The sequence below is a fragment of the Heteronotia binoei genome, chromosome 5 (assembly GCF_032191835.1).
Source record: "Heteronotia binoei isolate CCM8104 ecotype False Entrance Well chromosome 5, APGP_CSIRO_Hbin_v1, whole genome shotgun sequence".
NCBI classification, from domain to species: Eukaryota; Metazoa; Chordata; class Lepidosauria; order Squamata; family Gekkonidae; genus Heteronotia; species Heteronotia binoei.
This window is the reverse complement of record NC_083227.1, coordinates 34,302,092-34,372,597: the sequence shown is the minus strand read 5'-3', so window position 1 is coordinate 34,372,597 and position 70,506 is coordinate 34,302,092. Positions and strand designations below refer to the sequence as shown.

Sequence of the window (70,506 nt, the reverse complement as noted above, 5' to 3'; positions counted from 1 at the left end):
TATGGCTGACCCAAAACCATGCCAGCAGGTGCAAGTGGAGGAGTGGGGAATCAAACCTGGTTCTCCCAGATAAGAGTCCGCACACTTAACCACTACACCAAACTGGCTCTCTTCTTCTTCTTCATGTTGTATAATGCACTTTAGCAATTGTTTGCAGGAAAATCCACTTGCAAACCATCACTCAGGCGCATTAAAAGTACATCATCCAAAACAGGGATGGAATTCTAGCAGGAGTTCCTTTGCATATTAGGCCACACCCCCTGTTGTAGCCAATCCTCCAAGAGCTTATGAAAAAGAGCCTTGTAAGCTCTTGGAGGATTGGCTACATCAAGGGTGTGTGGCCTAATATGCAAAGGAGCTCCTGCTAGAATTCCACCCTATCCAAAGTATGCAAAAGCCATCTATGCAGATCCAAATGAGGAATTTCACATGAAAGGTGTTCAGCTTTCATAGTGACACGTTTCCCTGCGAGTGAAGCTCTGAGTCAATTTGTCACTCTTTCCTCCCCATCACAGCCTCTCTGGAGGAAACACTTCACAAAATAAATTTGGAGAAGGAAGACAGTGCAGTCCCAAGAGGTCCTGGGAGCACCGAAAGTGTAATGGAAGATCATCCTCCTGGCCAGAATGCCAGAGCAGCATCCCCGATGCAAGCCATCAAGTGTGTGATTGCAGGAGACAGTGCAGTGGGTAAAACATGCCTTCTTGTCAGGTACAAAACCAACACCTTCCCTAGGGAATACTGGCCCATGTCCTTCAAGGACTACTCTGCTCAAGTGATGGTTAATGGCACCTCAATTGTTGTGCAGTTCTGGGATTTATGCGTACAAGATTACAATGACAGAATGCGCTTCTTATTTTATACAGAAACAGACATAGTCTTACTTTGCTTTTCTCTCGTGAGCCCGGGGTCCTTGGAAAATGTCCGCACAAAGTGGTATCCTGAAGTGCGACACCATTGCCCCAACACCCCTGTCATATTGGTGGGGACCAAACTTGATCTCAGAACTGATGAGCGCACAACCAAACAACTGAAGAAGATGAAGTTGCTTCCAGTCACCTATCAAGAAGGCCTTGATGTGGCAAAAATTATTGGAGCGGTGAAATATGTGGAATGTTCTGCACTGACGCGGGAAGGACTCAAGATGGTGTTTGATGAAGCGATTCCAGCTGTTGTCTGTGCCCTTCATGTGAAGGAGAGAAGAAATTGCCTGCTGCTTTAATACTGCCCACTCTCTAGAATAGGGGTGTCAAACTCATTTGTTATGAGGGCCGGATCTGACATAAATGAGACCTTGTTGGGCCGAGCCATGTCAGGCCAGGCTATGTGTGTACCTATTTAAGATTAGGTAGCAGAGATGTAAACTTTATAAAGGACACTGACAAACACAATTAAAGTTTCGTTGTTGTTTTTTTAAAAAAACCTTAAAATAAAACATGCTTAGTGCTAAAAAATTAGCACTCATTGGTCTTAAAGGTGCTTTCTTTGTATCTCTCCCATGTGATCTAGGGAACTCGGCAAAGGAAGTTCTGGCTCTTTCCCTCCTTCCCCAGGGGACCAGGAGGGGGAGGAGCCTCGCCAACAGAAGGAAGAGAGGCTTGGCTCAGTAGCTTTGCTGTGGAATTGAGAAAGCCTGGCAAAGCAAGCTCTGCCTCCCTCCTTTCCTCCCCAACGAAGGAACCTTAGTCAATGGAGAAAACAGTGGCTTTGCTCTGTAGCTCTTGTGTGATTGAGCAAGCCTGGCAGAGTAAGCTGTTATGCAGAAGGAAGCAAGAGAGAGGGAGAAGGAAGCAGATGACAGCCAGTTCCTCAGGGGCCTGATAGGAGCCCTCAGGGGGCCTCATTCGGCCTCCAGGCCTCATATTTGACACCTCTGCTCTAGAATCTTCCAAACAATAGCACATGCATATCACTGTCAAGTTAATCTGTATATAAATGAGTTAAGAACATAAGAGAAGCCATGTTAGATAAGGCCAATGGCCCATCCAGTCCAACATTCTGTGTCACACAGCGGCCAAATATATATATATATATATATATACACACACACACACACACACACACACACACACACGCACGCTGTGGTTAATAGCCACTGATGGACCTCTGCTCCATATTTTTATCTAACCCCCTCTTGAAGGTGGCCATGCTTGTGGCCGCCACCACCTCCTGTGGCAGTGAATTCCACATGTTAATCACCCTTTGGGTGAAGAAGTACTTCCTTTTATCCGTTTTAACCTGTCTGCTCAGCAATTTCATTGAATGCCCACGAGTTCTTGTATTGTGAGAAAGGGAGAAAAGAACTTCTTTCTCTACTTTCTCCATCCCATGCATTATCTTGTAAACCTCTATCATGTCACCCCTCAGTCGACGTTTCTCCAAGCTAAAGAGCCCTAAGCGTTTCAACCTTTCTTCATAGGGAAGGTGTTCCAGCCCTTTAATCATTCTAGTTGCCCTTTTCTGAACTTTCTCCAATGCTATAATATCCTTTTTGAGGTGCGGCGACCAGAACTGCACACAGTACTCCAAAGGAGACCGCACCATCGATTTATAGAGGGGCATTATGATACTGGCTGATTTGTTTTCAATTCCCTTCCTAATAATTCCCAGCATGGCGTTGGCCTTTTTTATTGCAAACGCACACTGTCTTGACATTTTCAGTGAATTATCTACCATGACCCCAAGATCTCTCTCATGGTCAGTCTCTGCCAGTTCACACCCCATCAACTTGTATTTGTAGCTGGGATTCTTGGCCCCAATGTGCATTACTTTGCACTTGGCCACATTGAACCGCATCTGCCACGTTGACGCCCACTCACCCAGCCTCAACAGATCCCTTTGGAGTTCCTCACAATCCTCTCTGGTTCTCACCACCCTGAACAATTTAGTGTCATCCGCAAATTTGGCCACTTCACTGCTCACTCCCAACTCTAAATCATTTATGAACAAGTTAAAAGCATGGGACCCAGTACCGACCCCTGCAGCACCCCACTGCTTACCGTCCTCCACTGCGAAGACTGCCCATTTATACTCACTCTCTGGTTCCTATTACTCAGCCAGTTTTTGATCCACAAGAGGACGTGTCCTTTTACTCCATGACTCTCAAGCTTTCTAAGGAGCCTTTGATGAGGCACTTTATCAAAAGCTTTCTGGAAGTCAAGGTAAACAACATCTATCGGGTCTCCTTTGTCCACATGTTTGTTCACCCCCTCAAAGAAATGTAACAGGTTAGTGAGGCAAGATCTTCCCCTACAGAAGCCATGCTGAGTCTTCCTCAATAACCCGTGTTCATCAATGTGCCTACTCATTCTGTCCTTGATAATGGTTTCTACCAACTTTCCCGGTATTGAAGTCAGACTGACTGGCCTGTAATTTTGTCACGGCTGGGGCCGGGTCAGGCAAAGTCCAGGGGCAGTCCGAGGTCTGTAGCCAGTAAGCAGGAGGGTCCGAGGCGCCAAATCCGAATCACTGTACAAGTATCGCAGGTCCGAGGTCCAGAAGCCGAGGTCAGGGAGTCCAGAAGTCACAAGCCAAAGTCAGGGAGTCCAGAAACCAAAGTCAAGCCGGAGTGGATGCTAGAACATCAGGGAGATGACTAGTTGCTTCCACAAAGCCTCCTCCCAAAGCCTACAGCTATATAGCCCTCTGCTGGCTGTTGCCCATTTGGGCTAATTGCTGGCTCAGAGAGGCAGCCAGGATCCTGATACAACTCAAGCATCCTTGCTCTTAGAAGGGCCAGAATCCTCTCAAACCTCAGGGCTCAGGGAGCGTCTTGCTTGTGAGCGTGCCGCCCTCCTCCGATCCCTGAGGTCCTGACGGAGGCGGTCACGCACACGCGCCACCCGAGAGGGCGAGGCAGGGGGTCTGGGATCTTCTCCAGCAGGAGGCAGGGGCACTGGTGCAGGTGGCAGGGGCACAGTTTTCTCTGCAGGCTCAACTTCCTCTGCAGGGTCCCCAGCACCCATGACAGATTTCCCGGATCTCCTCTGGAACCCTTTTTAAAGATGGGGGTGACATTTGCTACCTTCCAGTCCTCAGGAACAGAGGCAGATTTCAATGAAAGATTACAGATTTTTGTTAGAAGATCCACAAGTTCAACTTTGAGTTCTTTCAGAACTCTTGGATGTATGCCATCCGGACCCGGTGACTTATTAGTTTTTAATTTGTCTATTAGTTGTAGGACCTCCTCTTTTGTCACCTCAATCTGACTCAGGTCTTTCAACACCCCTTCCAATATTAGTGGTTCTGGGGCGGGCAAACACTTCTCATCTTCCATGGTGAAGACAGGCAAAAAATGCATTCAGCTTCTCAGCCATTTCCCCATCCTCCTTCGGTAATCCTTTTATCCCATGGTCATCCAAGGGCCCCACTTCCCTGGCTGGTCTCCTACTTCTAATATATTTGAAGAAATTTTTATTGCTGGTCTTTATGTTTTTTGCAATATGCTCCTCATAGTCCCTTTTTGCCTGCCTGATCACAGTCTTGCATTTGATTTGCCACTGCCTGTGTTCCCTTTTATTAATCTCACTTGGACTGGTTTTCCACCGCTTAAAGGAGTCCTTCTTACCTTTTACAGCTTCCATTACTTTGTTTGTTAACCATGCTGGCCTCTTCTTATATCTGTTTGTGCCTTTCCTAACTTGTGGTATGTATTTTATCTGAGCTTCTAGGATTATAGTTTTAAATAGTCTCCAAGCTTCCCCAAGGGTTTTGACCGTATTTACCTTTCCTTTCAGTTTCCTCCTCACATGCCTCCTCATCTCAGAGAATTTACCCCTTTTAAAGTTAAATGTGGTTGTGGCGGTCTTTTTCGGCAACTCCCTATTTATACAAACGGTGAAATCAATAACATTATGGTCACTGTTCCTAAGCGGCGCAATCACTTTTACATCTTTCACCAAGTCTTGGGCATTACTTAGGACCAGATCCAGGATCGCCCCACCCCTGGTAGGTTCTGAGACCATCTGCTCCATAGCACAGTCATTGAGAGCATCAAGAAACTCAATCTCTTTCTCTCGACCAGAACACATATTGACCCAATCAATCTGTGGGTAGATAAAATCACCTATTATGACACAGTTTTTACGTTTAGCCGCTATCTTTAATCCTTCCATTATATTATAATCGTCCTCTCTCTTTTGATTTGGTGGGCGATAACAAACTCCCATAGTTAAATTTCCTTTTGGGCCCTCTATTTCAACCAAAGCATTTCTAAAAGGGAATCTAATTCTCTGACCTCAGTCTTACTGGACCGTATATCCTCGCTGACATACAGAGCCACCCCACCTCCAACCCTTCCCTCCCTATCCTTCCGATATAACTTATATCCAGGAATCACCGTGTCCCACTGATTCGCCTCATTCCACCAAGTTTCTGAAATTCCCACAATGTCTATGTTTTCTCCCAACACTAAACATTCCAATTCACCAATTTTACTTCGGACACTTCTAGCATTTGCATAAAAACATTTATAATTTCCCAGGCAAGCTAGGCCCGCCACCTCCCTCCTGCCGCCTCGAGACTCTTGCAGACAGTCCATACTGTTTGTCACCATCACAGTGGACAACTCTGATCCGTTACCCGGTAGAAAAATAGAAGCCAACCCTTCATCTCTTTGAGACGAGTCCTCCCGAACCAGAGACATTCCATCTCCTGTCGGCTTTCCCCCAAGATTTAGTTTAAAAACTGCTCTGCCACCTTTTTGATTTTAAGCGCCAGCAGCCTGGTTCCATCCAGAGATAAGTGGAGACCGTCTCTTTTGTACAGCTCCCGCTTGTTCCAGAAAGCATCCCAGTGCCTAACAAACTTAAACCCTTCCTCCTTACACCATCGTCTCATCCACACATTGAGACTTCTAATTTGCGCCTGTCTCTCCTGCCCTGCACGTGGAACAGGTAGCACTTCTGAGAAGGCCACCTTGGAGGTTCGGGCCTTAAGTCTCCCACCTAGCAGCCTAAATTTCTCCTCCAGGACCTCACGACTGCATTTCCCCACATCGTTGGTGCCAACATGCACCATGACCACAGGCTCCTCCCCAGCACTGTCTATCAGCCTATCTACTACACACATAACGTCCGCTACCTTCGCACAAGGAAGGCAAGTCACCATACGGTCAATACACGGTTTTCCCACCCAGCTGTCTACCTGCCTAAGGATCGAATCACCAACTACCAAACCCCCCCCCCTCTCCCCTTGCTCAGGGATGGTTCCTTGGCGCGAAAGGATACCCGCTCACCAACTGAAGAAGAGGTCCCTTCTGAGGGCGCATTCTCCTTATCCTCAGCAAGGTGCCCTGTGACGGAACTGGCCCGATTCTGCCTTCAGACCCGGTCCCATCAACTCCCTATTGAGTCGCCAACCCCTGGAGGGAGCTATTTCTCCTCCGGCCATTTGGGCTCGCTGCCACCACCTGCTCAGTCTAGGGGTTCAGTTTGAGAGGAACAGGACTCCCAATCCCCCTCTCCAGCTATGAGGCCAGGCCTCAAGGTCCTCTGCCACCCTGTACTTGGGTGTCACAGAGACCACAGCACTTCTTCGGGGAACCCCTGGAGGATTGGCACCTTACCCAACTGCATGCCTTCCCCCTTCCCCAGGGCCCCCTTCTTAAAGCAGCGTGGTCTAAAGCAGTTGGGGATCTATGTGGTACAGAGTTTGACTGCCAGCATTCAAAACAGTAAAAATATTTAATTAAATGAGAAAAAGAAAAGAAAAGAAGAACAAAACAAAAACAGTTGCATGTAAACGGTTAGCACAGCACAGCACCCGCACAGCAAACAGCATGACAAAGAAAAGGTGGTCATAAACGCATCCCACTGCCCCTGGTCTACACTTGCCCTGCTTTGTGGATGACTTACTTGGTCTGACTGCCTGGGGGCCTCCTTTTCCTGCGTAGGCCTCTCCCACAGTCAGGAGCCCACAGACTCACAACCTTTCCCTTCGAAGGCCAGCTGCAGACTGGCCTTTTCAAATAAAAAAAAAACAAAAGAACTTCCTGCCTCTCTAGGAGGCTTTCCCCCTAGAGTTGCTGGTTTGGCTCTGGAAGGGAGGGGGGGAATGAAAGGAGGGCTAGGCCCCAAAGCCTGCTTAGCAGTTTCATGTTCCCTCCCAACTAAGATGGCGTTTCTCCACACCTCCCCCTCCTTAAATTCTGAGCCGGAGGGGTTGCCTCCTACAGAGGTGACCCCGTAGCAGAATCCAACCAAACAAGGAGAAACTCATTAACCAAAATTCAGGTATTTCTCCAATACATGAAGGCTGACATCTTAAGCATCACCATCCTTTCTGGACAGAAAGTCTGCGATCACATTGTGGCGTCCAGCAATGTGCTCGATCTTCATATTGTACTCCTGAATCTTCCAGGACCATCTCTGCAATTTAGAATTGGTGTTCTTCATCGTCTGTAACCATTGCAGAGAGGAGTGGTCAGTCAGGAGGGTGAACTCTTGTCCCCACAGATAAGGGCGAAGTTTGTCTAGCGCCCATACCACTGCTAGACACTCTTTTTGTACTGAGGACAGGTTCTTTTCTCAAGGAATGAGCTTCCTGCTCAGGTAAGCTACAGGATGTTTGGTCTCATCCCAGTCCTGCATCAAAACAGCCCCAATCCCATGGTCTGAGGCATCGGTGGCAACAAAGAACCTTTTATCAAAGTCCGGAGCTCTGAGTACTGGCATAGAAACCAGAGCTGTCTTCAGCTGCTCAAAAGCCGCCTGACAGGTAGGAGTCCAGGCCACCTTGTCGGGTAGATATTTCCTGGTGAGAGAGGACAGTGGGTCGGCGATGGATCCAAAGTCTGGGACAAAACGCCTATAATAGTTAGCCAGTCCCAAGAAGGCCCTGACCTGCCTCTTCGTCTTTGGGGCCTCCCACTTTTGGATAGCCTCCACTTTGTTCCACAGTGGAGTGATTCTCCCACTCCCCACCTTATGTCCAAGGTACACCACCTCTGACATTCCAAACTGGCATTTGTTCAGTTTAATAGTGAGGCCTGCTTTCTGGATTGCCTCCAGCACTTTGACCAAATGTTCAAGGTGAGAATCCAAGTCCTTACTAAAAATGGCGATGTCATCAATATAAGCTACAGCGTAGTCCGACATGCCACTTAGCAGGTTGTTCACCAACCTTTGGAAGGATGCGGGAGCATTTCGGAGGCCAAAGGGCATCACCCTGAATTCAAACAGTCCATCTGGGGTGATGAAGGCTGACTTGGCCCTTGCCTCAGACTCCAATTCCATTTGCCAGTAACCTTTGCACAAGTCCACAGTAGATATCACCCTAGCTGAGCCTAGTATGTCCAGCAGGGTATCTATCCTGGGCATAGGATATGCATCTGGTTTTGTGATGCTGTTTAATTTTCGGTAGTTCACACAAAACCTAATTGAGCCATCTGGTTTGGCCACCAACACCACTGGAGCTGCCCATGAACTTACTGAGGGTTGGATGACTCCCATCCTCAGCATCTCCTGGACTTCCCTCCAGATATCTGCCAACACCTTACCGTTGACTCTGTAAGGGGGGCACCTGATAGGCCCATGAGTACCTGTGTCAATCCCATGTCGTGCCAGGCCTGTTCTTCCTGGCTCTTTCTTGAAAATATCCTTAAACTGGTGTAAAACCACAAGGATCTTTTCTTTGTCCGGCTCGGATATAGTTCCAGACCATAACAACTCTTCCCACTGTACCGGTTCTGAAAAATAGGCTAGAACATCCAATGGGTCATCATCTATCATCTCAAGGTTTCCTTCTTGTCTGGTTATATGCAGCACCATGGGCTTTAGCATATTCACATGCACCACTTTAGTCTTTTGCCCAGACCTCTCCATAGACACTGCATATGTGACATCGTCCAATTGGTCCACGATTACATGGGGACCGTCCCATGCAGCTTTTAGTTTATTAGTGCGCAGTGGCAGGAAAACCATCACCCTATCCCCTATTTCAAAAGTTCGGGATCTGGCTGTTTTGTTATACCACCTGTTCTGATTGCTTTGAGCAGGTTCTCCCTCACCAGATCCATCATCTCTTGCAGTCGTTCCCTGAAGGACAAACATAGTCCACTACTGACATCTTGGTCTTTGGGATTTTCTCCTCCCATCTCTCCTTGACCAAGTCTAGGGGTCCCCTGACCCTTCTGCCAAACATAAGTTCAAAAGGAGAGAACCCGGTGGATTCCTGGGGTACCTCCCTATAAGCAAATAATAATTGCGGCAATTTTTCATCCCAGTCTTGGGGATGAGTATCCACATAGGCTCTTAGCATTCCTTTCAAAGTCCCATTAAACCTCTCCGTTAACCCATTTGACTGAGGATGGTAAGCTGTGGTTTTCAGATGTTTCACTCCACAGCATTTCCACAAACACTCCATTAGTTCTGACAGAAAGTTACGCCCCCTGTCTGTCAGAATTTCAGCAGGAAACCCCAGTTGACAGAACACCTTGATCAGGGCTTCTGCTACTACTGGAGCCTCAGTGGAGGCTAGAGGCACTGCTTCTGGGTACCTGGTTGCATGGTCCACAATAGTTAATATAAACCGTTTGCCTCTCTGAGTGGGTTTTGGGAACGGGCCCACAATGTCGATTCCTACCCTTTGGAATGCCTCCCCCATGATAGGAAGGGACTGCAAAGGCGCTCGTGCTTTGCACCCACTTTTGCCCACCTTTTGGCAGGTTGGACATGACTTGCAGTAGTCCCTCACATCCTGAGCCAGCTTTGGCCAGTAAAAATTTAACAAAAGCCTCTGTCTGGTCTTGTTAATCCCTAGGTGTCCAGCACATGGTATGTCATGTGCCAGCTCCAAGAGCTTCAGCCTGTATTTCCTGGGAACCACAAGCTGTTGAACTGCTTCCCAAGTCACTCGTCTACCAGGTGGCAACCAGAGCCTATATAAGCGACCCTGCTTCCATACCACTTGTTCACTCAGAGCTTCTGAGAACTCCACTTCCTGGTCCCTTGCTACCTTACGCAGTGGTTCCAGACTAGGGTCATGTTGGATCTCTGACAGGAAAGTTTCTGGTTCCCCCAGGCTCTCTGCCCTCAGCTCCTCCAAGCCACCCATAGTCCCACTATTCCCAGGACACTCAGCCAAAGTTTGATTTGGGTTCTCCACCCCCTCAGTTGGTTTTTCAGTGTCAACCAACTGAGCTCCTGCCTGCCTGGAAGGCTCCACAGCATTCTGCTGCCCTTGGGGAAATTGGCACCCCTCTTCCCACTGGGCACACCCTCCTGCAGGGCTTGAGACAGGCTGGTCCTCCCCCTCCTGGGCTATTTCCCCCTCCCTGGTTGGTGGTGAGGTGGCTTCCCTAAAGTTGCCTTCCTCCTCCCACTTTTCTCTGAGGGTTTGGCTGCGGGTTACAGCATTGATAGAGTACTGGCCAACCAACAAATCCCGGCCCAGTAAAACTGGAACTGTCTGTTCCTTCATTACCCCAACCTCCATAACACCTGCTGATCCTCGCCATTCCACTGGCATCCGGGCCACAGGAATCGTGGCGGGTGGTCCCAGAACCCCCTTGATTCTGAATGCCATATCAGGGACAATGTCAGCTTCTGACACCAGATCTGCCCTCACAAGGGTGACTGAAGAGCCCGTGTCAGCATATCCCAAAACCAACCGGTCCTTAAGCCTTACTGGTTCAACAACATCACTCCAGGCCTCTGCAGGCTCCATTCTTGTGAAAAGACATTCATGGCTTACCACGGCCACATACTCCTCCTTCACCTTTGGAGTGACTGGTGCTTTTGTGGTGGGTCTGGGGGTTTCAACTTGCAGCTCTGGGCAGGCCGACCTTAAGTGCCCAGGCCGGCCACAGCTGTAGCACGTTCGAATCTGGGGCCGATCCTGATTAGTCAAATCAGGGGATTTCCTACCCTCTTCCTGGGCAGGTTTCCCTTCCCTTTTTGGTGATGGTTGTTCCTTCCCACCCCTTAGGGACCCCTTTTGTCCCCTTCCCAACTGGGAAGGGATCCAGGTCGACACCTCTCTCTTTCCTCCTGTCTGCGGTCTCGGTCCGCATTCTCTCCAGTTCCAACTGTAGCCGCAAGGTTACTTCTGACTGGGTGGGGGGCACTTCTGCAGGTGCCCCTGCATGCTGATTATGCTCCAACAGGAGGTCTTGCATATCTGCTACAGTCATGTTGTCACACTCCAGCTTTTGCTTTGCGCACTCTTCCTGGAGCTGTGGCTTTGTCATCTTCAGGATTTCCAGTCTCTTAGCACGCTCCAGCCTAACTAACTAAACTTTCCCTATTCCAGTTAACCCGAAAATAAAACAAAACCTCTGTTGCTTCCTCTGGGTGCTTGCACGTATCAAAAAACAAAAATGCCTGGCCAATCAAGTTCTCTGTTTGTTCTTATCCCACCGCTGCCGCCAAATGTGACGGAACTGGCCCGATTCTGCCTTCAGACCCGGTCCCGTCAACTCCCTATTGAGTCGCCAACCCCTGGAGGGAGCTATTTCTCCTCCGGCCACTTGGGCTCGCTGCCACCACCTGCTCAGTCTAGGGGTTCAGATTGAGAGGAACAGGACTCCCAATCCCCCTCTCCAGCTATGAGGCCAGGCCTCAAGGTCCTCTGCCACCCTGTACTTGGGTGTCACAGAGACCACAGCACTTCTTCGGGGAACCCCTGGAGGATTGGCACCTTACCCAGCTGCATGCCTTCCCCCTTCCCCAGGGCCCCCTTCTTAAAGCAGCGTGGTCTAAAGCAGTTGGGGATCTATTTACTGCCAGCATTCAAAACAGTAAAAATATTTAATTAAATGAGAAAAAGAAAAGAAGAACAAAACAAAACAAAAACAGTTGCATGTAAACGGTTAGCACAGCACAGCACCCGCACAGCAAACAGCATGACAAAGAAAAGGTGGTCATAAACGCATCCCACTGTCCCTGGTCTACACTTGCCCTGCTTTGTGGATGACTTACTTGGTCTGACTGCCTGGGGGCCTCCTTTTCCTGCGTAGGCCTCTCCCACAGTCAGGAGCCCACAGACTCACAACCTTTCCCTTCGAAGGCCAGCTGCAGACTGGCCTTTTCAAATAAAAAAAAACAAAAGAACTTCCTGCCTCTCTAGGAGGCTTTCCCCCTAGAGTTGCTGGTTTGGCTCTGGAAGGGAGGGGGGAATGAAAGGAGGGCTGAGCCCCAAAGCCTGCTTAGCAGTTTCATGTTCCCTCCCAACTAAGATGGCGTTTCTCCACACAGGCGTTTCTCCACATGCCCTGTTCCCTCTCGACCCTCACGCTCTCTGGCAGCAACGGGGCTGCCACGTTCAGAGCGGGGCTCATCTAATACGCCCCGAGAGTCTTCCCCAATTGCCTAACTGACCGTCTCTGCTTCTCCAGGGCAGTCACCTCGGCCTCAAGGGTACGAACTCATTCCCTGAGGACCAGGAGCTCCTTACATCGAGCACACACCCAAGACTTCTGTCCTGTGGGCAGATAGTCATACATGTGACACTCAGTGCAAAACACTGGAAAGTCTCCACCCCCCTGCTGGCATTCTACCTTCATGATATATATATCTTTTTCTATCAGATATATATATCTTTTTCTATCAGATATTTTGAAACTTGACATTGGTTTTATTTTCCAAGGGTTGTGCACTAATCTACTTCTTTATGTGTAAAATGTGTATGTGTATGTGTATGTGGGGGAGCAAGGGGGCTTAAGCAAACATGTAGCACCGGGTAGGTGAGCTCAGTCGTGCGCCTTCACATACCTTGATCACTGTACCTTGTTGATCGATTTGAGCATTTTTTTTGTCTCACTCAGCCTGGCTTCAACCCCAGAAGTTAGCTGAGCTGGGTAAGGAATGTCAAATGCAATTTAATTCAGGAAGGGAAGGTGAGGGAGATTAGCTGTCCTCATTGTAATCTACTTCTGAAATGCAAGCAGGGCTTTTTTTTTTTTTAGCAGGAACGCAGTTTCATCTAGTTTGGTGTCGGGAATGTGGCCTAATATGCAAATGAGTTCCTGCTGGCCTTTTTCTCCAGAACAATGGTGATGCTGGGGGTGTGGTTGGCCTGCTGGGGAAACCTACATGAACCTATGTTGCTTTTCACATGGGAATAGGCTTGTGTAGCTTGCCCACTGTGGCTCCTAATAAAGCAAAGCAACAACAGTCCTTCCACACAGCAAGTTCCGTTAGTTCTTTTTAAATGGGCAATTGTCAATAGCATATCAATATTTATGCCTATAACTATGTCTGCATTTATAGATCAGGGTCTTTGTATTACCAGTGTTCATTTTCTGTAAAGTAAGTCTCTAACCATTTTCCTTGAGATACGCCTTTTCCCTTGTATCTCCAACCACAGCTGAAGCAAAGCATAAATATTAACAGGAAGCATTAAACGAGTTCAAAAACTACATGCTGCTGGTATCCAATTACTGATAGCATGAACTATTGGCCTCTAACTCATTACCCAAGCTTGTTCCTGAACCACACTGTTACAACCCTATTTTGCATAGTTCATGGAAAGCTAGGAATACGGGATCCCTTCTGACCTCATCATTCAAGCTATTCCATAAAGTGGGCACCACAACAGAGAATGAACGTGCAGGAACAGTTGTTGCTTTTGCCCATCAGCAGGGTGGCACCTACATAGGGTTTCCAATCCCCAGGTGGGGAACAAGAAAACACCGTGATGCAATAATGAATACAATAATCACCAATATAACAAATTTAACCAAATTTAAATGAAGTGATATTAACACACAACATACACTTGATTATTAGGGTAAGATAATTCATGACAAAATATCATATACAACTGAGCTACATATAAGTCCTTATATGAAAATCAATTCAATCAATCAAGTGCTTACTGCAAAAAAGTGCTTGTATACGGAAGTGTCATTTGTAGAATTCCAGAGTTCGTTTTCAGAAGACTCCACCAAAGAAGTATTATAGAATACTCATAGAAGTATTCTAAGGGTAATATGCCCGTAGAAGGTTTTGTTCGTGCTTGTATGAGTTTCTGTGATGTAAAAGGTTTGGAAGGACTTCAGACACTCCTCTTTGACAAAGACATTTGAAACGGCGCAGCAAACCACCACCCAACTCCGGGCTCCATCAGAGATGGATTTGGTGGAGTCTTCTGAAAATGGACTTTGGAATTCTACAAATGACACTTTAGTATACAAGCACTTTTTTGCACTAAGCACTTTATTGATTGAATTGATTTTCATATAAGGACTTATATGTAGCTCAGGACTTTTTGTCATGAATTACCTTACCCCAGGAAAATATCAAGTGTATGCTGTGTGTTAATATCATTTTATTTAAATTTGGTTACATTTGTTATATTGGTGATTGTATTTGTTATTGCATCACGGTGTTTTCCTGCTCTCAACCTCTCCGTGATTCTCCCTATTAGTATTGGTAATCCCCAGGTGGGGGCAGGGGATCCCACATTTTGGAGGTCCTCCCCCTGTTTCAGGGTCATCAGAAAGTGGTGGGGGGATGTCTGCAGGGCACTCCAGTATTTCCTATGATCAATTCCCATAGGGTATAACGGAGAATTGATCCACGGGTATCTGGGGAGGCTGTTTTTTGAGGTAGAGGCACCAAATTTTCAGCATAGCATCCAGTACCTCTCCCCTAAATACTCTCCAAGTTCCAAAAAGATTGGAGCAGGAGTCCAATTCTATGAGCCCCCAAAGAAGGTGCCCCTATCCTTCATTATTTCCAATGGAGGAAGGCATTTAAAAGGTGTGCAGTCCCTTTAAATGTGATGGCCAGAACTCCCTTGGAGTTCAATGATGCTTGTCACAACCTTGCTTCTGGCTCCACCTCCAGTCTCCTGGCTCCACCCCCAAAGTCCCTAGATATTTCTTGAATTGGACTTGGCAACCCTACACCTACAGGCAAGAGGCCAGCTCACATATTCCTTGTATAAAGCTGAATTGGGCTATGTAATTTCTGTTTATGCTGCCCCACAAAGCCAAGTGTAAGGGAGGCAAGAGGTTTTGGCCATGTGCAGTGGCTAGAACTGTGGCCATGCTCAGTGTTTATTACCCCTCCTGCATGTGCAATTACATCAGCATGACTCTGTACCAACATCACAGTGACATTATGCTGCCATAGCTCTCAAGGGATCCCCTTGTCTACACAGGGCAGATCTACCTCGTGCCCCCTGGGTGGGAGACACCATAAAACAACTGGTAAGAGAGGACGGCTTGTCAAGTCAATACACAGTCATTTCTTATTGCTTTAGGAGTGGAAAGACGTGACAGCCATCTATAGCAGTTCAAATGTGAAGCCAGGGGTTCTCCTTCTTTGGTTTCCTATATGGGATGTATTGTCCTTGCAAACCAAGTTGAAGTGGAGGGTCCACTGGGGTGTTTGTATCCTGAGGTGAAGTAGTTATAAGGCTTCTGAGCACAGCAGTATTAGGGCCAAACTACATGGAACTGTTTTTAATGGGCTGTGTCTGGAGTCCTTTGAACTGACGTTGACAGTCACACATGAAGAGCAAGACAGCTTGTTTTCCAGGGCCGTGGAGCCCTGATTCACACTGGGACTACAGCTTGCGGGGGCGGGGGGGTGGCAAGAGAGAAGAGATTTCTCCCTTCCTCTGTTTTCTGTGCCATTTTCCTTCCTGATGGCATCTGGGTTTTGGCCACTGTGTGACAGAGTGTTGGACTAGATGGAACACTGGCCTGATCCAACATGGCGTCTCTTATATTTCTAACCCAAAATGGCATCAGGGCATTATTTACCCCATTGTGAGGGACTGTACATGCGAATAATCCTAATATGTAGCCTGTGAGTTAGGCATATTTTTGTTCTTGCTTCCGGCTGTTTGTGCAAAGTGTCCTTTCTCTAAAGTTCCCATCATGAATGTTCCTACTTGTGAGTCCATAGTGTGAAGAAACTGGGACATAACTGCTGTGTGCTGTCATCTGTGATAAACAGTTTTTTAAAAATATATATATATACATACATATACAGTTAACAAAGAGTTCGTGTTTGGAGAAGAGGCCATCTGCCTCCTAGTGAAGAAGTTCTGTTGTGTTTGTTAAGATGGCTGCTGTATAAACATGTTGAGCTCCTTCATAAATGGCTGTTCCTTGTGGAACTTAGAGAAGCTTCCTAAATTCCCAAAGGGTTGCCGATTCTTGGTTGGGAAATTCCTAGAGATTTGGGGGTGGAACCTAGGGAGGGAGGGGGTTGTGAAAGAGAGAGCTCAGTGGGGATAAGATGCAATAATTCCACCCCCCAAAGCAGATATTTCCTACAGGGGAACTGATCTCTGTAGTATGGAGATCAGCTGTAATTCTGGGAAGTCTCCAAGCCCCTTGGAGGCTGGCAACCCTAAATATAACCCTAAAGGAAAGGAAAGGTCCCCTGTGCAAGCACCAGTCGTTTCCAACTCTGGGGTGACGCTTTCACATTTTCACGGCAGACTTTTTATGGGGTGGTTTGCCATTGCCTTCCCCAGTCATCTACACTTTCCTCCAAGCAAGCTGGGTACTCATTTTTCCAACCTCGGAAGGATGGAAGACTGAGTCAACCTTGGGCCATCTACTTAAACCAGCTTCCACTGGAATTGAACTCAGGTCGTGAGCAGAGTTCAGACCACAGTACTGCAGTACTGCTGCTTTACCACTCTGCGCCACGGGGCCACTGTGAACCCTTAATAAATAACCCTAAATTCCACTGATCATGTGCTAAGGCAGAGCTGGATCTAGTTGTGACCCAACACCTAACATGTGCCAGTGCTGTGTGGTATTTCAGGAGCCAGGGGGAGGGCCATTGCTTCTATTTAAGCCATCCCTGTTACTGATGTAATGCTATATTAAAGGCAGGTGCTGGCCTGAGGGTGCTTAGAATGAGAGCTAGACCCCACTCCATCCCTGACATACCCTCAGCACTGCCAGGTTCTTGCCCCTACCTTGGGAGGGGGGTGCATGTGTATGCATGTCCATATCTGGAAGTCATAGTAACCTCTGGTGACTGGGGCATGGAGGATGTTCAGAGAAATGACCTGATACAGCATGCCTTTGCCTCCTGGTCCGGGTATTCCAGGAGGCCTCTCATCCAAGTACTTAACCAGGGTCAGCCCTGCTTAGCTTTTGAGATCTGATGAGATTGGGCTTGTCAGGGCTATCCAGGTCAGTTGTCCCTACCTTGTTGTAGTCACATTGGCTCTGGAGTTACACTCGTATGGTGCTATGAAAGCTAGCATGGTATACTGCCATAGGGTTATCAGCTCCAGCGTGGGAGATTTAGGAGTGGATCGTCAAGATGGCAGGGTCTGAGGAGAGACCTCAGTGAGGTATGATGCCCCATAGTCCACCCTCCAAAGCAGCCATTTCCCCCAGAGGAACTGATCTCTGTAGTCTGGAAACCAGATGTAATTCCTGAAGACCTCCAGGTGCCACCTTGAGGTTGGCAACCGTGCTCTGCCATGGAAGTTTCATATAATTCGCAATTGTGAGGACAAAATGGAGGAAGGAAGATCCATCTTCCTTGGAAGAAGGGCAGGATTAAAATAAATGAAAGCATTATCCTAGCATACCTTCAAGACATAAAAGCTTAGTTCCCATTTTAAGACACCCCCCCCCCAAGGATTGCATACTAAATTACCAAATGCAGGTAACCTAAAGGACCCAGTTTCTCATTGGACAGCCTTGCTTGTTTGGATTCTATGAGAGTGGACTGGATTATTTACTTCTTCATTTTTGAGTTATGGAAATGAACAAATGTTTATTCTTCACAGATCCAGGGCTTTTTTTGAGCAAAAATGCACAGGAACACAGTTCTGGCTGGCTTGGCATCAGGGGGTGTGGCCTAATATGAAAATGAGTTCCTGCTGGGCTTTTTCTACAAAAAAGGCCCTGCACAGATCAAAACCCCACCCTAGCTAGGACTGCCAATCCCCAGTTGGGGGCTGGGGATCCCCTGGTTTGGACCCCCTCCACCCACTTCAGGGTCATCAAAAAGCTGGGAGGGGGGAGGGAAATGACTGCTGGGCACTCCATTATTCTCTATGGAGACCGGTTCCCATAGGGTATAATGGAGAATCAATCCGTGAGTATTGGGGAGGGCTATCTTTTGAGGTAGAGGCACCAAATTTTCAGCATAGCATCTTGTGCCTCACCTCAAAACATCCCCCACATTTCAAAAACATTGGACCCAATTCTATGAGCCTCAAAAGAAGGTGCCCCTATCCTTTATTATTTCCAAATGGAGGGAAGGAATTTAAAAGGTGCATGGTCCCTTTAAATGTGATGGCCAAAACTCCCTTTGGAGTTCAATCGTGCTTGTCACAACCTTGCTCCTTGCTTCACCCCCAGTCTCCTGGCTCCACCCCCAAAGTCCCCAGGTATTTCTTGAGTCAGACCAGGCAGCTCTAACCCTAACCTTACCTTACCCATCTGCAACGACTGGGTTTATTGACTTTAAAGACTTTGAAATTTTATTATATATTCTATTTGGCAGTTAAAAGATTGTTGCAAATAAGGTTATTATCTGGTCTGTGTACTGTCAGTGAAGGAGGAGAACCTCACCAACTCTTTCCTTTTCAAAAAGCAGAGGGAAGTGGTTACCAGAGCCCTGGGATGCCAATTCCGGGAGACCTCAAATTTGCACTTCACTGAGACTGTCCAATGATGTAAGACAACAAGGAATTCAATCACCAAGGCAAGGGAGAGACAGTCTTGGGTGCTTTCAGGAACCATTTTTTGGTTCACTCAGGTAATTCTAACAATGTTTAAGTAATATGTTGTCGAAGGCTTTCACAATCGAAGTTCATTGGTTTTTGTAGATTTTCCGGGCTGTGTGGCCAATAGTCTTGGCATTGTGAGACCTAACGTTTTGCCAGTAACTGTGACTGACATTCTCAGAGGTATAACCCAGAAAACTGGAGTTCTCTCTGGATCAAATCTGGCATTTGACCCAGAGAGAACTCTACTTTTCTGGGTTATACCCCTGAGGATGTCAGTCACAGTTACTGGCGAAACGTCAGGTCTCGCAATGCCAAGACACAGCCCAGAAAATCTACAACCAATGGACTTCAACTGTGAAAATTTAGTGGGTTGGAAGACTACAGGATTCAGTAGCAGCCCATATGCCCAGAACCCTCAGTCTCTTACCACAAATCCTCTGCCCACAGCAACAACAGGGATTTGCTATTATGGGTTAGATCCAGCTGACTTTTCAGCTGGTGAAAAAAATAAAGGGTACATCAATTAAAATGGGCAAGTAACACTGAGATGGCAAACATAAGTTTCCTGAGCTTGATCAGATGTTTAATAAATAGGTCTGATCAGTGGAACAGTAACTGTTTCTGAACGTTATTTGTGACAAAAAAATATGTGGCGCTTTATTCTTTTCATAATAATAATAAAATTTTATTTATATCCCGCCCTCCCCGCCTAGGCAGGCTCAGGCATTAACTTGTTTGTCCGACACAATCCCCGGAAAGGCATCATTGAAAGATGGCCATATATATCCCACTGGGGGATGCATAAATGAATGAATCCGATGCTGTGGTTGATGCTATTAAGTCCTGTAAAGAACCCTCTGCAGATATTATGTTCTGTTTCGTATGTTCAGGAGCCCATAAGCTGCACATATCAGTAGCCTATGTTTGGTGTAGTGGATAAGTGCGCAGACGCTTATCTGGGAGAACCTGGTTTGATTCCCCACTCCTCGACTTGCACCTGCTGAGATGGCCTTGGGTCAGCCATAGCTTTCATAGAAGCTGTCCTTGAAAGGGCAGCTGCTATGAAAGCACTCTCAGCCCCACCTACCTCACAGGGTGTTTGTTGTGGGGGGGGAAGGTAGAGGAGATTGTGACCACTCTGAGACTCTGAGATTCAGAGTATAGGGCGGGATATAAATCCAAAATTTATATTAAAATATATAAATTCTTCTTCTTCTATGGGCTTCTGTAGCACACTCTATACTAAGGATCATTCTCTCGTGAACTGGGCAATGTGTGGATCTTCCACGTGGGTACAACTGCCAGTAGGGTTGCCAAGTCCCCTGGGTCCTCCGGTGAGGGACTTCTGCACGCGACGCAATGATGTCACCCAGAAGCGATGTCATCACGCTGGCAATCTTGCGCGTGGCCGCCCTAGGCAGTTCCAGGAAAACTCTATAGTTTTCTTGGATGCTCTAGCAATTTGAGAGAGAAAACTCTATCGTACAACAGGTACCATAGAGTTTTGCCCTCCCAAATTGCTAGACCGTCCGGGAAAACCATAGTTTCCCCGGAAACGCCCAGAGTGGCCGCTTGTAGGGTCACCGGTGCGATGATGTCACCCGGAAGTGATGTCATCACGCCAGCAACGTTGGGGGAGGTTCCCCCTGGGTTGGGAACCTCCAGGTCAGGAGAACCGCCACCTGGCCTGGGGGCCTGGCAGCCCTAATTGCCAGTCATGCAAACAAGAACCTTGATTTTGTATTCCCAATACATATGGCTAGCAGGCTTCCAGTTTGTATGAATGAAACAATATAGAAGATCTGCTGAGGTTACAGTATTAACTGAATAAATATAGAGACGAGTTAGTATTCTGTTCAGGGTTTCATCTCTGGGTTTGTGTCTCTATTAAGTGGCCCATCAGTCTTAGTAAGAAGCTATGTAAGGTTAGGGGGCTATCTGAAGTTGAGAGCTCCAGGTTGGGATGGATCCTCAGTGGGGTATAATGCCATAGAGCCCACCCTCCAAAAGCAGCCATTTTCTCATAGAATTATAGAGCTGGAAGGGACCTCCAGTGTCATCCAGTCCAACCCCCAGCACAATGCAGGAAATTCACAAATATCTTCACAAAAATCTTGTTTGTCTGGAGGCTGTAATTCCAGATCTCCAGTCACTGCCTGGAGGCTGGCAACCCAAGAGCTGTCTGTGAGCATAGAAAGGATTTACCATCCAGGGCCTGTGGGAACCACTGTAGAGGAGAACTGCTTCCCCTGGAGGGACTGTGACATTCTTACTCTATTTTCCACTGTCCCATTTTGCCATTTTCTTACAGATCACACAATTCTTATCATCTGACAACAAAGCCGCAAAGCATTTTCTCAGTATGGCTGTCTCCTCACCACCTGCAGATATGGACGAGGACGTCATGTGCCCTATTTGCATGGAGTTTCTGGAAGACCCAGTGTCTGTGGACTGCGGCCACAACTTCTGTCTGAGCTGTATCTCTGACTTCTGTGAGAAATGGGAAGAATATGGACTCCTGAAGTGTCCCATCTGCAGAGCCCACATCCAGAAAGAGAATTTCCAGCCAAACTGGCCGCTGGTGAATATAGTCACACAACTCAAATTCCTATCGCTAAAGGAGAAGCTGTGCGAAAAACATCAGGAAAGACTCCAGCTGTTCTGCAAAACAGATGAACTATTAGTATGCCAGATGTGTGAGCGTTCTCCAGAACACAAACAGCACTCTGTGGTTCTCTTAGAAGAGGCTGCCGAGGAATACAAGGTAGGAAATCAAGTCACTGAAACTTGAGGCAGTGGAAATTTTGTCCGAAACTGCACAGGGCTTCTTTCTTACATAAAGACATCTCAGAGAAGTCTGTCTGAAATATGGATGCCCTCTCCCTAATCTCTGAAAGGAGAGCTCTTTCTCTCCTCAGTGGTGCTATGAACATAATGTGCACCTGTTAGAGGGCTCTTCACCTTCTTACTGATTGTTTTTAAAATACAGAAGCCAGAAATAAACCCGTGGGCACATCCACAAACCAACTGCTCTTTCATCACACCCCCTCCAGCCTAGAAATAGCAGCTCTCCAGCAGCCCTGGTCCCACTCAATGCACAGCAGCCAAGAAGGTCAGAGCGCCTGCTCCGGCTGCAACGCCACTGAGGATGTTCTCCGCAGCTGAGAACGAAACGCCTGGAAGGAAAACTTTCTCCAGTAGAACACGGCACCTGAGCCCGAAAGATTCTACAAACCCTAATAAACCCGTCAGCTTTAGCACAAATGTAGTTATTTCAAGCAAACTCTCTCAGATAAACAAAGGATTTTTCAGAGCTCTGCCTGAATTTATTCCTATACCTGTCCCATGTAAGCATAATTTACTGTATGTTTTATGGGCTTGTAGGGGATTTAGTGTTTATTTCAAATTTGTTTCCCTCCTTGGGATGCCAATTCCCCAGGTAGGGGCAGGAGGGTTTGGAGGCCCTCCCCCCACTTCAAGGTTAGCAGAAAGTGGTGGGGGGGGAGGGAAATGTCTGCTGGACACTCCATTCTGCCCTACGGAGACCAATTCCCATAGGGTATAATGGAGAATTGATCTGTGAGTATCTGGAGGGGTTGTTATTCAAGGTAGAGGCACCAGATTTTCAGCATAGCATCCAGTGCCTCTCAAGATACCCCCCAAGTTTCAAAAAGATTGGACTAGGGGGTCCAATTCTATGAGCCTCCAATGGTGCCCCTATCCTTCGTTATTTCCAAATGGAGAGAAGGCATTTAAAAAGTGTGTTGTTCCTTTAAATGTGATGGCCAGAACTCCCTTTGGAGTTTATTTTATCAAATTTATATCCTGCCCTCCGGACAGACTCAGGATGGCTGAGTTCAACCTTGCTCCTGACTCCACCCCCAGAGTCCCCACATATTTCTTGAGTTGGACCTGGCAACCCTATTTTCTCCCTGCAAATTTAACTTCCAGGACTGTTGTACCAAGGAGGAGAGGGTTTGTGGGAGGGGACCAAGGATTTGGATTGGGACTGTGGCACAAGTAGGGGGTTAGGAACCAGATTGTTACTTCTTCTGGATCATATAGTGTGGTGGAACCGGCCCGATTCTGCCTTCAAACCCAGTCCCATCAACTTTCTTTTGAGTTGCCAACTCCTGAAGGGAGCTTATCTTCTTCCCGCCACTAGGGCACTCTGCCACCACCTGCTCAATTTAGGGGCTCCTGACTGAGAGGAACAGGCCTCCCAATCCCCCTTGCCAGTTCTGAGGTCTGGCCTCAAGATCCTCTGCTAACCCAGCACCTGGTTATGAGAGACCAAAATCCTTCTTTGGGAGACCCCTGGAGGACTGGCACCCTTGCCAACTGTATGCCTTCCCCCTTCCCTAAACTCCCCTCTTACAGTAGTGTGGTCTAAGGCGGTTAGGGAAACTATATGGTACAGAGGGACAACCTTTTAAAAAGACAAAACATTTATTTAAAATTTACAACTATAGACAGGCATTTTAAAATAGTGAACAGAAGAAATAAATCAAACTAGGGAAAAACGCTCCTTCTTTCCCTATTATACAATACTTGCCCTGACTGTACCGTCCAGCACAGACAGACTCACCAACCCAAATAACTGAACTCAAAGCCCAACTCAAAACTGAAGACTTCCTGCCAAAAATCACTAATATAAAACCCAGTTCCCGCCCAGGAACTGGTTTTCTCTCCTGCAGCCTTCTGGGAGACCAGCCTGAAAGACTTCCTGCCTCTCTAGGAGGCCTCCTCAGAATTGGTGTTTCCAGACCAGATGGGAGGGGGAAGGAGGAATAGACTAGGCTCTAAAGCCTGCCTAAAACTCTAGGCCCCAAAGACTCCTCCAACCACTCCCAGACAAACACAGGCCCCAAAATGGTGTTTCTCCATAGATGGTCATCAAAGTAAATTACAGATTGATATTAGATAGGCTGTTCTCTTATTTTTGTACAGGAAAAAATCAAGGCCCAGATGAAGTCTCTTGAGAATGAGAAAGAAACTCTTGTACCTCAGAAACTGGCAGAAGAGATAGCAAGTCAAAAGACTCTGGTAGGTATTGCTTCTTATAGCTCACATGCTACAGAAGAGTGTTCACCAGCAAATTCCTCATGCCCTTAATTAATGAGGCAACAGGCACTTCATAGAATCACAGAGTTGGTCATCTAGTCCAACCTCCTGCACAGTGCAGGAACTTCAAAATGTGACATGAGCATGTGTTATTCTTTGGTTCATATAGGCTAGTTCATACAAGGAAAATGATCACTCAATGAATGAAGCTTCACACGGTGGCTTGAATTTAGGCATGCCATTTCATCTGCTGGGGTGAGCAACCTCCTACTCCCAATAGCCTCCCACAGTCTGTCTTCTCTTGCAATGGGAGAAAATGGGAGGCTGATGTTATGGACACAGTCCTTCTAGTCACTATGATGCTCTAGGAATTTCTCCAACCTCTATGGTCTTTATCATTGAGATCTGGAAAATTTCTAGAGCATCATGCAGCCTGATGATGATGATGGAGAAGGAGGAGATTGGATTTATACCCCATCCTTCGCTACCCAAAGGAGTCTCAGAGGGGCTTACAATCTCCTTTAACTTCCTCTCCCCATAACAGACACCCTGTGAGCAGTGTTCCCTCTAAGCTGAGTTAGCATGAGCTAGCTCAGATTTTTAGCCTACAGCTTACACATTTTTGTCTTAGCTCAGGAAAAATGGCCCCCGAGCACAATAATTTATGCAGTAGCTCGCAACTTTAATGCCAGTAACTTTAATACCTGTAGCTCACAAAGTAGAATTTTTGCTCACAAGACTCTGCAGCTTAGAGAGAACATTACCTGAGATAGGTAGAGCTGAGAGAGCTTTAACAGAAACTGCTCTTGAGGAAAACAGCTCTGCAAGAACTTGTGACTGACTCAAGGTCGTATCAAGAGGTGCATGTGGAGAATGGGGAATCAATCCCAGTTCTCCCAGAATCCACACATTTAGCCACCACACCAATCTGGCTCTTCACCCAGAAGTGACGTCACCATTATACACACTGCTCCTCCTCCCCATGCCCTGCTTCCAAATGCCCCTGGAATTGCCAGGTAAAGGACTGGCAACCCTGCTTGTACATATTAGAGGTTGCTGCTACACTGTGTGGATTCTCCATTTTACATTCACTGCTAGTAGTGCAAATGCACAGGCATTTGTATTGAAAATGGAGTTTTCTGTGCATTTTCCTCTATCAGTCACCATTTCCCCTGTATTCCCCCCCCCATTGCATTACCAGAAAATTTTGAAGGGTTTTTAAAAAATAAGTTATTGCTATAGCTTTCTAGTATTTTAGCACTACAGAATTAATTGAGCTATAGCAATTACAATTTTAATGCCTTCATAGTGCGGTAGGAAAACTGCAGCTGCAAAGGGCTGACTGAAGGCAAATGGTGACACAGTGTGAGCTTTTTTTGCTATCTATAGCAAGATACCTACTATCATTTTTTTAAGCCAGCAAAAAGTCCTTCCAGGGGCAGAGGAATGGTAGGCACCACTGGATATGTAGGAAAATGGCACTAGATGTGGGTGGAGAGGTTCAGAAATCTGGCTCTTCCCATCCACCGATGGACTAACCCACTTTGACGCCAATGTTTTTAGAAACAAAGCAGTTTCAGGCACATCCAGGTGAAGGAGAGGAAACAGTGGAAGGCAGCAGACAAGGAACAGAAGGGGGATTATGGTTTATGGAGGCCCTGAGAAAACCTGCTGCTGTCTGAGAGTCAGGCAGACCAAATAATCCATGTGGAAGCATCTTAGGTTGAAATATGGCCAGCATAACATATCTCCTAGATAGATTGTGGCTATGAATCCTATGACATGCCCCAGGGCTTTTTTTGTAGAAAAAGCCCAGCAGGAACTCATTTGCTTATTAGGCCACACCCCTGATGCCAAGCCAGCCAGAATGCATTCCGCTGCATTCCTGCTCAAAAAAAGCCCTGGTATGCCCTCTCTTCAAGACATAAACAAGGCTGAGTTCCTTCATTTTTAACCTCCCTTGACTGAACTTCATATTCTGCCTCTCACCCTTCCCTATTTTTATGTGTGTTTTCAGGCACAAATAGAAGCAGAGAAAGGAAAGATCAAGTCTGCTTTCGAACGAATGCACAGCTTCCTTAAAGAAAAAGAGGACTTCTGGTTGACCCAGCTGGGAGATCTACAGAAAGAGATCAAGAAGAAGCTGAAAGATAACATCACCAGGATTTCTCAGAGGATTACCAGTATTAGCTACTTGACCAAAGAGATGGAAGAAAAATGCCAGCAGCCAGAAAGTGAATTCCTGCAGGTGAGATTTAAGACATCTTACCAGTTCCTTGGGAGGGAAGAAAATATGATCCCTTGGGATCCAACAGGTCTGAATCCCTAATCTGCCATGGATACTTGTGGAGATACTTGTGATTTTTCCCAGATGTGGAATAAGCAAATTCTGCTAGAAGAAGCCCAGCTTGTGTTTCCTTTGCATAGTTGAGACTCACTTCTCTTTTTCTCTTTCAGAATATCAAAAGTACCATGGGGAGGTATGTGGCTCTTTCTTATTCTGGTTTTGCACCCTATAGAAGAATCTCGCCTCATTTTAAAACACACACACAAACAACATTATTCTACAAACAAGGATCATAAACTGGTCAGCCACTGTATACACAGAATGCTGGAGCTGATGGGCCTTTTGTCTGATCCAGCCTGGATCAATTTACTCTCTTATGTTCTTAACTCCAGTTGGTGTCAGCTATATTTAGAAACTCTTCTCTTCTTAGGGACAGTTTAGAAAAGAGACAACTATGAGGGAACATGATAGAGATTTATAAAATTATGCACAGATTGGAGAAAGGTGACAGAGAATTTTTGTTCTCCCTCTCCCAAAAGACTAGAACTTGAGGGCTTCCAATGAAACTGATGGGCAGTAGGTTCAAGACAAACATAAGGAAATACTACTTTACACAAAGTGATTAAAATGTGGAATTTGCGGCTAGAAGATGTAATGATGGTCACAGGTATAAACAGCTTTAAGGGGGATTAGATAGCTACTAGTGGCTACTAACCATGGGGACTGAGGGGAACCTCCAGATTCAGAGGCACTAAGCCTCTGAATCCCAGAGCCAGGAGGCAATGTCAGGGAAAGACCTCAGCCTCTATGCCATGTTGTTGGCTGTCCACACATTAAAACTATATTAATAGGCCAGGTTGTTGGCAGCCCTAAGCAGCAAAAGAACCATTCTGAGACAAAGAGAAAACCCACAGTTGTATCCACAGATGGGAAGAGCTTCCTCGAGACTGATATACAAAACCAGAAGCCTCATTTGCAAAGAGTGTCTTTTACTCTAGTTGATGTTACTGCAAAGGAGAAAAAAAGTCTATACAGTATTATTCGTTCCATATAAAAGGCAGATTGATTTGAGTACAGCCTGCAGCTGCAGACTTCAAATTGACATCAAGTCAATCTACTTTTGAGCAAACAACCACGCTGCCATTTAATGCAAAAGGATTGCTGAGGGGGAATAAACATAATGATCTTCCCCTTCTAGGTATGAAAAGAAACCCATGGTGCTTGCAGTAGACCATATTCCTGGACTGGAAGACAGACTCCAACTTTGCTTTGAGAAAAATTCTGTTCTGGAAGACACTATGGGAAAATTCACAGGTATTGAGCAAAACAAAGAAATAAATAGATTATTCTCATACAGGTTTCCAATTGGGAGATGGTGAAAAGTCCTTGTTAAAGAGGTGAAGTAATTTCAAGAATTATTGCCCCATCCTTTCCTCAAGGGATTATGTTTTTAGGACAAAAAAAATTACATGTATAATGGTCTGAATGAATTTTCCACCCTTTTTTCCTTTATAACAGAATCTCTGGAGCAAGCCCTAAACAGAGGTAATTCTTCTGGGTCTGAAAGATAAGGAAATTTTTGACAGTGCCAGACAAATAAGAAGGAGGTGGCACAGCAGCTGGAGACAGAACTGCAAAATTACATAATTAAGGCACTAGGGGGCCCTTCTGCACTTATATCCATTAGTGCTGCTGAATGAACTCGTTCACTGTCACCTGGTAGTAGAATCAGAATACTAGTTCCCAGGACTTTTTTGTAGAAAAAGATCAGCAGAAACTCATTTACATATTAGGCCACACCCCCTGACATCACCATTGTTTCACACAGGACTTTTTTGTAGAAAAAGCCCAGCAGGAGCTTTTGCATATTAGGCCATACCCCATGATGCCAACCCAGCTGGAACTGCATTCCTGTGCATTCCTGCTCAAAAAAAGCCCTGCTAGTTCCACATGGCAGATATAGCATAGTGCAGCAGTACATAGGATCTGGGAGAGGCAGGTCTGAATCCCTAATCTGCCATGGAAGCTTGCAGAGAGTGACCTTGGGCCACTCCCTCCTTCTCTTAGCTGAACCTACCTTACAAAATCGTAGTTGTCTTGATAAAAAGAAGGGAAGAAAGGCACTGTAAGTTTCTTTGGATCTTCATAGCAAAATTTTTTGAATTCAGTCAATTCTGGGGAACTTTAATTCTAAATTAAGTAGTATTTAAAATTTTTAATTCCTACTTTATTTTAATTACTATACCAGTTTGGTATAGTGGTTAAGTGTGCAGCCTCTTATCTGGAAGAACCGGGTTTGATTCCCCACTCCTCCACATACACGTTCTGATGTGACCCTGGGTCAGCCACAAGTTCTCTCAAGGCTGTTCTGTTCAAGAGCAGTTCTGGCAGAGCTCTCTCAGCCATACCTAGCTCACAGGGTGTTGTGGGGAGGGAAAGAGAAAGGAGATTGTAAGCCACTCCTTCAGGTAGTGAAGGGCAGGGTATAAATCCAGTGTCTTTTTCTTCTTCATTTTAATTACTAATTAATTTTAATTACTGCTTAATTCTTTCAGGCAAAAAAAGGATTCCTCATTAACTTTGTTTTATTTTTATTTCTTTTAAAAGAGTTCACAAGCAATCTGTTATAGTGGCAAACATGAGTCATTAAATCTTTTCCTCCACATTCACACACAGGTACAATTAATATTAGCTTGAAAAAACGGCGACTTATTTTAAAATTGGAGGCAAATTTAAAGGGCCACTCTCATTAACAGATTTGTAAACCCACAGTGACGTCAGCCCAGAGTCGGAAACAACTGGTGCTTGCACAGGGGACTACCTTTAAACTCACACACAGACAGCGGGTGCAGTAAATGTCATTTTTAAATCTTCTCAAATCAAGTCTTAAAACAGGTAGGAACGTAATTCAAGAAAATGTTGTGAGTCCAACTATTTGGCAATACTGCTGGCAGGATTCTACATGAACAATAAGTGGAGCAATGATCTCTATTTCAGACTGAATGGAGGTAACCATAGGCACAAAATATGACAAAACCACAGTATATTCTCACTATGGTTAACTTATGAAACCAGGATTCGGCAGATCACTCCATCCTGGGCTGGACACAACAAAGGCAGGTTGAGCTGCCAGTTTATAGGTGGAAATTTCTGGAGAATTTGTGGGTGGGGCCTTGGGAGGGCAGGATTTGGGATATAATGATATAGAGTCTACCTTCCAAATAGCCATTTTCTCCAGGGAAACTGATATCTATTGTCTAGAGATCTGTTGTAAATCCAGGAGACCTGTAGGCCCTATCTGGGGGTAGAAACCCTAAAATCACTGTAACTCTATCAAGGAAGGGCAAAGTCAAGAGGCAAGCCATTATTTAAGCCAAAAAGGCCATATTCATACATCACATGAAACTAATTAATCTAGGCTAATAAACATAGGAACACAAGATCCTGCTGGATCAGACCAATAGTCCAGTAAGTCCACCATCCCATCTCACATAGTTGCCAACCAGAGGGATAACAACAGGGCATTGAGGTTGAGGTAGGGTTGCCAGTTTAGACTCAGTAAATATCTGGTGACTTTGGGGGTGGAGCCAGGAGCAAGGTTGTGACAAGCATGATTGAACTCTGAAGGGAGTTAAAGGAACTCCTTTTAAATTCCTTCCCTTCATTGGAAATATTGGAGGATGCGGGCACCTTCTTTTGGGGCTTATAGAATTGGACCTCCAGTTCAATCTTTTTGAAACTGGGATGGATGGAAGAGGAGAGGCACTAGGTGCTATGCTGAAAAAATGGGTGCCTCTACCTCACAAAACAGTCTACCCCCCCTGAGCCCCATATACCCATGGATTGATTCTCCATTATGCTCTATGGAGACCAGTCTCCAAAGAATACAATGGAGTGCCCAGTGGGCATGCAACCTCCACCCACACACCTTCTGATAAACCTAAAGTAGGGGGAGGGCTTCCAAACCAGGGGATCCCCTGCCCCCAACTGGCGATTTTACCAACACTCAAAGAAAACACTGTATCAAAATTTGTTCCTATTCTTCCATATGCACCAATTTTGCAATAAAGTCATTACAATTTCTTTCATTTAAAACAAGTTTTATATTCATATCCTAACAAGTCCACATTAAATACTATTTCCTATATCAGTCTTGATGATAACACTGTCACCAGCCTGCTATGGTGCAGTTTGTTGATTGCAGCTTGCTTGCAGTCAATGTCCAAAAAATGCAGGTGATGTATCAAAATGCAGTAGTCATAAGACTTCATGCATATTAGTGCAACAACATGAACATGCATCCCAGGTTCAAAAGCATGTTTCCATATGAAAATCTTCTGGTCACAATTACTATACCTTCTTCTTCTGGTTTGATAGACCCTAACTAACCATAGCTAGTACAAAAATAAACCAGGAGTTCAGTGGTACCTTAAAGGCTAACAAAATTTATCCTAGCATAAGCTTTTGTGAGTCAGAGCTTCCTTCAGCAGATTATCATAGCTGTTGGAGTGCCCATGTTCAGACAATCACATTCAGTTAGTTTCAGTAAACCGTTGTTTCATGCAATGTCTAACCTAAGCCCAGTCTTCATTTACATAATGATCTTAATGATGAGTCTTATGTGACAGGTGTTTTCAAACATGATACTACGTTTCCTCATACATATATAATGATATGAATACATTTCTTACTTTCTTCACATAAGAGACTCTGGGGCAAACACTGAAGAAAGGTAATTTTCTCGGACGGCGTAAGAAATGTTGGTGAGAGCTGGTGTTTGAGAAGGCCATGGGCAGCGGTATTTGATGGACTTAACCTTTGTGCCCTTGGCTGGCCCAATCTTGTCAAATCTTGAACGCTAAGCACAGGGGCAGAATTCTAACAGGAGCTCCTTTGCATATTAGGCCACACCCACTGATGTAGCCAATCCCCCAAGAGCTTACAAGGCTCTTTTTTGTAAGCTCTTGGAGGATTGGCTACATCAGGGGTGTGTGGCCTAATATGCAAAGGAGCTCCTGCTAGAATTCCACCCCTGGAGCAGAGTCCGCCCTGGTAAGGACTGAGTTGGAAGGCCAAGGGAGTGTATAGGGTTGCTATGAGAGGTAAGCAATGGCAAACCATTTCTGCTCATCTCTTGCCTTGAAAACCCTCTGGGATCATCCTAAGTCCACAGCAACATGACAGCACTCTCTACCACCCTCCTCTGCTAATTTGTAGAGGTTACACAGAGCAATCTGAGCAACATACGTTCAGTGCAAGCCTGATCTGAATATATAGAAATAAGAGATTTAGTGTAAAAGGTTTTTTTAAAAAAAAAAATAGATCAGAGATGACATATAGCTATATGTCTGAGAAGCTGACAGTACATTTTTCTTCCTCATAACAGGGCCACAGAAGAAAACAAGTAAAGGTAAATCTCTTGAATAAATGAGAAGTGAAATTATGAATGGGGTGGTGTCAGACACAGAAATATAAGTAGGGGTCTGTTAGTTAATGTTTTAGAAACTAAATTACATCCAGCAGCAACTTGAGGAGGAACAGCGCCCTTCTGAAAGCGGCTGGGAGCAGCCGCGCACCTTCATCACAGAGCGCTGTGAGGCTGCCCTAGCTCCACCCCTGCATCTGACAGGCAGCTCCAAGGCATGCTCTGCAGCACAGGTCTGCGGCTCCCCCACAGTTGCTTTCGCTGGTATTTCCCTTGCCTTGGACACAACAGCTGGTGGGAAGGCCATTCCCGGGGCTCCCATCAACGCCCTTGCCTGGGCTGCCTAGTGAAGGGGCCGGCCCCAACTACATCCAACATCCCCTCAAAAAAGTTAATTAATTTAGTGTATATATCTCATTTGAACTGTGATCCTAGTGAAGAATTTGATGCATGACGACAAGTTTTGTGTATGAAATGAAACATTGCTATCACAGTCTCACTTAAATTTCTCACTTTCTCTTTTTTCAAGCAGGGTCTCTGAAGATGTGGAATAAAGGTAAGTCTTTGGGACTAAACAAGATGAGAAAATTTTAAGGGGTGTATATGGTTGATTAGGTTTCAGCAGAAAGCCCCTTTGTTAACCCTGAAAATGAATATCTGATAACTTGAAAAACAATGATCCATAAATCAATTCAGCATATTTCTAATTTAAATGCTAATCCTGATGAGGAATTCATGTGAGAGAGGACCTTCTGAAGGATTATATAAAGCATTGCTATATGGAGGGAGGTCTTACTTTAAATTTCTCTTTTCTTTCACATAACAGGATCTGTATACAAAGGTTACTTTGAAGGACTGAATGAGGATGGATCTCTTGAGGGTACTAAAGAGGGAACTGAGGGGGGGAATAGTCAGGGATACCATAACTGGCAGCCTTAAACAGCTTACATCATTATCCTCTCCTCTATTTTATCTTCCCGACAACCACACTGTGAGGTAAGTTAGGTTGAGAGAAAATGACTGTTCCAAGGTCATCCACACAGCTTCCACGGCAGAGCGTGGATTAAAATCTGGGTCTCCCAGATCTTAGTCAGGCAACCTTTACCATAAGGTTTTTCTGGGAGAACTGGGTTTGATTTTCCCACTCCTCAACTTGCAGCTGCTGAAATGGTCTTGGGTCAGCCATAGCTCCCGCTTGAGTTGTCCCTGAAAGGGCGGCCTCTGGAAGAGCTCTCTCAGCCCCACCTACTTCACAGACTGTCTGTTGTGGGGGAAGAAGGTAAAGGAGATTGATTCTAATCCTAATTGAATCCTAATTGATTCCCTGATTTTTAAAAGAGTTTTAGGGTAACAAAGTATTTTTTTTGGGGGGGGGAGAAGGATAAAAATAACATGCTGTTCATAAACAGTGTCTTATTAAAACTGTCACCCTTTCCCCCACATGTGAAGCAAGCACTGAGCAAAGGTAACTCTCTGCCGGGAACCAAAGGAAGATGAGCAACATTTGATACAGTTGACTCAACAACAACCTTTTGTTCATGGGTTTGATAAACCTACATTGGGCAAAGAGAGTCTGTATGGTGTAGTAGTTAAAACTGTCTGACTAAGATCTGGGAGACACCCAGGTTTGAGCCGCACTCTGCCGCGGAAGCTGTGTGGGTGACCTTGAAACAGTCATTTTCTTTCAACCTAACTTACCTCACAGTGTGGTTGTCGGAAAGATAAAATGGAAGAGAGGATAATGATGTAGGCTATTTTGGGTCCCCACTGGATAGAAAGGTGGGCTATATCTGAAGTAAAATAAAATAAATGGGCAGGGGGTAATCAGTTAATTCTCTTTTTTCTCTGCTCACGTAACACTGAAACAATCATTAAGCTAACCAGAGCAGAGGGGAGGCTGATTACAGAAAGGACCCTGAATGATATTTTGTGAAGTGGTCAAGTAAAGCTCCTGGCTCAAATCATACAACTACAGCTCAAAAGGTGGACCTTGGCAACACAGTATTCTCACACCCATACACATTTGCTGTTTGGAATAAGAAACAATGGCCTACTCCACAGAATATAAGGAATGCTAACATAATGCACATTAAATTGCTTACACCCTAAAACTGGATGGATATTATAAACTAAAATGGATATTATAATTAATACACAGCCATGGGAGCAGCTTTTTTAGTCAAAGTGTATGGCCCTTTCAATGTTTTAATGTTGTACTCACACTGGGACTGCCACAGGCTAGCTCTACAGATGATCTTCATAGCAGCTGAATAGATATTAATAGTTAAGAGGACTCAATTTAAAATTACCATGCATTTTGGAGCACAAGGGAATTTGTAAGTAACTGCCAGAGCCATCCTAAGTAGAGTCACATGCTTTTCACTTAAGTCAATACGCTTAGAAATATATAACTGCTTAGGAGGGTGGTGTTTTAACCCCCAAGTAGGGTTCTCAGTCTCCCACTGGGGGCGGTGTTTCAGCAGTTTGGGGGTCCCCAGCCTACCAGCATGGAGTTGGCCCTGCACCCAAAGAGCTCCGTCACAAGCAATGTGTCCAGCATGATGACATCACCCGGAAGTGATGTCATCATGCGGGGGAGGCTCTACCAATTTGGGTTAAAACCCTATAGTGGCAGAGTTTTTAACCCAAATTGCTAGAGTGTCTCCCACACGGCATGCCTGGTGCAATGATGTCATTTCCAGGTGATGTCATCACACCCCACACGATTTGTGCAAGGATCATCTTCCACCTGAAGCCAGCTAGGACCTGACAACCCTACTCCCAAGGCCTGTTATCTTATTCTGAGTGGGCATTTATACTGTGTTTAGTGTCATCCAGTTCTATAATGTTAAGATGCTGTATTTGTGACACAGGGGTAAAATTTGTGACACGTTTAAAATTAATGATCAGTTTTAAAAAGTCACAGCTGAGAGAAATATTCCATTTCTCTAGTCACAAAGAAGGGGGTGGCAAAAACAATGTTGGGGATACAGCTCTTTGGAGCACTCTTTTTTCTAACACCATCCAACCACCGCTTTCCTTCTCTCTGTGTCCTTCAGTGAAAGTGATTCTGGATCCAAGCACAGCCCATCCCTCCCTCTTCTTGTCTGATGATCTCAAGAGTGTGATATGGGAAGACAAATATCAGCCTCTGCCCAATGGCCCAGAGAGATCTGAGTTTATGCCATGTGTGCTGGGCTGTGAGAAATTCTCCTCAGGAAAACACTGGTGGGAAGTGGAAGTGGAGGAGGAAGAGGAGAGGGCAATGTGGGCCCTGGGGGTCGCCAAAGAATCCGTGGCATGGAAGAAAGAGATCCGTGTTAGTGTTGATGATGGAATCTTCGCTGCCGGGAAAACATCTATACTTGTACCTTGTCAACTTGGTGCCTTTACTTCCCCCAAGACAACCCCTCTGATCTTGAGACATCCTCTCAGGAAGATCCGGGTATCTTTGGACTATGAAGAGGGCCATGTGGGATTTTATGATGCGGAAACCAATGACTGGATTTTCACTTTCCATTCAGCCTCCTTCGCTAGGGAGAGGATTTGCCCCTATTTCGGGGTGGGGAGAGGAGTCAGGCTGAAGTGCTGAATCAGAAACACTTTATCACTATCCTGAAGTCAAAAGGGGCTACAGTCCTAAAGCTTTTCAAGCAGGATTTTTGATTCCCTGTCACAGAATCCTCCATTGACGGGGCAAGAGTGGTGGAAGTAAACAGAATTCTACATTCCAAAATGCAAATAAGTTTCAAAGCATCATTTCATTGCAGTGCTTAGAAATAATTATTTTATCTCAAAATGGTAAAGCAGCAGCAGCTGCATTGGGGAGGGGGGTGAACAACCCTAACCACATCTGCTCCGAAGTATTATGCAATGGTATTTACACCCAGAAAATTATCTTTAGGATTGCAGCCTGGATTACCTGTGTTTTGGCAGCATTCCTGTGCCTTTTTAGGCTGAAAAGATTAGAAAGCAACAGCGCCAGCTCTGCAAAACTGTATTCCATCCTGCAAAGTCTGCACTCACAACTTTGGAGAATACTGGACCAGTTTTCTGGAAATTCTGTTGAGGCCATTCTGGACAACTTCCTTACCTGATGGTGAAAGACGACAATAGAGGCAGAGAAACAAATCTCCATGGGAAGGGAGTTGCAAAGTTTTGGCCCCTGTTTTTCCTGTCTATTCAACATCATGGAGAGAACTGAAGTCCAAAATGGGGGGTGGGAGTTGCATTCTAACATATTTACTTTTCCTAGGCAGAAATGCTGCAGTACCGTGTAGTCCTATGCTGTTCAACTATTTGTCGTTTGTGTATTGATGGTATGCCATACTCTTTTGCGGTGTTTTGTATGCGTTTTTAAAATCTGAATTTGGAATCCTTTGGTCTCTGCACCCACAAAAACCTCACTGATGTTTAGCAGAGTACCAGAAAGAAGTAGGGAACATCTGCTCGGTAGCATACATCTCTGAACAGTGGTGGTTTGAACAATTTCCCCTTCAATCCATGTTGGCCAAGGCAAGAGATTCAAATGTTTTAAAAGGAATTTAAATTTGAGCAGACTTTGGAGGATGGTGGAAGACAGGAGGGCCTGGCATGACTTTGTCCATGGGGTCGCAAAGAGTGGAGTCGACTGTGCGACTGAACAACAAAAAAATCTGTTAAATCTGCACTGCAATTATAATTGTGGCCTGTGGTGGCAGCAGTGAGCTAAGAGAAGTTATTATCTCCTCCTTGGGGGTCTAGCAACTCGGGATTCATGCATTGGTAGCAGTGTAACTTCCTCATTCCCAGTAGCCAAACAAGGGTGCTTTATTAAAGAAAACTGATCTCCTTAACCACAAACTCATCTTTCCCCTCTACAGCTCCATTTTTTGGGGGAGCTGGGGTGTGGGAAGAACCCTGGATTCACAATAACAGAGAGTCACAAAATGTTGGGAGATTCCAAATTCAGAATTTTCCAATGACAGAGGCAGGCAGCCTGTTTCTGAATGAGAGCTCCTTAAAAACAGAGCTGATTTCTCCTGAACTTTTTTTGAGCCAGCTCTTATTTGCTGTGGGAAGAAGGAAGTGCCCAGGGGCGTTATGGTGGAGAATGCTGGGTGAGAGTATCATGCTACAGTCACACACAATTAGTAATGCACTTTCAATTCACTGTCCAACTGGATTTTGCCAGTTCACACAGTAAAAAATCCAGTTGGAAAGTGGATTGGAAGTGAATTATTCACAGCCTCAAACTAAGTTTTTTCTTTTCTTCCCTGCCCAATAAAAGCTTTCCTCCCCTCCGTATGCTCCTGTGGTCTGGAAGAACATAAGTAGCAGGACGCCATTAGGGTTTTTGGAATTTTTATTTAATTTGGATTGTTATGTTGACTTTTTTTTTTTAACCTGATCTACATTGCCCAGAGACAGACCCAGGTTCTAATCCTATCTGCTAAGGAAAACTCATTGAACAATCTTGAGTCAGCCATACTTCCTCTGCCTAAACTACGTCACAGGGTTGTTGTTGTGAGGATTATGTAAGGGGGGCCTCCACTGGGTGGAAAAGCAAGGAATAATTATCTAAATAACTAAATCTAAATGTAAAATTAAATCTGTCTGGTCAAAAGTCCAATGAAGGCATGAAAGTTGATTTAGGTCAATACAGAAACAATCCTGTAACGGGGGTGGCGGGGTTACTTTCTTCCTGAGATGCAACACGGATCTTTAAGGTATAAAAAAAAATTAACAGACCTGTTACATTTGTCTTCAACTTTTAAGAAAAAGTACACCAACTGCCTATATAAGAGCCAGTGTGGTGTTATTGTTTTGGGCAGGGGTCCCCAACCCCCAGGCCATGGACTGGTACCAGTCCGTAGCCTGTTAGCAACCAGGCTGTGAGTTGTATAATTACATATTACAATGTAGCAATAACAAGACAACGACATTAGATTTATATCCTGCCCTCCACTCCGAATTTCAGAGTCTCAGAGCGACTCACAATCTCCTTTACCTTCCTCTCCCACAACAGACACCTTGTGAAAGATGGGGCTGAAAGAGCTCTCACCAGAAGCTAGCTTTTTAAGGACAACTCAGCAAGATCTATGGCTGACCCAAGGCCATTCTAGCAGCTGCAAGTGAAGGGAGTGGGGAATCAAACCCAGTTCTCCCAGATAAGAATTCATACACTTCACCACCACATCAAACTAACAAAAATAAAGTGCACAATTGTATCATCCTGAAACCACCGCCCACCCCTCCCCCGGAAAAATTGTCTTCCGCAAAACCGGTCCCTGGTGCCCAAAATGTTAGGGACCACTGGTTTTGAGGACCCAGGTTCAACTCTCCAGCGTGCCACAGAAGATCACTGTAACCTTGGGCCAGTCACAGCTCTCATTCTAAGGTACCTCACACAGAGTTGTGACTAATAAATGAAGCAGAGGAGAAGCTGCTTTGAGACTCCACTAAGAAAGGTGGGATAAATAAAGGGAAATAAATCTAAACATTAAAACAGATGTGATCTTGTTTACCAACACAGCATCACTGATACAGTTACCCCACGTGCATTTCTCAGTTACATCGCCCATTCTGCTGGTAAACTATCCATTCCTTCGCGCACCAGCACGCGCCCTTCGTCTGTTACTGGGCTGGAACCGCCGGCCCCGGCCTGTGAGCAGAGTACGGCAGCGTTCCGCGCGCCGCCCTCCCCGATGCCTGATCGGGCGGAGCAACTCAGCCCTCGCCCCCTCCGAGAGCTCCGCGGCCCAATCAGAGCCGGGGTTGGATTTTCCGCTCGTCGTTCCCGTGCGTTTGCACGACTGCAGCATCAAAGAGGCGAGTCGGATTATCGAGCTTTAACTTCGACGCTTGAGAGGATCCGGGTAAATAAACTCATTTGCGGTGCGTGCGAAAGCGTAGGCTTCCTTAATGCGGAGAAACAGGAAAGGAGCTGGAATGCAACGGGGGAGGGGGGAGGTTATAACTTTCCCCTCTGATGGAATTAACTAAGGTGCAAGATTGCATGGCGTTTATTATTCTGTATTCTTGGTGCTGGGGAGGGTAATAGTGGGAGAGCATCTGGAATTCTGGTCCTGCTGGTGGATCTCTTGATGGCACCTGGTTTTTGGGCCACTGTGTAACAGGGAGTGTTGGACTGGATGGGCCATTGGCCTGATCCAACATGGCTTCTTAACGGTGAAGGGAGAAGAGGGTTACTTATGTTATCATGAATCTAGGGTTCTCCCCATTCACTGCCCCCCTAAAAAAGAAACCTGGAGCTGTAGAGTGGAAAGATGAGCTGGCGATTAGGGCGATCCCTTTTCGTTCGCAAAGCAGCTGATCAAATATCTTTTCCTTCATCGTTGCAAGCTTGTAGCCTCTCTGGCCTCAAAAACAAATGCTTTCGTCTTTGCAAAATAAAGGCCAGCGAGACAGAATCGCGCCACTCTGCAGGGCACTGGCGACCCTGGAATGTGCATTGCCCGTTTTGCAAGCTTTGGAAACGGTTTAAACTTTCCAGCGAATTGCAATATGCAAAAAGAAAGCTCCGCCTTCTCATTTAGACATTGAACGCTTCGGCTCCCTGTTTGTCTGTCTCGCCTCTTCCAACCGCTTTTCAGCGGCGGCCAAGATCGGGCCGCTTTTGTGCGGGGAAGAGGAGGGTTCGTTGGCCCTTCCCTGCCTGCAGTCTCTCTGCAGCCGCTCCCCCCAGCTAGTCCTGGCCGGCTTGCCAAACAAAGAGGTTCCGCTGGCCGGTTGGAACCTGCCCGCGCCGCCATCTTTGCCCGGAACCGCTTCGCTTTTTTTCTCTCTTTTCCGCATATGTTTTGTTCCCTAGGGGAGTCGCTTCGATTTTTTTTCCTCCTTTTTTTTCTGCAAAAACATTTTACAGTGAGGGATTTTTCAAGCCGGTGCCCAGTCCGCTTCGTTATGCAAGCAGGCGGCTTCGTTCGGCGTGGGGGTGGGGAGATCGTCGAGTCTTTTCCAATCTCCCGTCACTCAATCTACGCTCCCCCCTTTCCCTCCACCCCCTTTCTCCTCTTGTTTTCTTTTTTTTTTTTTTTAAAGCCGATAGAACTCATGATTGATTGCAGATGGACCGATTGACTTCACCAATCTTTAAAAAAAAAATTAACAGAATGGCACAAGCAATGGATTGCTATCAGCACCAGACTGAGGAGTTTTTAAAATTGTGCAAAACCATACTTGATTAGCTCCACCACCGCACCACATTTTTGGCTTTTTAGAATATGAACTCTACAAGCTGAAGTGTGGTAAGGGAAGGAATGTTGCTGCACAGTGTGATTTTTATTACGAGGTTATTTATGTGGCAAAACCGTGCAGAGGGTGAGCCCACACTGTGCCTTTTTTCCCCTTTTGGTTTTTTTTAATATCTATAATTTTAAATAAGATAATATTAGAAGGGATACAAAAGAAAAGAAGGGTTATATTGTAATAGATAAGGAATACAAAAAGATACATTACAGGGTACATTAAAAAATTCTCCCCAACTCCTCTTTATTATAGTTTTTAAGACATTTCAAACATCTTGAATTCCAGATTTCATAATTAATCTATTTCATTAATTTCATCATTACTACATATTCTGTGGTAAATATTTCATTGTTTCTACTTAGTAATTATTGCTTTTAATATGCCAAAGTTTAAAGGAAAACCTACTGTATATCTCACTGTGAAGAATAGAGGGTATTTTTGTTCAAAGATCAATTCTGTATGCTTTCATGTTCAAAGCTTATTCTGCTTCATTATAATTCATTCATATGCATTGCCATATGTTTATACACGATTTTAGATTGTTTCTCATTCTAAATTTTAAACTTTTCCTTGTTCTAAGTTTGTCTCCTGGTTTCTTGAGTTCCACTGAAGCTGCACAACTAACTGTTCTGTGTCACAGAATTTGTAGGGCATGTGTATTGAGCACCTTTTTACCACAGGCTGCTTCTGTTTAATGACTACTAAGTAGTGCTGGTTAGTGCATGTTTGGGAGCCATTTTGTTGAGCATTCTACTCTTCAGTGGAGGAAAATAGCAACTCTTCCTCATGGGCATTAATTGGCCTGTCATCAAACAAAGAATTGCCTCATGGCCATTGTTCAGCCAATTCTTGGAGGGGGGTGATCCATCCACTAGAAACAACTCTGGCTATGGATGGGAAGAGTGAACATAAGAAGAATACTTTACAAGCTGCTGAGAAGCACTGTGTTCTAATTCAGATTCTCCCGTTTTGTGCAGTGCTTGCATGCTTTTTACATGATGGCCGAAAATAAAAAGGGAAATGGTGGCCGTGGAGTCTCCTGGCGCGAGAGGGAGACGCTGGATCTTCTCTCCTTTTGGGGTGAGGAGGAGGTGCAGGAGGCCTTGGGGATTTCACATCGAAACATAGACATCTTTGAGAGGATTGCAGAGCAGATGGCAGCCAAGGGACACAAGCGCACTGCAGTGGAGTGCCGCACGAAAACCAAAGCCCTGCGGCAGGAATACAAGAAGGTTACAGCACACAACCAATCCAGTTATTCACCAGTAACCTGCCCTTTTTACAATGAGCTCCACCGTATTCTCCGAGAGGATGCCCGCATTAGGCCAAAGCGTGTGCCCAGAATCCTTAATCTGCCAGCAGAGGAAGAGGAGCGAACACTGAGCACGGAGGGCATGGGTGGATCGGAGATGCTAGCCAGTCACAATGTACTGACTATCAAACATGAAGACATACGGTGTTCCACACCTGTAGATGCAGGTAAGGCTGTTTTGCCACGTGTTTATATTTCACAGTCCTTGATCCCTGGGAATGCAGCTTTGGAGGTTTTCATTTTCTGTTTTTCTTATCTCTCCCCCCCTCCACCCCAATCTTCCAGGCATCAGTGAGGCTGTCCCAAACATTGCAGAGAGCAGTCCAGTTTTGGAAGAGCAGCTGGATGAGACCAAGGTCATGTGCAACATGCAGCAAGGTTGGTGTGTATTTCTGTGGTGCTGAAGGAAGGGTGTGGCGGACTTTCTGCTTGCACTCCTTTCACTTGCTTTGTATGTCTTTTTCCCCTCAAGCAGGTGCTTGAAGTACCTTCCCCGGAAGCTGCATGTTAATAGAGGAGGGGTGGGGAATCCTGTCTCTGCTCCTTAGTTTTTCTTACTATAAACGGCTCTTCAGTAGGCCAGAATGGTGTGTTTTCCTGGCTTTTCCCTTTTGCTGAGCAGTTTTGCCCACATCCAATTGAAGAACAGGGAAGCCCAGAAACGGAGCATTGATGGTTATATGGAGATTGTTCCCTATGATGGCTACAGATGTTCCCTATTTTTCCAAAGTTTTAAAATACATTCAAAACCACACTCCATTACCATCCCCCCCCGCCCCCTCTGTCACTTTTCCCCTCCTCTCTGCCCCATACTCAAGCCCAGCGTGTCTGTAAGGCAGGATTCGGCAGCTGCCTGGGATGCAGGCCTGGCAGAGGGCAACAGTTGTGGCCTTCCCATGCTCCCCTGTGCTTGAGTTGTTTGAAATACGCTACAAAGCAGCATGTCCTGTGCCTGCGCCCTGGCTGGCAAACATGGCTCCGCCTCTCGCATCTGTGCTTCCAGTACAAACGGGAAGCAGAGACTCACTGACTGGGCAGCTGTGCTCATGTGCGCGCTGAGGCTGGTGCAGGGTGTGGGGGAGGAACATTGCCTGGGGCACTGGCTTTGTGCTGGCACCTTAGTGCCACCGCTGCCCACGCTTCCTAATTTGTTAATTTAAAAAGAACTGGCAATCAGTGTTCCCTCTAAGCTGAGTTAGCATGAGCTAGCTCACAGATTTTTAGCCTCCAGCTCACACATTCTTGTCTTAGCTCAGGAAGGATGGCCCCAGAGCGTTTGTCAATTTCACTATTTTGCAATTGGATGCTAACTTTGTACTGTTTGCATGCTTAACCCTACCTACAAACTATATGTAGCACTGCTAACTGTACCCCATTTCATTGTCTGATGAGGTGTGCTTCTAGCACACGAAAGCTTACATTCTCAATAAAATTTTGTTGGTCTTAAAGGTGCTGCTGGACTCCAACTTTGTTCTGTTGCTTCACAGCAACACGGCTGCCCTGCCCACCTGGATCTATCTACATGGCAATATAGTGCTAAGGGAAATCCCCTTTCCCCCCAATATTTATGCAAAGCCACTTTTCAGTTTGTCCCCATGACAGTTAGGGAATCCCCGAGCACTTCATTTGACCACACAATTCAGGAAGGCATCACAGGATGTTTTCCCCCTCTCAATTGATCATGTTTTCTTTACCATTCAGGGGACATTGCTGCATCTGGAGATCAAGCTGCCCTTCCCGAAGGACACAAGGTGCAACCCTCCACTCCCGCTTCCGAAGAGCAAGGTAGTACATGCTGGCTATTCTTGTTAAGATGTTTGAGGTGCTCCCTTTACCAACAAGATCTGTGGACTCTTCCACAGTCTTATTTCCCTTGCTTGTGTGCTCCTATTGTTTGGGGGAGGAAGTTCTGTTTCACACGTTTTACTTCCTCTATTGGCTGATTCGGTATTACATCACTTTAAGAACATAAGAGAAGCCATGTTGGATCAGGCCAATGGCCCATCCAGTCCAACATTCTGTATCACACAGTGGCCAAAAAACCAGGTGCCATCAGGAGGTCCATTAGTGGGGCCAGGGCATCAGAAGCTTTCCCACTGTGCCCCCCCCCCCAAGCACCAAGAATACAGAGCATCACTGCCCCAGACAGAGAGCTCCAACAATAAGCTATGGCTAATAGCCACTGATGGACCTCTGCTCCATATGTTTATCCAATCCTCTCTGGAAACTGTCTATGCTTGTAGTTGCCACCATCTCCTGCGGCAGTGAAGTCCATGTGTTAATCACCCTTCCTTTTATCAGTTTTAACCCAACAGCTCAGCAATTTCATTGAGTGCCAACAAGTTCTTGTATTGTGAGAAAGAGAAAAGTACTTCTTTCTCTACCTTCTCTATGTTCAGCATATCTCCCTTCGGATTTAAACTGTAGGCTTTTTAATGCCATGTGATATCAGTAGAACAAATTTTGAGTCCAGGGGCACCATTGAGACCAACAAAAGATTATTCAAACTACACTTCTTCAGATACATAGAAATGAAAGTTAACTTTTCATATGTGTGTGTGTGTGTGTGTGTGTGTGCAGTTGCTTCTATATGAAATATTAACTTCCATTTCTATGTATCTGAAGAAGCGTGCTTGCACACAAAGGCTCATACCTTTTGTTGGACTCAAAATTTGTTCTGCTGCTTCCAGCTAACACAGCTGGCCACCAGTGTTCCCTCTAAGCTGAGTTAGCGTCAGCTAGTTTACAGATTTTTGGGCTCCAGCTCACAGATTTTTTGTCTTAGCTCAGGAAGGATGACTCAGGAAGCATCACTGCCCCAGACATCACTGCCCTAGACACAATGTTTTATGCAGTAGCTCACAACTTTAATGCCAGCAGCTCACAGCTTTAATGCCAGCAGCTCACAACTTTAATACCAGTAGCTCACAAAGTAGAATTTTTGCTCACAAGACTCTGCAGCTTAGAGGGAACATTGCTGGCCACCTGGATCTGTCTTCATGTGATATCAAATCAACCACTAGTGGGAGCAAAACATGTGCAGAAGAGAAGAAAAAACCTGAAGCAACAGGAGCACGCAAGCCTGGAAAACGAGAAAGTGGGAAAGCCTTGAATGTCTGTAATTCAGCTCAGTGTTTCCAGGACACCCTGTATCTTTTTTTGAGTCAGCAGAGAGAAGGGCTGTTCTTTGAGTGCCTGTAGGTTTGGCTGTGATGTCAGATGTATAGATCACCTGAAGTGGCATATGGCAAACTGTGGCGGCCATCAAACAGGAGACTCCCATCAGCAGTGACATTCACTGCCACTTTGGGCGAGTGGAGTGGTTCCTGTCCCCTGGGTTTATTAAATAGCTTTCCTCTCAAGCTGCTGAATGCCAGACAGTGGTTGCACCTTGAGAGCTTGGAGATCTGCCCATCTGTGTAGACAATATTGACCTTGATGGACCAGTTCTGTACAAGGCAGGTTCAGTTCGGTATAAGGCAGCTTTGTGTGCCCATGTGCAGGATGGAGAAACTAGCTTCCTGCTAAACAACCATTAATTTTGGCAATTCAACAGAAGACAATCTCATTTTAGGTGAACCCTCGGACGCAGAGCAGGAAAGGCCAGTGGTGGTCTTGTCACCCGCTGCGCGGCTGGCCAATGTGAGGCACCGCAAGAGGCGTTTCTCTTTGCTGAACGACGTGGCTCACCAGATGCTGCGCCAGTGTGAAACCGAGGAAGCGAACGCCAACTGGCGCCACAAGGAGTTGCTGGTGCAAAACAGACGGCAACACGAAGAGATGATGGCAGAAGAGCGCCGGCGGCGGAACCAGTTAGTGGAGGAAGCGAGACTAGATCGTCAGGTGTTCCTGGATGCCATGCAGAAGAACACAGATGCAATGCTGGCGGCTGTCAAGGTCCTCAAAACGATTGGTGAGGTCATGCTGGCAAGGCAAGGGGGAGTCCCAGAACAGGGCAGAGGCTGAAGGGGTGATCTGCCACACACCAGACAAGGTACACAGACCGCCCCTCCTGACAACAGTGCTGCCACACAGGACAGTGCGCCCAGGGACAGACCCAATAAGTGTGTGTGTGCTGGCCATAGGAGGACTTGCATGGACCGATGATTTGCACAAACACTGCTTCTGCACATGCTCAGAAATGGTTCTGTAACACTTTTTGGGTCCTTAAACATTACATTCTTCTTTTACAGCATAGCTAGTGTTGTTCAGAGCGCTTGCGTAGGGTTCCACGGGGAAGTTTCAGAGAACGAAACAGGTATGCAGAGAACACCATTGTTTACTAATAAACACGTAGCGACACTAGACTCTTCCCCCATTCCTGTCATCCTTTGTACATCCACTTCCTACAAAGAACTATTGTCCAATTCAGTTTTATTGCGTAGGGCCAAGAACTACTGACAGTATAAGCAATAAAAATGCTTTTCAACACAGAACCCCCAGAAACAGCTGCTCCAGCTCAAAGTGCTGCTTTACTCTGTTCATGGCAAAACCCAGTAACCTTTCTTTCCACTTTCCTTAAACCACTTGTTGGTAAAAGTCTTCCAGCGTTCTATGAAATTTCACTGCTTATTGGGGGCGGGGGGATGTACTAGTGGTTATGTTTGTAACCCAAACGTGTTCGGTGAAAAAAATGTTTTGTTTTTTACTCACATGTCGCCATGCACTGTTTATCCAGTGACCAGTTTGCCATCAGGACATACTGGCTACTGTCCTGGCCACTGGTTCCTCCTTGGCCCTGGGTGGAGAAGGTCGAAGGCACAGATAGTGGGGCTTCCGCTGGCGGAAGGTCCCCCATTACCTTTGAAGGCCCTGAATGGAGCAAAGACAGTGGTTGGTTTGTACAGCAGTGCACCATGAGAGGGAAGAGCAGAGCATGTGGTGCTTTCTGCAACATTAGCTGTCTGTTTCGTAAGCATCAGTCTTTTATTAGGACTGGTGGTGCTGCCTTACTACAGGGGAAGCAGGCCTTGGACAGGAGAAGATGCCCTAGAGCAGGGGTGTTGAATTCATTTGTTACGAAGGCTGGATCTGATATAAATGAGACCTTGTTGGGCTGGGCCATGTGTGTCATAAAATGTAACGCCAGGTAGCAGAGATACACACTTTATAAAGGACACACACAAACACAAAAGATTTTTTTTTAAAAAACTTAAAATAGACCATGCTTCTAACATTAGCACTCATTGGTCTTAAAGGTGCTTTCTTTGTATCTCTCCTGTGTGATCGAGGGAACGGGGCAAAGAAAGCTCTGGCTCTTTCCTTCCTTCCCCAGAGGGCCAGGAGGGAGAGGAGCCTCAGCCAATAAAAGGAAGAGAGGCTTGGCTCAGTAGCTCTGCTGTGCGATTGAGAAAGCCTAGCAAAGCAAGCTCCCCCCCTCTTCCTCCCCAAGGGAGGAGCTTCAGACAATGGAGAAAATAGAGGCTTTGTTCTGTAGCTCCTGTGCAATTGAACAAGCCTGGCAAGGCAAGCTGTGATGCAGAAGGAAGCAAGAGAGAGGGAGAAGAAAGCAGACAACAGCCAGTGGCTCAGGGCCTGAAAGGAGCCCTCTGGGGGCTGATTTGCCCCCCCTGCCAGCATGTTTGACACCCCTGCCCTAGAGCCAGGAGGTATCTCTTCTCTTCTGTCTTCCTTCCCTCTCCACCTGCTGTGCTTCCTCTGTTGGCACTTGGCAGGAAGATGCTATTGGGAGACGACATGAAAATGTCCTCAATGATGTGGTGTTCAGCAAGTCAAGCATAGTGAAAGAAAAAAACGGTTGGGGGATTGTAAGCCTTTACAATATTATCAGCCTTTTCAGCCTCATCACAGGCAGGAGGCTTTATACTGGACATAGCCATGTACCCCTGACCTGGATAGCCCAGGCTAGCCTTCTCTTGTCAGATCCTGGAATTTAAGCAGGGTCAGCCTTAGGCAGTATTTGGGTGGATAAGCATCAAGGAATACTAAGGTCATGATGCAGAGACAGGCAATGGGAAATCACCTCTGAATGCTGCTTGCCTTGATAATCCCGTGGTGTCACCGTAGATTGGTACAACTTGTTGGCAAAAAAAAAGAGGGCCAAATACAGTATAGCCTACCAAGTGTGTTGTGTTTGGATAAAGAGAACACACCTGGCTACAAGGCTCTGGTAGCTACCTTGAAAAGTATAGATTTTGCCCTGACTTGGATAGCCCAGGCAACCCTGATCCCGTCAGATCATGGAAGCTAAGCAGGGTCGACTCTGACAAATACTTGGATGGATGACCTTGGAATACCAGAGCCTGGAGGCAGCGCCAGGCTTAATTCAGCTACCTCTCTAAATATCCTCCAGGCCCACAGTCGGGATCAGACATCTCCATGACTTCCAGGTGTACACAAACACTTGTGTGGGTGCACACACACAGATATAAAAATACAAAGAAAAAGAAAAGTGTGGATCCCACCCCCCAAAAAGTTGAACTCTGTCATTTGCAGCTGACTGTTTAGTCTCAGAACTCCACAGCACCTCACAAACTGTTTCTAAAACACTTTTTTTCTCTGTGTGAACAAAATATTTTCACCTCCCTCTTGTCCCATGGATGCATCTGGAAACTGCACTGGAGTTCCCACTTGGGGAGAAAAGGAACTTGTAATGATTGTTGGGAAACACTAAAGCGTTGGGTTTGTGTGGAAGCTTTGGAAAAGGCCTTCCTTCCCATTTAGTGGGCCCTTGGTCAAAATCATTAACAAGAAAAACAGATGAACTCATGCACAAGCAACACCTGAAGTTTTATAGGGACTTGCTTTGGGGACTACCAACATAGCAATTATAGGAAGCGCTATTAATAAGGCCCATTGTGGGGGAAAATATAACAGGCGCTAGAAGTTTGCTCTGGATGAGTGTTGTGGCCGGGGGTGGGGGCAGGGGAGGGAAGGGAAGGGAAAGAGAGGGAAGCAAGGTACGTCAAGAAGGCAGCTGTTGGGAAGGAAAATGGGAGACAGTGGAGAAATATGGGGTAGATTATCAGAGAAGGGGGGAGACTGAGTAAGCAGAGATGGGAATCAAAAGAGATGGGGGTAGATTGCTTTCCATCTCCCCTCTCTCCCTTCAGGAAAACAGGAAAACAAAAGCAGAGCAGCCTAAGGGGTGGAGTTTTCCTCCAAACTCTTCCTTTTACACACTTACCAGGAAGACCCAGGAACCCTCAGCCAACTGAGAGATGGCTTTCTGTGGCAGTTTCCCTCTTCCCTCTGTCTGCCAATCAATGGAAGGCTTTTTTTCTCTCCTCTGTGAAGCAGTGCCTCAATCCTCAGCCAGCAGAACACAACAGACCTTGATTGATGGTTTGATGGGCCAAAGGTTGATGCAGTACACTCGGAACCAATCAAGGTGCTCCATTTTGCCACCATGAAAGGGCGTTTATTCTATAAAAGATTAATTGTATTGTGGTCTTCATTAGAGGTGTGGAAGTTTTAAAACGTCCCTCCTAACAATTGGGCCCCAGGTATCTTCATCAACCAGTGCTTTCACTTTGTTTTTCTTTGTGTGTCCCTGTTTGACAAAGTGACCTTGGCTGCTCTGTTTTGGACAGCTTGACAAGACTGCGTTAAAGCCTAGAAAAGGGAGATTTTGTGAATAACACTGGCAGCTGAGACTGATCTTTTCCACTTGCTTTCTAGTTCCCTTTTTCTTTCTCTCTTGGTCTTTTAGTGAATATCATTCTGGATCCAAACACAGCCCACCATTGCCTGATTCTGTCTGAGGATTTGAAGAGCATGAAATGGGAAAGCACTTACCGGACATCTACCTGACAAACCTGAGTGATTTAAGCTTATTCCCAGCTTGCTGAGCTGTGAGGTGTTCACGTCAAGCAATTATTGGTGGGAAGCGGAAGTGGATTTGAATGGGAAACTATAGACGGTTGACAGTGCTGGATTAAACCCTGTGGAGGAATTCTTGGGGAGGCCCTTGCAAATTATCTCCTAATATCTCCTGCAGGCACCTTTGACAAAGCTGCAGGGGAGAGGCAGAGAGAGGCAAACTGGTCTGGGGCCCTAAAAGGTTTGGGGCCCATAGATCAGAGCCTATTTGTTAATCCAGTCCTGACAGTTGGGGTTGTGTGCAGGACTGTCAGGAGAAAGGGGAGCATAGGCATTTTCCTAATGAGGGATTTGGGTTATGGGGAAACCAAGTCACGCATTGTCCCCTCTCAAGTACTGGGCTTTTACTTCCCCAGAGTGGAGCCCTTTGCACCTGAGTCATAAGCCCAAGAAGATCCAGGTGTCCCTGAATTATGAAAAGCTTTACTGTGATATGTTTTAATGTCTGAAGAGACAAATCAGTATTCACTTTCCATTCTCCCTCATTTATTGGGGATGTTAGAATTCACTGGTATCGTACCCAGGAATTGCACTTACATAGCAGGAGCTGCACAGCTGTGTGTGTGTGTGTGCTGGCAAAACTACAATTAGTCTTTTGTCAGTTTCAAACGAATAAGAGTTCTTTGTTAAGGAGCTCCATTCTAAGATAGTGCAGGTGAGAGCTAGAGATAGGATCTGTTGTAACTAGCTAGATGAATGCAGCTAGAGAATGCATGTCCTAAATCCAGGACAGATGGAGATGGAGAGCTCGTGCTCCTTTGTGTGTGTGTGAGAGAGAAGTGAACCAGGCAGGCATGAAGTATTGCTCCTAAGAGCATTCTACATCGAAGGAATAGACTCAGATAGCAGGAAGGAAAGGATGCTGTCTGTGCCCTGACCTCTCTATCTGTCTAAATCTCTATGGTACCATTTCCCTGATTCTGAGGTGGGACACAGCATATACTCCTCCACTTCCAACAGGGAGAGGATCCTCCCCTCTTTACAGAGGCAGGCCAGATGGACCTGTGGAATCTAGAGGAGAATCCTCACTAAAATGTGTGCTTCCATCACCCTGAAAGCAAGCATCATTCTAGTACTTTCTCTGTATTATGTGATAACCAGGCAAGGGGCTATAATCATGCTGGGTTTTGAGGATTTCTGTTTCCTGTTAGGGATGCCAGCCTCCAAGTGGGACCTGGGGATCCCCTGAAATCACAGCTCATTTCCAGATTACAGAGATCAGTTTCCCTGGAGAAAATGGATGCTTTGGAGAGTGGACTCTATGGCATTGTACCCCATTGGGGGATCCCTGTCCTCCCCAGGCTCCACCCCTAAACCTCCAGGAGCTCCCCAGCTTGGATTTGGCAACCTTACCCCTCCATTCTCCCACTGATGGCCAGGGGGAATTGGCAACCATAGTTCCCATCTGCATGGCAAAAGTGGTGGGATAGTCAGTGTAGAATAAAACCATTGCGAAGAAAAAAACTGGACGTTTTTCATGCATGGATGTAGGCCAAGTTTCCTGTGTGATTTTCTTAATCCTTCACAGTCTCTTACTTGAGTGGCAACAGTGACTGCTGTTTCTAGGAGACGGTGTCAAAAATAAAAGCAGGACTTTATCGTTGCAGTGTGTTTTAGCAACCCCTTCCCACCCAACAAAAAAGAACTTAATTCCCCCACCACCACCACTTTGTTGTTGGTGTTGTTTGGGGAGAAATAGGGGGACATAGTTTGTCAAAAAAAAAAAATCAAAACTTTCCTGCACAAGCTTGCATTAGGAGCAGAAATATAAATTGTTAAATATTTTTGTCTCTGTACTGAAGATGGGGGATGGAGTGCCTGAAAGATTATGCTCATATTGGTAAGGGTAGGAGGCTGAATGGTTTACAACAAACCTGCAGTGTAGTCCACTGTTATCCCCATATTGCATTTATGAGGAGAGAATTGAGAGTACTGACATATAATAATGTTATGACAGTATTATAAGATGATGCAATACCCAGAAGGTCCCCTTATTATTGGGTTTATTATTTTTTCCTGTTATAAAACTTAGATTGATTTTACAACACAACACAATTTGTCAGTGATTATTATATCCATCTGGATTATGGAGATGTGCATGAGTTTTGGTCATCCTGTGCAGGTGCATGAGGTGGCAGAATGGGGCAAACCACTGATGAACGCTGGCCCATAAAACAAATCTCATTGCGAGTAAAAAAAACTCAACAGAGAAAGAAAGCGTCTCTAACTCCTCCTCCTGCAGAACTACAGCAAAACTTCAAGGGAACTTCTACATAAGAACATAAGAGAAGCCATGTTGAATCAGGCCAATGGCCCATCCAGTCCAACACTGTGTCACACAGTGGCCAAAAAACCCATGTGCCATCAGGATACTATAAAGAAGCATTTTGTTTTTTATCATCCAGCCTAATAAAGACTTCTGGAGACCCTGAAAGCTTAAGAACATCACACCGGTGGTCCTCCAGTATTCTGTCTCACACAGAGGCCAACCAGTTCCTCTGGAGGGCCAACAACAGAGCATAGAGGCTGAGGCCTTCCCCTAATGTTGCCTCCTGGCTCTGGGAATTCAGAAGCTCATGCCTCTGAATGTGCAGGTTCCCCTCAGTCACATGGGTCGTAGCCAATGATAAATTTATCCTCCATCATTCTATCTAATCCTGTTTTCTAGCTGTTTAATCATGGCCATCCCAACATCTGGCAGTAAATTCCACATTTTAATGTCTTGTTCTATAAAGAAATATTTCCTTTTATCTTTCCTGAAATTACTGCACATCAGCTTCATTGAATGCCCTCGAGTTCCAGTATTTTGGGAGATGGAGAAAAAACTCTCTTTGTCCACTTCATGCATAATTTTATAAACCTCTATCATGTCCCCCATTAGTCATCTCTTTTCTGAGAAATGAAAAGTCACTGACTACGGTCTTCCCTCAGAAGGAAGATGCTTTGTTCCCCTAATCACCTTGGTTGCCATCCTCTGTACTTTTTCCAGCTCAGCAGTGTTCTTGTATAATGCTTGCACAATGTTTTGTGGCATAACTGACCTGCAAGCCTCCCGATCCAGATACACAAGAGGTAGCTAAGATTTAACACTACTGGGGAGAAATACCTCTACAGTCTCAGAGGGAACAGGGTAATTCAAAGGCTATTGTAGGGGATACAGTAGTCATATGGCAGTCTTGGTTGATGGAAACTGTGAATTGGACTCTCTGCAGTCCACCAAGTGAGTACCACTGGATTAGATTGTCAGGCTAGGTCAGAGGTGTCAAATGTCCAGCCCAAGGGCCAGAACCGGCCTGCCCAGGGTTGTAATCAGACCTGTGTTGCTCTTTTATCCCCCCTCCCTGTCCTCACCTTTTGAAGCTCTGAGGCTGCAGGGTTTCCTGCTCTTTCTGCCTTGTCTTTGTTGGCAGCAGCAGGAAGCAAAGCTGCAAAGAAAATTAAGGTCAATCTGGGCCCAGAGACCTTTGCAGAAAATCCATTCCACGTTTTCCTTGCAAATTTGTCTGTGCTGCAATGTATTTCAGTGGAGTGTAGCTCAGTTTTACTTTTCAGCCTTCTTATTGCCAGCTGAAGCTCATGCTTCCTGGAGTTGTGTCCATGAAGTAAAGGGTTGATGCTTTGAGCCAGCTTGTCTCTGTTGAATGGACCTGAGAACTGGTGCCTAGTGAGTACTCTAACCAGGGAACCCACAGCCAAAGGGGAATATTACACTGAAGAGCCATTGCTAATCTGAGTAGACCGGAGGGAGGAGGGAGAAGCTGGCAATGCCCAACCATTTCATGTTTTTCAAGGCTCAGGACATTTTACATTTTTAGTTTCTGCTGTGATCCTTGTGCTTTTTCTTGATATTTTATTTTTAAAATTTCATTGCCAAATCCCACTATCCTCCCACCTTTCCATTTTAAACAAAATATTGCAAGAGTTTTAAGCATCTTTGTATTTTAAGTTTTAAAATAATATCTTTAACTGCGTTTGTCTGTGTCCTTTATAAAGTTTATATCTCCGCTACCTAGCATTACATTTTATGACACACATGGCTCAGCCCCACAAAGTCCCATTTATGTCAGATCCGGTTCTCATATCAAATGAGTTCGACATCACTGGGCTAGGTTTTGGAAAAGCTAGGTTCAGATCCCCACTCTCATGGGCCAGTCACATATTCTCAGCCTAACCTACCTCACAGGGTTGTTGTGAGGATAAAATGGAGAAGCCGCATTGTAAGCAGCTTTGGGCAGCACAGTATAAATGAAGGAAATAAATAAGTTGTTCTACTGTGCTGAGATGAACTGTCTTCTGTACTTACAACAAATGACTGCACCCAATGAGGGAGGACCATGTGGGTATGTTAATCCTGGCAAAAGGGAAAGTCCAGACTCTCTTATGTTCTCTGTCAGTTACTAAGTACGAGGGTATTTGCAAGGTTCCCTCAAGGCAAGGACTTTTTTTAGAATCACTTTGTTTTGCACGAGGGACTTCTTCAAAAAACGTGCTAATGAGGCAACACTGGGCTGGTTCCAGGAAAGGAAACACCCAGTCGCTGTTTGAAATTTGAAGTGAAACCACGGCTGTTAATACACTTGAGGGAGAGTCAGCCATGGCAGCCGAAGGTCTTGTCAAAGAGTTCCACGCTCAAGCAAAGTGCCCCATCTGTCTCAAATACTTTGAAAATCCAGTCACCATCGATTGTGGGCACAATTTCTGCCAAGACTGCATCACCCAGTGCTGGGGGGAATCTAACAGCACTGCTTTCTGCCCTCAGTGTGGAGAAACGGTTCAAAAGAGGAACCTCAAGCCAAACCAGCCCCTGGCAAACATTATAGAAATAATCAAGAAACACCAGGAGAGAGAAAGAGCAGAAGGAAACAAGCAACTATGTGAGAGGCATCAAGAACCCCTGAAGCTCTTCTGCAAGGACGATGAAGCCCCCATCTGCGTGGTGTGCGACAGGTCAAAGAGACACCAAAATCACAGCGTGCTTCCTGTGGAGGAGGCTTCTCAAGAGTTCAAGGTAGGAAAGCCCTGCCCTGGGTGAGAATCTTGTTCTACAAAGGCCAGTTTTTCCCATCACCCCAAAATTGTTTCATATTTTAGAGTGACCAAGAGATGAGGCTCAGAAGGGGCTACGCCGATAGGACCAGATGTCTCTCTGTTTAATTATTTATTTAACTTATTTCTCCCCAGTGGGGAGGGGACCCAAAGTGGCTTATATCATTCCCCTCTCCTTTTTTATCCTCACAATAACCTTGTGAGGTAGGTTAGACTGAGAGAGTGTGACTGGCTCAAAGTCACCTAACAAGCTTCCATGGCAGAAATGGGAATTCAAACCTGAGTCTCCCAGATACTACACTGACATTGTAACCATTACACCACATGGGCTGTTAATGAAGGAGACACAGGCCCCGATGATATCACTTGGCACACTCCTTTCTTGTAGAGTTGGAAAGGACCTCCAGGGTCATTTAGTCCAACCCCCTGCACAATGCAGGAAATTCACAAGCACTTCCCACTAAGTTCACAGGATCAGCATTGCTGTCAGATGGCCATCTAGCCTCTGTTTAAAAACCAAGGAAGGAAAGCCCACCACCTCCTGAGGAAGCCTGTTCCACTGAGGAACCGCTCTAATGGTCAGGAAGTTCTTTACTTAGCTTTTTTGGTTTGCCTTTCTCACAGAGATTCAAAGAATGGCTATAGACTGGGGGAGACCACAGATTATCTCACACAGGTGGTTGTTTGTGTGGATGCAACACTAGAAATAGGGGAAGGGAGACTGGACCACTGATGTGGATCCAAACTATTGCATAGCTGGTTCCCTCCTTATCTTTCTTATTGGCTTGGTAACATCAGGCTGGCAATAATTTCCAAGCAGCAGCCATTTTAGTCTGAAATTATCGCCAGCCTGCTGATAGTCTATTGAGACCAAAATTACACAGCAATCAGGTAGCTGCTGAAAGACTAAATTTATTCCAGCATGAGCTTTGGTGAGTCAGAGCCCACTTCCTCAGATGCACAGAAATGTGGGCAAACCAGCAACCCCCGCCGAGAAACTGCCAACTGCTGCCGGGAATCGGCTGAGCATGCAATGCCCAAGCAATGCCCAGCACTCAGCAAGTAATACTCAAGTATCCCTTGGGGTGATGGTCAGTTTTTATCTTCATTAGCAGCTCGAACAGACCAGACTAGCCTGAGCTTGTAAAAGTTTGGAAGATTAGCAGGGTTGTTGGCCATGGTAAGTACTTGGATGGGAGACTGCCAAGAAAGACCAGGGTTGCTATGCAGAGAAGAAGAAGAAGTTATTGGATTTATATCCATCCCTATACTCTGAGAGTCTCAGAGTGGTCACAATCTCCTTTATCTCCCCCCCCCCACCCCCCGGTGAGGAGGTGGGCTGAGAGAGCTCTTACACAGCAGCTGCCCTTTCAAGGACAACTCCTGCGAGAGCTATGGCTGACCCAAGGCCATTCCAGCAGGTGCAAGTGGAGGAGTGGGGAATCAAACCCGGTTCTCCCAGATAACAGTCCACACACTTAACCACTACACCAAACTGGAAGGCAATGGCAGATCACCTCTACTCATCTCACACTTTGAAAAAACCCCTGACGTGTTGCCATATGGCACTTGTGTCCTGCCACTTAGTTTCTTCACTTGGTCATTCATGTGTAGACAGTAAGCTTAAGAATAGGTGGTGAATGATAACCTTCCAAAGTTTGTTGATGATGATGCCTGCAGTTAAGCATACACAATAACAAAGATTTGGCTTTTTGTTGAAGTTCTTAATAATGTCCCCCAGAGAAGGTTGACTCACGGAGAAGATCCCAAGATTTTGCAACCAGTTGTAGGAAACTCAGAAATGTATTTATTATTTTTATTTACATCATTTTTACCCTGCATTTCTCCCCAATGCGGCTTACATCATTCTCCATTCCTTCATTTTAATCCTCACAACCAGGGCTTTTTTTGGAGCAGAACTCCTTCGCATATTAGGCCACACCCCTGATTTAGCCAATCCTCCAAGAGCCTGCAGGGTTCTTAGTACAGGGCCTACTGTAAGCTCCAGGAGGATTGGCTACACCGGGTGTGTGGCCTAATATGCAAAGGAGTTCCTGCTACAAAAAAAAAAGCCCTGCTCACAACATACCTGTGAGGTAGCTGAGAATCTGTGACTGGTCCAAGGTCATCCAGTGAGGTATGATGACAGAGTGGAGATTCAAACCATGGACTTCCATATCCTAGTCTGGCACTCTTAACCACTGCACTGGATTGGAAATCATTCTTGCCCTATCCCTGATAGGTATTAGATGGAAGCAAGCAATGGCAAACCATCCCTGAACATCTCTTACCTCGAAAATTCGATGGGGTCAACATAACCTTGAAAATTATATGGGGTCAACTGTGACGTGACAGCACTTTCCAACACCCCTATCAGATGGATCAAAAGATTGACTTCTACCAAAATAACATTTTCTGTTTCCTTAGGAGGAGATCCAGGCCCAACTGCTATCTCTGGAGAAGGAGAGGGAGAAGCTCAAGGAACAAAAAATAACTGAAGAGCAGAGAAGCCAGAAGTGCCTGGTAGGCTTTTCCTATTACTGCAAACACAGTGATGCTCAATGTTGAATTGTATATTCCAGGGTAGTCTTATTCCCTCAGACAATGAAGAGTTAGGGGGTATAAGAACAGACATCTCAGTGTTTGGCATGAATGTAGATAGTATGGTATCTGTAGGTTAGGCTTCCCAACCCTCACGCCCTGGTGGGGGACCCCAGGATTTCCACCCTCTTCCCCCGCTCCCCAAAAAAAGGAAGTGGGGGAGGGGGGAAACGGCGCCGGGAGCATGGCGAGCTGCCCCATCCGGAGCGGGCGAGGCCGCCGCCGCCCTGTCCCCGCCCACCGCAGCTGCTCCTCCGAGATGGGCCCAGGCTGAGCCCATCTCGGAGGAGCAGCCAAGAGGCAGCAGCAGCGCAGGGGAGGGCGAGGCAGGCCAGGAGCATGGCGAGCCGCGAATCCGGGCCCTTCTAGGACCCGGACTCGCGGCTCGCCACGCCCCCGGTCCGCCTCTACCCCCCCCCCTCTGATTCTACCCCAGAGGCAGAGCGGAGCCGGCAAGGCCGCCGTGCTGCTGCCGCCTCTTCTCCGCTCGCTGTGGCTGCTCCTCCGAGATGGGCTCAGGCTGAGCCCATCTCAGAGGAGCAGTCACGGCGAGCGGAGAAGAGGCGGCAGCCGTGCAGCGGCGTCGCCAGCTCCGAGACGGCCATTTCCCCCCCTCCCCCCTAGCTCCACCCCAGTGTCTCCTGGCTCCACCCCCAAAGTCCCCAGATATTTCTGGGGTTGGACTTGGCAACCCTACTGTAGGTGCCTTTTTTGCAGTCATCACTGCTGACTTATGGTGACCTCATAGGCTTTTAAAGGCAAGAGATGTTCAGAGATGGTTTGCCATAGCCTACCTCTGTGTAGAAACCCTGGACTTCCTTAGCGGCCTCCTATCCAGGCACTATCCAGGGCCGACCTTGCTTATCTTTCAAGATCTGATTAGCCTAGGCTGCCTAGGTCAGGTCTGTAGAACACTCTATCCATCCTTTGATTTCTGCAGCACCGATTGGAATATAAAATGAATTAATTTTATTAGCTAAAAGACTAAATGCAGATGACCAAGATGACTGCTACCTGGAAATGGACACAGTCAGGACTTTTTTTGAACAGGAACGCAGTTCCGACTGGCTTGGTGTCAGGGGTGTGTCAGGGCATAATATGCAAATGAATTCCTGCTGGGCTTTTTCTAGAAAAAAGGCCCTGGACACAGTAACAACATAACATTTTATTTCATGAAATCCATTCTGATTATTATCAGAAACATCAAATACCTTATTCAGCAAAGGATCAAGAAGATTATGGGTTGGACCCTGACCTGGATAGCCCAGGCAAGCCTGATTTTGTCAGATCTCAGAAGCTGTGGGGTCAACTGTGGTTAGTATTTGGATGAGAGACCTCCTTGGAATATCAGCAGTTGGAAGGCAGGGACATGCTCTATTCAGCCACCTCTCTGAAAATCCTCCAGGCTGCCAGTAGAGGTCAGTCACCAGAGATCAACATGACTTCCAGGTGCAGACAGACACACACACAATATACAAAAAATGCCCCAAGAAATTATGGGTTAGATCCCATTTCTATGAATGGGAGCAGGGCAATTTCCACCAATTCCTCCTGCAGACCTTTACCTGCAGCCCTTGCCCCATATTTATTGAGCAATTAAAATATTTTTACCCTGCCTTTCCTCTTGACCGTAAGCTGCTTACAGGCAAGAAGTAAAACGCATAAAACAAGTAAAATAAAAACCTCAAATACCCCCCTCCCCCCCCTAAAAAAGTCTGTATTTTATTTATTAAAATCATACCACTCCTGGGGGGTGGGGAGCATTTGAGGCTGCAGCAGAAGGGAGGAGGTTAAAGATCCCACTGTGTTGGTGGAAATCCTTTCCCTCAGTGGAGATTTACTGCAGGATCCAAGCCATACTCTAAAAATTGCATCAAAGGTATAGCATACCAAATTGTTAGGAAAATCCTCCAAATGGATTGCACTTTCTTGCTTTGAATTGCCATTATTATTATTTATAGGGAGACCTATTGACTATAATCCTTCTGCTACTCAACTGAATGTAACATATGGTCATCAACTCTTACCTCATCCCATTAATTACACAAACTCCTCAGACTATGGTAGTAATAACTCATTGCACGTTTCCTCTTTGTTGCTGGCAGCCAAGGACTATTGGCAGAGTCTGAGGTTAGTTGCACAACTTCTTACCAGCTTACAAATTACTTAACTGCTGATCTCTGGTTGATTGCATCCAATTCTGGATTTTTACCAAGGCTCTAAGTAAAAGATACAATAGCTCAAGTCTACACAGATTAACCCATTGTACTTTTCCTGCTTCTCAAAACCAAATGGAACAAATCCACATTTCCCTTTAATTGCACCAGGGCACCAAACACAGCATCTACGCCACAGTTCCCCCGACAAATGGCATTTCCAGTTACAAAAGAGAGAGCAGCAATTTCTGCCTTCCCATTTTCAGTCCTTTACATGGCTTCCTATGCTGTTTGAGGGGGTGGGGTCTCCCTGACCTCCAAGACCAAAATTTCAAAGTGTTCAGTGGGCTCAGTAGGACAGGAGGGGGATGTGGGAAAGTCCTGCTCTACAAAATCTTAAGATGGTTGGATGCACATCACTTACACTAATCTGCTTCATACCAAATTGGACCTTTGGTCCATTGAGGTCTGTACCATCTTCTCAGATTGGCAGCAGCTCTCCAGTTTCTCAGGCAGTGGATGGCCTTTCTCATCACCTCCTACCTGAAGGTGCTGGGGACTGAAATTGGGACATTTTGCATTCTAAGCAGATGCTCTACCACTGAGCCACAGACCAGTTTGGTGTAGTGGTTAAGTGCATGGACTCTTATCTGGGAGAACCGGGTTTGATTCCCCACTCCTCCAATTGCAGCTGGTGAAATGGCCTTGGGTTAGCCATAGCTCTTGTAGGAGTTGTCCTTTTAAGGGAAGCTTCTGAGAGAGCTCTCTCAGCCCTACGCACCTCACAGGGTGTCTGTTGTGGCGGAAGGAGATTGTACGCCACTTTGAGACTCTGATTCAGAGAGAAGGGCGGGGTATAAATCTGCGGTCGTCGTCTTCTTCTCCCCTGCCTTCAATTCAGACTTCATTATATTGCAGCTCAGATCTATGTAATAATAGTCCACTTGTACAAGATGGATCAAGATTAATCATCTGGTACCCAGTGAAGACAATAAGCATAGCTCTGTAAATCTGGTTTTGCCACACCACAGATCCAAATAAGGCATCATTTCAGCCATGACACTACAGTGAATTCTCAATTGCTATCAACATCTTGCTCACCAAGAGGATATGGTAGAGTGACATCAGATAGATTCTCATGTTTACTTCTGTAATGTAGCAAGTTCTGAACTGTCAGATTGACTCCAGATTTGCATTCCATGCCCAAGTAACAGAAGGCATGATCTCTCTACTCTTCAGTTTCTGATGTGAATCCAAGCAATCCCTTCTGATGCTCACTCTTGAGGTGCATTCTCAAGGCCTCTGAAATGCAGGCATGGTTATGGTACAATATTAACCTCTGACACTGGAAGCCACCCTCAGGCAACCAAAACATATGTGAGAGGCCAAGGGGGGAGGTGGAGAATGACCAGGGATTCTGCCAAATTTTGCAATACCATCATTTTGACTCCAGAATCCTTGTTGCAATTTTGCTTTGCCTTTATGCAAACCAAAGCCACATGAGTCTCTGCTTTTGCCCCATTTTCTCTTTCCACGGGGCAGTTCCCCCTCTTTATATTTACATGCAAATGTACATTTAAATTTGCAGCAGTTGCATGTCACATAATTCATTGGTGGTGTAAAACTGAGTGAAAAGGGCATAAGTAAACAAATCAGGAACACTACCAACAAAGATAGAAACAAACAGGCTTATGTGTCAACAGTAACATAAGATGACAAAAAAAAACAACAACAAAAAAGTATATTCACACATCCATAGGAGAGACCAGAACAGGAAGCACTACAGAGATGGCAGAAACAGGCATGGCTGATAAATGCATCTGCGTTCTCTGTCCATTCTGCTACAGACTAGGCTGTTCAGCCAATCCACCAGTAGAATCAGGCAGAGATCACAGAAAAAGAAACCTTTCTTTCCCCCAGGAACGGACTGGCCCTTTGACTTGCTGGGGAAATTCCTGGTGGACCACTGCCTTGGAGAATTACCAGCCACCAGAAACAGGTAGCACTGGAGCTCAGACCTAGCCAGCCACACATGATTACAGACTGCATCGCACTAGGGCAGGGGTGGCCAAACTGAGGCTCAGAGGCCACATGTAGCACTTTCACACATATTGCTCATGAAGCCCCACCACCCCATCAGCCAGCTTGGAGAAGGCATTTGTCTCTTTTAATCACTTTTCCAAGCAAAGCCAGCAGGCAGCTTGGAGAATAGAGAATGCATTTAAAGTTGCTTTCTTTCCATCTTTACTTCCCCTATATATTTGCCTGCTTTCCTTCCTTCCTTCCTTCCTTCCTTCCTTCCTTCCTTCCTTCCTTCCTTCCTTCCTTCCTTCCTTCCTTCCTTCCTTCCTTCCTTCCTTCCTTCCTTCCTTCCTTCCTTCCTTCCTTCTTTCCTGTTCCCAAACATCTGCCATTCATGTCTTGCAGCTCTCAAACATCTAACATATATTCTATGTGGTTCTTACATTAAGTAAGTCTGACCACTTCTATCCTAGGGTCACATCCAGAATAAAATGTCTGTCACATCCAGAATAAAATGTCTGTCACATCCAGAATAAAATGTCCTGACCCTTCAATAGAAGCTTAATGTGTGGAAATGGACAGATGAAGCTTATTATGGCCTGGAGGTCAATAACATCCCATTAAGCAGAAGTCTCTAACCTTTTTGAGGCCTTCAGGTACCTATGGAATTTGGAGAGGGGGTGGTAGGCACCACCCCTAGATGGATGCCACAGGAGGCTTTAAAAAACATTTTAACATTCCAAGCAATCCCAGCTCCCACTGAAATCACAATTCTTTCCTTCCCCCCCACCATTTGTTCAGTCTGTACCAAGGCATCTGACTCTCCCTCAATTACTCCCCCAATGTCAGGTGCTGATTATGAGGCTGCAGAAGATGTACATTAACCAGGTTTGAATACTGGACTTGAATAATTGGTATATTTCATATCTCTCCTCTCAGCTTGTATATAAGAATGCATACTTTTAAACTTTTAGTGTTTAATGTTTATCTTGTATTTTTTCTTCTGCACATGGATGGTCTAATGGCTGTCATAAATATGACTGACTGACCCCCAGTGTCTTTCACAGACACAGTTAGAAGTGGAGAAGCAGAAGATCCTGAACACCTTTGAGCAAATGCACAAGTTTCTGGAGGAAAAGGAGCACCTTCTGCTGACCCAGATAACAGATCTGGAGAAAGAGATCAAGAGAAAGCAGGAAGAAAATTTCACTAGACTCTCCGAGGAGATTCCGCGCCTCAGCAAACTGCTCACGGAGATGGAGGAGAAGTGCCAGCAGCCAGAGAGTCAATTCCTGCAGGTGAGATTTCATTAACAAAGATAACTCCCTAGGTTTCTGGGAGTAGAAGATGGGGCAAAGTGTTGTCTTCCCAGATTAGGAAGGTGCGAGTGAATCCCTTTGAGAACGAGAAGTTGTCAAGCGGCTGTTCTGTCTGTAAAGCTGAATCCTATTTCTTAGTTGTCAACTGGATGTTCTGTCTGTACAGCTAAATGCAGTTTCTCTCATTCTCTTTTCTAGAACATTGGAAGTACCGTGAGCAGGTATGGCTCTTTCTCTTTCACCTTTTGTGGAAAAGGGGTTTGGACCTCTTTTAAAAGACATGGGCATGTTGTCATAAAATAAAGACAAACTCTGTTGGGTATGGTCAACCTTCAGAAAGAATTTCCTGGATGCCAGTATTGAGCTTAAAATTATATTTCCCTAAGCAGAAGTGCCTGATAGCCTTCAGACAGCAGGGAAGGGTTATTCACTCCAGGAGCCTGGCTACAACTGTACATTTTATCTGAAAACGAGCACATTCTGTTCTGAATAGGGTTGCCAACAGGGCTGGAGGAAAAATGTCCTTAACAGATGTTTAATAAGATGTTATTAACTAGAGATATTATGCCATGAAAAGCCTCAGCTGCCCATGTGCACATGTTAAGCCTCTGTTCAAGGGACAGGATATTTTATTCTCCAGCTCTCTGGACCCTAGTTCAGGCCTTGGTGAACCCTAGTTCTGAAGTGTGTGAAATCAGAAGTTATGTCATAGGGAATCACAGCATCTATTCCAGTTCTATCTGTTCTAAGGGGCAGTGGCTCTCCAGATCTCAAGCCTTTCCCAACCCAGCTGCCTGAAATCCATTCAGGTACAGATATCAGGGACTGAACCTGTAACCTTCTTTAGTTTATTCGTTTTTTTAAAAAACCCTCAAATGTAGATGTTTTGCTACTACCACCTTGGCTGAAATCGAATCTCATCACTCTCTCCTAAGCTTTGTAGGATGTGGAAATTCAGGCAAATGGTGTCTCTTTACACCCCAGATTGCATTTGTCTCTGTTCTGCAGTGAAGCTCAGAATGAACCTTCTTGAGTCAGAGTACTGGCTAGCCAAAATAATGGGACAGTCAAAGAATGATAGAAGGGCATTTAAAAAAAGAGAGAGCTGTTTTTCAGAAGCCAATGTACAGAAGCCAGTTTCCAAAACAAGAACAGTCATCTGTAACCTTCCTTGTGTGCATATATTCTACCAGTGAGCAATGAGACCGGCGTTTACCCCAACGCTTCTTTTATCTTTTCTGTTGGTTCCACCTTTTCAGGGGTCATTTTGTAGAAAAATAGGTGGCAGAGCTCATTAGCATATGCTGCCCCCCACCCCAGCCAAAAGCAACCCAATGCAAGAAAGGAGAGTCCCGGGCGAGCGAGGCCTGCTTGGACTGGCTAGAGATCCAGCCAGCCCAAGCAGGCTTCACTCGCCTGGCGCTCTCTTAGGCTGCCCCCCCAAGTCAAAAGGCCAGCAAGCCACCCACCACCCAAAATCATGTAAGGAGTGGAGAAAGGGTGGTATGGGCTTTTCCAGGGGTTAATGAGGGCTGCTGGGTCATGGCAAAGCCCCTGGTGGCTAGCTGGCTGCCCACTTTCCTCATCCAGGGATTGTTATGCAGCTGCACCTACTATTCAGTGGACAAGGTAGGCAGGGGTGAAGAGGGGGAACCTAATCTGTCTAATCTGGAGTCTAATCTGGAGGTGACTATCACAGTGCCAAGGCCAGAGCGAGACAGATAGGGGGCTAACTGATAGGCTCAACAGGGGATAAATTGGTGTTTTTGCCACGCTGGACACTTTATTCATCATAATGGATTTTAAAAACAAAAAGGTGGTGATAGGAAGAAAAACGGGACCATGATAGGAGTGGCCTCATGTATCAATGGTAGAGCACATACAAAAGGTCCCAAACATTTGTAGTCAGAATGAACATTTGCAGTCAGAATTATCAGTTAGCAGCTGATAAGAATAGACTTCTGTTTTAGACCCTGAAGAACCGCAACCAGCCAGAGCAGAAAATACAGATTTTGAAAGACCAATGGTCTGAATCAGAATAAGAGATTTTCATGTGTTCATCAACAACAAAAGGAACCTGTAGTTATAGCCGTTGTGAGGAACCTGTAGTTATAAGGAACCTGTAGTTATAGCCGTTGATAGGAAGAGCTGTCTGGCCAGTCTCTTTCTCCATAAGCACCAACTTCTAACAAATTTAATCCATAAGAAAAGTCAGTATTGAGGAACTCTCTTTAAAAATTTGCTCATTAAATGAACATTCAATTGACCCACTGATATTTTTAAAGTATCTCCAGCCTTGAAACAGCAAACTGGGATACCTACTTCAAGTTATTTGTACTTGAGTGACTGGCCAGACTGCAACCACAACCTATTAGCTTTTGGGGGAGGGGAGCACAATGGTTTTAATTGTTTGTTAAAGACCGCCATCTTATTTTCCAGGTATGAGAAAGAACGAGTGGGAAATGTGATGGACCTTTGTCCTTGGTTAGAAGAAATACCTGGAATTTACTCACGGAAGAATTCTGCTTTAGGAAAGGCAATGGAAAAATATAAAGGTATTGTGGACAGCTCAGGGAGGGGAATGGAGAGATTTGATAGGTTGTGGGGGGAGGTTGGGTTTTTTTTAAGCAGGAATGCAGTTCCAGCTGGCTTGGCATCATGCAAATGATTTCCTGCTGGGCCTTTTCTAACCCCCCCCCAAGCCCTGGGTAGGTTAATCTACTTCCAAGTCAGCAGCAGGGAAAGCTTGTTTCTTCTTGAATATCATCTAACCCCCAAGTTGATTGTCAATGTCCTTAGCTCTTAAACAGGACCACATTAGACAAAGGAAAAATATTCTTGATCAGAATCTGCTGTGGGATATGTAAAAAATAAGTAACAGGCCTAGAGGAGTGCTTTGAATATTAGGGAACAATCATTGGGTGAGATGGTGTTAAAGAATCTTTTTCGCCCCTGTACACACAAATCCCTTCAAGGGATTTGCAAGGATGTTTTAAATTATGTAAATAGGTTCAGGCGGGTAGCCACGTTTGTCTGAAGCAACAGAACAAAGTTTGAGTCCAGTGGCACCTTTAAGAACAACAAAATCTGATTCTGGGTAAAAGTTTTTGTGTGTACGCACATATCTTCAGATACTCAGAATTAAACTTCGTTGGTCTTAAAGGTGCCACTGCACTCCAACTGTGTTTTAAATCATGTAAGGAAAAAGTTTTTATCTTTTTACCTTTTTTTTTTTACCTCTTCACCAACCAGCCTGTAGCTCTCCCTTGAATATCAGTTTGACATGCCACAAATGTCAGTTAATGTTACTTATCTCCAGGTCATAAAAGGCTTCAGCTACCCATTTCCACATCACAGGCCTCTGAATGGGGCATTTTTCTCTTAGCCAATGGAAGCCCTATAGAGGTTGCCAGGCCTTGGATTCAGTGAGAGCTCACAGGAGCACAGCTCCTGAACCTTTCTGAGAGTTCCACCTCCTCCTTCTGAGAGTTCCATCTTCTTGTCCATTGAATAGTATGTGCAGCTGCATAACAATCCCTGGATGAGCTCCACCACCTATTTTTTTAACAGAATGACTGCTGGTGATTGCTCTTTCTCTGTGGTAGTCCCTTCTGAGGGAAATCCATCTTGGCCAAGCTTTTAGAAGAAGATGTTTATTGAGGGTTTTGGTATTTAGACAAATATTTATGGCAGGCATCTGGATTAAAGTTGGGACTAATGTTTTCTTTGGCTTTGCTCCCGTTTTAGTGCAAATGAGTCAGATAATTTTTGATAGCAGCTTGACCCTACTGTTTGTTGCATGGCAGCTAGCTTATTTCAATTTTGTGGAGAAAAATTATCTGTGTTTGTGTGTGTGTGTGTACATAAAAGCAATAAACAACAACCCTGTAATTTTTTCACCCTGTTCTCTAAATACTAGGGTCCCTGGAACAAGTGCTAAACAAAGGTAATTATTTACATGGAACAAAAGAAGGAGGGAAGCTTCTGGTGGGAGATGGAGGCTCAGTGGCAGCCCTGTGTTCAAATATTGATTATAGATCCATTTTGAAAGCAACTTCAGTGCATCGTCTTCTTTTTCCTTCACATACCATTAGAGCAATAAATAGGCTAAGCAGGGTGGTCAGGGTACCCGAACTGCTGCAGGCCTACAAACAAACATTCTGTTTAGGTCTCCTTCATGTTCAGAACAATGCACAATGTACTTTATTAGAACAACAATATTGATACTCTCCTCCAGTGGCACCTCCCTCCTCTCAGTAGTCCTAAAAGGATGGCCAAACAGGCAGTGATCAGTCTGGCAAATGAATAAAACCCAGTGTAGCATCCACTGCCCCCAGGTGGCGTTTCTTACCTCTGCTATGAGTAGAAGGATACCAGTCCTCTCTAGGAATCTCCTAGGGTTGCTAGGAGCCAGGGATGTGGGGGTAGAATTTCCAGATCCAGGTTGGGAAATTCTTGGAGATTTGGGGATGGAGCCTGGAGAGGACAGTGGGGTACAAAGCCATACAGTCCACTGTCCAAATATCCATTTTTTCCAGGAAACTGATTTCTGTAGTCAGGTGATGAGCTGTAATTCCAGGGGATCCTCAGGTGTGTGCACAAGATGGTTGTTTCTCTGTACTATTGAAATCTGCACATGCAATGTTGAAATCTTCAATTATATTTGAATAATTGTTTTGTATACAGAGAGAGTATTTTTGTTATTTCCTTGTTGTGTGCCTCTGTGGTCCCACCGCTTGCTGACCCAGTGGGAGCTTGGCAGCCCTATCCCAACTAGATTTTAGTGAAAAATTGAAAAAGGCAGGATTTGATGAGTCACCGTGGGCTTTTCCTCATTTTCCTCGCTGGTAAGTGCCTATCCTGGGGGGGGGGGGTGTTGTTTCTGTTCCACACGTTTTGCATCCTCTAGTGATCAATTTGATATTATACAGGTTTATATCTGGCACATCTCCCTGCAGATTTAAACTGCAAGTTTTTATATGTCTGTGTGGATTAAGTGCTGCCAAGTTACTTTTGACTTATGGCAAGCCTATTAATGTTTTCCAAAATGTCCTGTCATTAGCAGTCATTCTCAGGTCCTGCAAATTGATGGCTGAGGCTTCTTTTATTGTGTCAATCCATCTCTTGTTGGGCCTTCCTCTCTTCCTACTGCCTTTAACTTTTCCTAGCATCATTGCCTTTTCCAGTGACTCTTTTTTTCTCATAATGTGACCAAAGTACTATAGTCTCAGGTTAGCCATTTCAACTTCTCAGTAGAGTTCTAGGACCCACTGATTTGACTTTTTGGCAGTCCACTGTACCTGTAAAACTCTCCTCCAACATCACATTTCAAAGGAATCTACTTCCTTCCTGTCAGCTTTCTGCATTGTCCAGCTTTCACACATTTCATAGTAATGGGGAATACTCTGGCATGAATTAACTTGATTGCCAGCAAGTTTTTATGCTGGACATAAATCATTGGATTGACCACTAGAGAGAGCAAAACGTGCAGGACAGGAAAACCCCTGAAGAAATGGGAACTTAACAGCGAGGAAAATGAATGTGTAGAAGGGACCCCTCAGGCAGCTGGTTGTTTCCTCAGATTTATCTAAAACCTGTCCTCCCCTCTCTGCCCTGCAGTGAATGTGACTCTGGATCCAGACACAGCCAATCCCCACCTCATCCTGTCGGAGGACCTGAAGGGCGTGAGATGGGAAGGCAAAGAGCAGGACCTGCCCAAGACCCCCGAGAGATTTGACAAGGAGCGCTGTGTGCTGGGCCAGGAAAGATTCTCTTCAGGAAAACATTGGTGGGAGGTGGAGGTGGTGGAAGAGAAAGAAGAAGGGGCGTTATGGGCCGTAGGGGCCTCACGAGAGTCTGTCAAGAGGAAAGGGTATTTCAGCCTCAATCCTAGTGAAGGGATCTGGGCTGTAGGGAAGCCATTCTTTTATTCCCTCTCTCTTCGGCAACTGGCGGCTTTTACTTCCCCTAAGCGGACTGCTTTGGACTTGAGGCCTGAGCCAAGGAAAATCCTGGTGTGCCTGGACTACGAAGAGGGTTCTGTGACATTCTTCGATGCAGAGACAGACCATTTGATCTTCACTTTTTCTTCAGCTGTGTTCTCTGGGGAGAAGATCTGCCCCTATTTCTGGGTGGGGAAGGGAGTCACATTGAAATGCTGAATACTGAGGCAAATCCTGTACCTACTCCCAGCTTCTGTACCATCAAAAGAATGCCACCAAAAGACATCGACTTTCTAGATCTTTATAACTGCATGAGATTCAGAAAAGAGTTATACACTCTTAACATTCCATTGATTTCTCAAGAGGAGACGCATAGACATTTCCATCTGCAAGTGAAGGTGGAAGAAAGCAAACTGGCTCAGAGGGGTGGGGATATAGTCCTGCACCAGCAACCCTTGCTAGTGTTTAGGGGCACAGGCTAGGGTGGGGTAGTATCACGAAAGCTTATACCCAGAATTTAATTTTGTTGATCTTAAAAGTGCCACTGGACTCAACTTTTCCCCCAGTAAATAAAATGTTAACGCTATGTTTTCATGTATGAAGTAAGATTTCAAACGTTTGTGAACCTCCAACTTCAAAATATTTAACCCCTATCATTTGGCTGTTTTATTCTCCCCTGAACTTTGGCCAGATTGCACCCCTCAGTAGGAACAAAGATGATTATAGGAGTTGCAGTGCCAAAAATGAAGGGAAGTGAAACATCCTGGCCCAGGTTGACTCTAGAAACAAAGCATTTTGTGAATGTGGTTGCATCATCCCAGATGCCAAGGGAGATTTGTCATCTCTGCGGCCTAGCAAGAAAAATGTGTCTTCAAGATGCTGTCCCAACTTGGAAAAAGGTAGAGGCAGTGGCCCTTCAGCCATACAAAGGGTGATATTTTTGAGGCATGAGAGCCATACAATGCTGGTTCTCATGCCTCAAAAATATCACCCTTTGTATGGCTGAAGGGCCATATAAACAGACTTTTGCATAAAGGGTAGTTTTGCCTTCTGATTCTTCACCTATCCTTTGCATATTTGTCTGAAGGGTTGCTAAACACCAGCTTGTTTATGTGAAAGAGATTGTGGCATTGTATGTTCATACTCATGTTTGCTTTCTGCGTAGCTGAGCTCACAAAAAACAAGCTGGGCTACTTCTTCCTCCTCCTCCCTTCAAACTCAAAAAAGGACAGGCGTATGTGTGGTGGAGGGAGATGCCTGCTGGAAAAAATAAAGGGTGAATTCTTTTGTTTTTTGGTTTGTTTTTTGTTTTTCTCTCAGCTGATGTTTGTCCCTTCTTAAGCAGAAAAGAGTGGCGTGGATTTCCTAGAAAGCTCTCATGGCTCCAATTCTCTGAGGAAAGGGGGCAGCTTGTGAGGGGAAAGTATCAGAAAAAAGAAAGGGGAGAAAGATCTGAAAAGAAATAAAATGAGCCGGCCACACCACAAAGCACTTCCTCAGGTAACACATTCCTTCAAATTAACCTCTAAAAACACTTCCACCCATTGTCTTTGGGATATATTTCTACTCATGGTCAAATTCCAGTTGTTTGAAACAGCAAAAATATGTTTTCAACCTATGTGATTAGAAAACTAACATAAAACTTCCATGAATTTTAAAGGGGAACAGCCTAAAATTAACCATTTCTAACCTTTTTTACATTGAAGAATTTATCTACCACAAGAATATACCTCTCTGTGAAAGAGAAGAGTCGTCACGTTGTCAGAAAGAGTTGTATCTCTCCGGAACAATCTTCCTAGTGCAGTGTTTCAAGAAAAAAAAAAATCATGATTTTTCCTACCCAAATATGCCACATGAGCAGGGGTTAAAAACTACCCTGATGGCAAAATGAATTGATTTTAGGGGTGGTTATACTGCAAAAAGAAAACTGTTAGTGGCTGTACTTTGAGGACATTTCTTGTTATTGTATAGCTGACCATACCCTAAGAGAATATTCTAGAGCCATTTTTCTCCGGATTCTGCCTTGAACACCACCACCAAGGAAGAAAATATCCATTATTTTTTGTTTTTAAAGCTGGGAAGGTGGCTGAATTCTGAACCTTCCTGATAACCTAATCTGGTTTTATTTGTTCTTAGTTGTTTAATGAAGATCTACCCCAGGCCGGATGTAGATTCGGGAAAGCAAACTCCCAGTCACTGTTCAGATACAGAACTCGGGCTTTTATTTCTTTTTGGGGAGAGGCAATCATGGCAACCAGAGAGACCCCACGGAGGAGCTCTCTGACGAAGCAACTTGCCTCATCTGCCTGGATTACTTCAAAGACCCAGTGATCATTGAATGTGGGCATAATTTCTGCCAAGCCTGCATTACTCAGTACTGGGGAAAGTCTGACAGAGCTGTCTCCTGCCCCTACTGCAGAGAAACTATTCAACAGAGGATTTTCAGGCCAAACCGACAACTGGCAAATATGATTGAAATAGTCAAAAAACATAAGGAGGGGCAAGGGAAAAAACGAAAAAGGGGAGTCTGTGAGAGGCATCAAAAGCCCCTGAATCGTCTTCTGCAGGGACGATGAA

At 45.5% G+C, this 70,506-nt stretch overlaps 4 protein-coding genes across 4 annotated transcripts; all 4 read left to right on the top strand.

The window, feature by feature from the left end:
• Positions 1 to 519: 519 nt before the first annotated feature.
• Positions 520 to 1,235, top strand: LOC132572273 (ras-related C3 botulinum toxin substrate 1-like). The gene has a single exon (XM_060239158.1). It carries the CDS (start codon positions 602 to 604, stop codon positions 1,220 to 1,222), a length of 621 nt encoding a protein of 206 aa, XP_060095141.1. The 5' UTR covers positions 520 to 601; the 3' UTR covers positions 1,223 to 1,235.
• A 19,790-nt stretch (positions 1,236 to 21,025) lies between these two features.
• Positions 21,026 to 35,144, top strand: LOC132571937 (zinc finger protein RFP-like). Its single transcript, XM_060238729.1, has 9 exons — positions 21,026 to 21,427; positions 23,614 to 23,709; positions 25,745 to 25,975; positions 26,185 to 26,207; positions 27,213 to 27,328; positions 27,533 to 27,559; positions 31,972 to 31,995; positions 32,266 to 32,319; positions 34,499 to 35,144. The coding sequence occupies exons 1-9, from the start codon at positions 21,026 to 21,028 to the stop codon at positions 35,029 to 35,031; spliced, it is 1,506 nt and encodes a 501-aa protein (XP_060094712.1). The 3' UTR covers positions 35,032 to 35,144.
• A 2,948-nt stretch (positions 35,145 to 38,092) lies between these two features.
• LOC132572268 (myb/SANT-like DNA-binding domain-containing protein 7) lies at positions 38,093 to 45,308 on the top strand. Its single transcript, XM_060239149.1, has 5 exons — positions 38,093 to 38,296; positions 40,667 to 41,168; positions 41,287 to 41,379; positions 42,703 to 42,786; positions 44,576 to 45,308. Exons 1-5 carry the CDS (start codon positions 38,126 to 38,128, stop codon positions 44,965 to 44,967), a joined length of 1,242 nt encoding a protein of 413 aa, XP_060095132.1. The 5' UTR covers positions 38,093 to 38,125; the 3' UTR covers positions 44,968 to 45,308.
• An 8,096-nt stretch (positions 45,309 to 53,404) lies between these two features.
• Positions 53,405 to 68,233, top strand: LOC132572267 (zinc finger protein RFP-like). The gene is made up of 7 exons (XM_060239148.1): positions 53,405 to 53,851; positions 56,317 to 56,412; positions 61,736 to 61,966; positions 62,186 to 62,208; positions 64,427 to 64,542; positions 65,907 to 65,933; positions 67,607 to 68,233. Exons 1-7 carry the CDS (start codon positions 53,438 to 53,440, stop codon positions 68,146 to 68,148), a joined length of 1,449 nt encoding a protein of 482 aa, XP_060095131.1. The 5' UTR covers positions 53,405 to 53,437; the 3' UTR covers positions 68,149 to 68,233.
• Positions 68,234 to 70,506: the final 2,273 nt, after the last annotated feature.

Bases quoted from the DNA above. Each gene is read 5' to 3' on its own strand.
- LOC132571937 (XM_060238729.1), top strand. From the start codon at position 21,026: ATGGCTGTCTCCTCACCACCTGCAGATATGGACGAGGACGTCATGTGC. The intron at 27,560-31,971 runs GTAATTCTTCTG...TTTTTCAAGCAG, and splicing joins GGAGCAAGCCCTAAACAGAG to GGTCTCTGAAGATGTGGAAT. The intron at 31,996-32,265 runs GTAAGTCTTTGG...TTCACATAACAG, and splicing joins TCTGAAGATGTGGAATAAAG to GATCTGTATACAAAGGTTAC.
- LOC132572268 (XM_060239149.1), top strand. From the start codon at position 38,126: ATGCCTGATCGGGCGGAGCAACTCAGCCCTCGCCCCCTCCGAGAGCTC. The intron at 38,297-40,666 runs GTAAATAAACTC...CGTTTTGTGCAG, and splicing joins CGACGCTTGAGAGGATCCGG to TGCTTGCATGCTTTTTACAT. The intron at 41,169-41,286 runs GTAAGGCTGTTT...CCAATCTTCCAG, and splicing joins TTCCACACCTGTAGATGCAG to GCATCAGTGAGGCTGTCCCA.
- LOC132572273 (XM_060239158.1), top strand. From the start codon at position 602: ATGGAAGATCATCCTCCTGGCCAGAATGCCAGAGCAGCATCCCCGATG.
- LOC132572267 (XM_060239148.1), top strand. From the start codon at position 53,438: ATGGCAGCCGAAGGTCTTGTCAAAGAGTTCCACGCTCAAGCAAAGTGC. The intron at 53,852-56,316 runs GTAGGAAAGCCC...CTGTTTCCTTAG, and splicing joins AGGCTTCTCAAGAGTTCAAG to GAGGAGATCCAGGCCCAACT. The intron at 64,543-65,906 runs GTATTGTGGACA...TCTAAATACTAG, and splicing joins GGCAATGGAAAAATATAAAG to GGTCCCTGGAACAAGTGCTA.